This window comes from Schistocerca gregaria, chromosome 1, assembly GCF_023897955.1.
Source record: "Schistocerca gregaria isolate iqSchGreg1 chromosome 1, iqSchGreg1.2, whole genome shotgun sequence".
Lineage (NCBI taxonomy): Eukaryota > Metazoa > Arthropoda > Insecta > Orthoptera > Acrididae > Schistocerca > Schistocerca gregaria.
The window spans coordinates 639,195,003-639,267,091 of record NC_064920.1 but is presented as its reverse complement, the minus strand read 5'-3'; positions in this window follow the sequence as shown (position 1 = coordinate 639,267,091).

Here is a 72,089-nt window from a genome sequence, read left to right as displayed (position 1 = left end):
CAGAATGTTTTGAACTCTGATTCTCTTCTATGGTCATAAATTTAAATAATGATAGAAGTAATAATAGATTGTAATTGTCACTTCAACTTCATGAAATGTAGATCTAAATAAAACAGGATTACAACCACTCTGTGTAATCATAGATGAACTAGAGATTATTTACCTAAAAAACTCTCGAAAAGAAAGTGATCGACGCCACTTCGCTCGTTGAAAGATGAAAAATACACTCCTGGAAATTGAAATAAGAACACCGTGAATTCATTGTCCCTGGAAGGGGAAACTTTATTGACACATTCCTGGGGTCAGATACATCACATGATCACACTGACAGAACCACAGGCACATAGACACCGGCAACAGAGCAGGCACAATGTCGGCACTAGTACAGTGTATATCCACCTTTCGCAGCAATGCAGGCTGCTATTCTCCCATGGAGACGATCGTAGAGATGCTGGATGTAGTCCTGTGGAACGGCTTGCCATGCCATTTCCACCTGGTGCCTCAGTTGGACCAGCGTTCGTGCTGGACGTGCAGACCGCGTGAGACGACGCTTCATCCAGTCCCAAACATGCTCAATGGGGGACAGATCCGGAGATCTTGCTGGCCAGGGTAGTTGACTTACACCTTCTAGAGCACGTTGGGTGGCACGGGATACATGCGGACGCGCATTGTCCTGTCGGAACAGCAAGTTCCCTTGCCGGTCTAGGAATGGTAGAACGATGGGTTCGATGACGGTTTGGATGTACCGTGCACTATTCAGTGTCCCCTCGACGATCACCAGAGGTGTACGGCCAGTGTAGGAGATCGCTCCCCACACCATGATTCCGGGTGTTGGCCCTGTGTTCCTCGGTCGTATGCAGTCCTGATTGTGGCGCTCACCTGCACGGCGCCAAACACGCATACGACCATCATTGGCACCAAGGCAGAAGCGACTCTCATCGCTGAAGACGACACGTCTCCATTCGTCCCTCCATTCACGCCTGTCGCGACACCACTGGAGGCGGGCTGCACGATGTTGGGGCGTGAGCGGAAGACGGCCTAACGGTGTGCGGGACCGTAGCCCAGCTTCATGGAGACGGTTGCTAATGGTCCTCGGCGATACCCCAGGAGCAACAGTGTCCCTAATTTGCTGGGAAGTGGCGGTGCGGTCCCCTACGGCACTGCGTAGGATCCTACGGTCTTGGCGTGCATCCGTGCGTCGCTGCGGTCCGGTCCCAGGTCGACGGGCACGTGCACCTTCCGCCGACCACTGGCGACAACATCGATGTACTGTGGAGACCTCACGCCCCACGTGTTGAGCAATTCGGCGGTACGTCCACCCGGGCTCCCGCATGCCCACTATACGCCCTCGCTCAAAGTCCGTCAACTGCACATACGGTTCACGTCCACGCTGTCGCGGCATGCTACCAGTTTTAAAGACTGCGATGGAGCTCCGCATGCCACGGCAAACTGGCTGACACTGACGGCGGCGGTGCACAAATGCTGCGCAGCTAGCGCCATTCGACGGCCAACACCGCGGTTCCTGGTGTGTCCGCTGTGCCGTGCGTGTGATCATTGCTTGTACAGCCCTCTCGCAGTGTCCGGAGCAAGTATGGTGGGTCTGACACACCGGTGTCAATGTGTTCTTTTTTCCATTTCCAGGAGTGTATATAACATTCGTTGAAAAGCTGCGATGATGTCTAGAGGAGAAAACCATTAATGCAGCTGACATTTAAAAGATTGTAAAGCGTGCAGTATATGTAAATATATCGATTAAAGTGACTGTCGCTGAAACACAAGGACATAGCAATAATATATGTTAATGTGTCAGTGCTGTCAGCAGCGGGACGTAAAATTACCAAGTCGTATAATTCATGGAGTTATTCTCAAGTTATAAGACAGCTAAATAACGTGGTGGATGCTTGTGGCAGACGTCAGGAATAATGAAACTTGCAGTGCATCTCACAGTTGTAGGGAGAGTCTGAAATAGTGGCGTTAATACTGTTGTCATTGTTGAGAAATACTGGCACGAATTATGTACAGACAAACGAAAAGACTATAGAAGCCGACCTCGGGGAAGACAATATATGGAACGACACACGAGGCAATACTGACTCTAAGGCTTAAAAGACAGACTGAAAAAAGACGATCTTACAGTTGTAGCACTTTTAACTTAGGGATAGTTACTGGAATAAACTCTTTCAATTTGTGGAGGCATCAGAAACAAAATTAACAGAGAGGAACTTTATTTGCGACTTGGTCTAAAACCATACTGCTGTTATATGAGTCGAAGGTCATGAAAGGGAAGCTGTAGTCAAGAAAGCACAAAAGAAAACCAAGGAGAACTTTGGAAAGTGTATTAAAGTCCAAGGAAAAGAAACAAAATCTCCCATGTAATTCAATCTATATATTCAGCAAGTGCTAAAGGAAAGCAAGGACAAAATTTTGAGAGAAGAAATTATAACTTTAAGAAATTGTTAAGACTTTCGTGGCCACTTGTTGACAAACTGCTTATTTGCTTCTGTCTCGGGTTCTTCGGCCGACGTTCGTGTGATGATTTTGCTGACGTTTCGCCAGCACGAGTGGCTGGCATTGTCAAAGCTTCACCCTCCATTGCCGGAGGTGAACTGGAGCCGGGCTCGCGGCCGCAGACTATATGTACCTTGCGCGCCAACGTCCGAGGGCTTCTCCGCGGTCATTTCCGCGGTCATTTCCGGTGCGTTTCTCCTCTTGCTACCTGCTATGGTCGTTCTCTGCAGTACGGGAAGCCAGGAGCCGTTTACCTTAAGGCTTTCTTCTTTCTTGTTGAAGCTGTTCCCGTGTTTGTGTATTTCTACAGCTTCTCTGTACAAGCGGGTGTGATAGTGCTTCTCTACAGCCAGAACTTCCGTGTCGGTGAATTTTATTACATGTACCTGGTCGGTCTCACTCAGTGCGTGTTCTGCCACGGCCGATTTTTCCACCTGTCCCAACCTGCAATGTCGCTTATGTTCTTTGATCCTGGTGTTGATTGATCTTCCAGTCATTCCGACATAAACTTTCCCGCATGTGCATGGTAAGCGGTATATTCCTGACATTGCAAGTGGGTCCCTTTTATCCTTTGCCGATCTAAGACATTCTTTGATCTTCCTTGTCGGTTTGAAAATTGTCTTTACGCCGTGCTTGTGTAATATACGGCCGATTCTGTCCGTCACTCTGGGAATGTATGGCAGAAAGGCCGTACCCGACATTTCTTTTTCTGGTTTCTTACTTCGCCGGTGGTTTGGCTCTGTTACACTTCTAATATCATTTGTGGAGTACCCATTGCTCCTCAGAACACTTTCCAGGTGTTGCATTTCGCGTTTAAGGTGCTGCGGCTCACATATTCGTGCTGCTCGCGTCACGAGCGTCTGAATCATGCCTCTTTTCTGGCTCGGGTGGTGGTTTGACAGTTTGTGCAGATATCGGTCCGTGTGCGTCGGTTTTCGGTACACGCTATGTCCCAGGTTTTGGCCATCCCTTGTGACCAGCACATCTAGAAATGGCACGTGCCGATGACAGCATTGTAAGCTTTAACGTGTCTCTAATGATGACACTACAGAGTGTGAAACGTCCCCTTAGAACAATTATACACGACTGTGCTTAATCTGACACACAATATTTTTAGCGCAACGCAATCTGACTTTCAATAATCCCTACAAAAGAATGACCCTGACTAACATTAACCTATACCTTTCACAAATCACTTACCTCACAAAAAATCTTCGTTACTCGAACTACTGCAATACAGCGAGCACCACTACTGCCAGCTAAATAAAAGATTCAAACTACGGAAGGCACTAACTACTGATAGGCGTAGTTAGCGAATGAAAGATTTTAATAGAGAACAAACAATGTATTTACCTTAATAATCATTATATATATATGTAGCAGTTCATGACATCCAGTCTTACAAATTTCATAACTCAGCCATCTCTCTCCCCACATCCACCACTGCTGGCGGCTCACCTCCAACTGCGCAACGCTACGCGCTGTTAACAGCCAACTGCCCAACACTACAATAGAGACTATTTCAACAATGCCCACCAGCCACAGACTGCACATAGCACAGACAGAGATTTTCATACAGAGCGCTACGTGGCGTTACCAATAAAAAAACCTAAACAGCCTACTTACAGAGGTAATGTGTTTCCAGTCATCGACAATCCAATGTCGATATTGACGGTCCCAGCCGTAGAGGTCTGCGCGGATGCGGATATCCGCGGATATATCCGCTGTATTTGTTACTTGGCGGATAAAATCGCGACCGCCGCGGATATCCGCGTGTCATCTGTGGATAATGAGAAAGGCATCTGCCCAGTACGTATGTTGCAATGTTAGTTGAAAACTTCAAGTCTGTTGACATGCTTGGAATTTTGCAGGGCCCGCGTAGAGCGGATGTCTGTTGTCCTCAGCCTCTGGCTACGACCGACGTAGCTGTACCAAAGAGACCTGCGCCTAATCCGTTTCCGCGACCGTGTCTTTTGTGTGGCCTGTGAAGTGCTCTCTGGGTGGCAAACCTGCCCACTGTCTACCAGACAGGTGCCCGTTGCAATTTTCCGCTGCCTCCAGTTAGCGCTTTGTAGTGACCGAGTGACAACGTGCATCGTAGCAAATATCAGTGAGAGTTCTTTCTTCAAATGAGCGCCATATCGATGGATAAAATTTCGAGTAAGGTGAAAAAAGGTGATTTTACATTAGTGAAGGAAAACAAATTGAAATCGCCAATTTGGAAAAATTTCGGATACGTATTTGATGGCAACGAAAAGATAAAAGATATAGTGGCTTATCTTGCATGTAAAAAAGTATATTCCTACACTGGACACAAAACTGGAACTTCAAATTTGCTAAAACATTCGTGTGAGGCTGGACAAAGTAGCGTAATTACTTATTTAAATACCAAGAGAGACGTGAAAGTTCCTGAAGTTCCGCCAAATTTGAAGACAGCTGCGACAGAAAAACTTATCAACCTTGTCAGCAAAGACATTTTACCATTCGAAGTTGTGTGTGGATCTGGGTATCTCGAGAAGGCACAGTTTCTTATTGATGTGGGGGCCAAGTACGGTGCAGTGAGTGCTAAGGAACTGCTACCTCATCCAACCACCATATCCAGAAATTTGAAGGAAACGGCTGATCGTCTGTGTGAAACTGTCTCCGCAGAAGTGAAGAATATATTCGGAGATATAGGTGGAGCACTAACTGTCGATTTATGGACTGATTCGTACCGTAAAATAAACTATGTGGGAGTGACTGCACATTATGTTAATTATGAAGAAGTGAAACTTGAGGATCGAGTGTTGTGCACCAGAAATTTTGAGAGTGAGATTAAAAAAAGCAGGAGAAAACATTAAACTTGAATTAATTAAGATACTACGGTCGTTCGATTTATTCAGTGCTGTAAATAACATAGTGTTCGTTACGGATAGAGGTCCAAATATTGTGGCAGCACTTCGCCAATACAAGAGGCTCTCGTGCTCAGCACGCATTCTTAATACTGTGCTGGAGCACACGACTCGAGGAGAAGCGAATGATGAGAAGAGTGACGTTGCAGCGACTAATAAAGTCCTGTCGAGGTATCACAACTTTCTTTGAAAGATCTGTTCGTCAGAATCGCCTTCAGAAGTCATTGAAAGGAGATATATACACACGATGGAACAGTAAATTGGATATGTTTGGGTCTATTAACTCACAATGGTTTGAAGTGAAGTTCTGTCAATGTTGTCAGAGAAAAATCAGGTAATTTGATTGATTCTATATACAAGAAGGTGTTGGAAGATATAATAACCTATCTGACAGCATTTAAAATAGCTTATTGTGATCTCGAAGCCTTCAAAACCCCTACGCTTTATTTATGTGTGTTGTGGAAGTTAAAACTTCTCTCCTTCCTTGAAAAAACTGATGGCGACAGCCCATTTCTGATAGATTTGAAGAGTACAGCCAAATCTATTTTAATCAGCAAATGTGACATAACAGTAACCCATAAACTTACAACGTTTTTGAATCAAAAATTTAAAAACCTAAAATTTCTTAGCAGTGCCGAAAAAGATGAAGTTGTAAAGGAAGCGAAAAATTATGTTGCGAGAAATTGTCCACAGTTAAAAGATAAGGAGGAAACAACATCTGTAATTCCTGAGAAAAAAAAAAATCTGACGTACTTTTTAATGAATCTGAAGATTCCTCAGAAGATGAATCGACGAGAGATCTTGGCTTTGCGTCAGATGAAATTGTCTGATATACGAATGATAAAGTCCAATTTTCGGAAGGCATCGACCTGATAGCTTGGTGGGATGGACGTGAAAACGTCTATCCGCGTCTTTCCAAACTCATATACTTCGTGCACTGCATTCCAGTGTCCAGCGCGCCATCTGAGAGAAGCTTCTCTACTGCAGAACAAATAATGCAGGACCGATGCACGTCTTTGAAGCCACAGACGATTGATGACATCATGTTCCTGCATAGTAATCTTCCAAACTAAAAAGGAACTTGTATAGCTTCTCTTACTTCACTATATTTTTTGGGCTTATCTGAATTAGTTAGAATTTTTTTTCATCTGATTCTTTCTTTTACAGAATTTGAATCACAAGCAAGCAGAAGATGAAAATATTTAATCTGAGGCCTGTGAGTTTTTATTGTAATAGTTAGAATTTCCTCGACATATTGTTAGTATTTTTACTATTCCCAACAAGAACCTTTAAGTAGCATTAGGTAAAAGAAAGAAATATTTAACAAATAATCTGTTTTGTTTTAATTTTCATATTAAAGAGCTCAATTTTAATTTTTACTCTTCACAACAAGAACATTCAACAGCTAATATGTCAATATTATTAAACTAGGTAATGATGATCTCATAAGGGCCTACCTAAATTTTAGCGTGCACTACAGTAACATTTGCAGCCGCCGAGCATTGTAGCCCTTTGTGAACAGTGAAACAGCCCGGCCGGAGCGGTGGCACGGCGGGCCTTGTAATTAATTACAAGTGGGACTTCAAACTACGGCTCACCACCACCAACAAGCTGTGACTGCGATAGCCCGTGAAAGATTATTCTGATCACATTGAAGACTTACAAAGCATTCAAATCATGCGAAATAATAACGCGTCTTTTAATTTACCAGCCAATTAGTAAAGATAAGGGCTGAAATTCATAACAAAATTGGACATTTTAACTGTAACTCGGTATTGCTTAACAGGGAACAGTTCCTAACATTTGAAGTTATGGGACAGTGGTTTTTATATAGACATCTTGAAATCTTTTGCAGTTCCATTAAACTCTGAAAAAAATTATTTTTTAACATTGAAAGTATTAACTGCGAAATCTACTGCAAATTTTGTCTTAGTAATTTAAATCAATGTTGAGGATGTTTTAAAGTGTCAAAAACGTTGTTTAGTTGAGAATGAAACAGACATTTCGTTTATCGACAGGTCTTAATTCAATAAATCAGCCAAAAGGTGAGGTTCGAGATTTCAATCGTATTTTTAGCTAAAGCTAAATGGACTCCTAATTTCTGTAACCACTGATTTTGTTGTCACTCTTCGGAAGACGAGTTATTTCTTCCAGACAACGTCAGTTATTGCTGGCAGTTTAACTTTTTCACAGGTGCGCCAACGTTTTGCAGTGTCGGCCTAATACTGTAAATATTTTCACCCGGAAATGACGAGGACTGAACGCGTAAGCTATAATATAATCATCAGCTGACCTGAATGGCTTCAAAATTTGTCACATCCAAGCAGTGAGTAAAAACAACTATCGGTAAATGATGCAATGTGCTAGTAGCAGTTTAAAATCATCGTCATTTTCAGCTTCCTTGGCACAAGAGCAGCGAAATATAATTGTTTCTATACACGTATTTTCATCATTTAATACTATTACATTGATTTTTTTTTAATAGCGTTTCCAATCTCACGAGATCCGAGCCGCTACTGTGTGTGCTCCGGAGAGCCAATGCTTTCCTGTTTGGAATGGTCTGCTTTAGAGTTGGTATAGAGCATTTCCTGTGATTTAAGAAGTCAAAAGTTACCGCAGAAATGGCACCCTAACAATGACTATGTCATTACATACCATAATTCCAAGTACTGCTGCCCATTACCATTAATCACTCATTCAAAACTTAAATATATGCGGATGCGGATTGCACTCATCTTATCCGCGCAGACCTCTAGGGTCAAATGGCTCTGAGCACTATGGGACTCAACTGCTGTGGTCATCAGTCCCCTAGAACTTAGAACTACTTAAACCTAAGCAACCTAAGGACATCACACACATCCTTGCCCGGGGCAGGATTCGAACCTGCGACCGTAGCAGTCGCACGGCAGACCTCTAGGCCCAGGCGAGGCGTACAGCTTTGCGTCGTGCGGTCATCAAGGGCACACGAGTGGGCCTTCGGCTCCGAAAGCCCATGTCGATGATGTTTCGTTGAATGGTTCGCACCCTGACACTTGTTGACGGCGCAACACTGAAATCTGCAGCAATTTACGGAAGGGTTGGGCTTCTGTCACGTTGAACGGTTCTCTTCAGTCGTCCCGTTCTCGAAGAATCTTTTTCCGGCATCAGCGATGTCGGAGATTTGATGTTTTACCGGATTTCTGATATTCACGGTACACCCGTGAAATGGTCGTAACGGGAAAATCCCCATTTTATCGCTACCTCGGAGATGCTGTGTCTCATCTCTTGTGCACTCACTATAACACCACGTTCAAACTCACTTGAATCTCGATAACCTGTCATTGTAGCAGCAGTAACCGAGCTAAAAACTGCTCCCGATACCTGTTGTCTTACATACACGTTGCTGACCGCAGAGCCGTATTTTGCCTGTATACATATATCTGTATTTGAACACACGTGTCTTTACCTGTTGACCATAATAATATCCAAAGCTGCCTTGGCAAACTAGTAACAGAGCTTAGAGGAAAGCCTCTGAAAAGGCAAAAAAAAAAAAAACTACTGTACTAAAATACTAGTCAAATACGACCGCTGCTACGGTCGCAGGTTCGAATCCAGCCTCGGTCATGAATGTGTGTGATGTCCCTAGGTTAGTTAGGTTTAAGTAGTTCTAAGTTCTAGGGGACTAATGACCACAGCAGTTGAGTCCCATAGTGCTCAGAGCCATTTGAACCATTTGAACCAAATACGACCGCTGAATATATTTACAAATATAACTAAACATCAAGGAAACGGCCTTAGGGCTGTGCCGCACAGAATTACTCATTTGACACTACATATCGCGACGGTAATGCGGCCACACAATAGCGCCGCCTTGACCTAATACATCGCACAGCAATAAGTTTAAATGAGTACGGCAGCCGGCCGCTACGCGTACTCTTGAATAGTCAGAACAACTGTGAGGTGTCGGTTAACCAACCTTCAGTGCGACTGGGACGTGATCAGTAGTTACAGTCAAACCAGTAGCTTAGGTTAAATAGCTAATTACAGTGCTGCAACACTACTACATTAAACAAGGATTAGTACAACCACTTCTCGATAAGGTACCACACAAAATAACCGCCACAGAGGACCATCCAACAACATAATTCAGAACCCCAGCAATACTTCGACCCTACAAGGTTGGCTGGCTCATAAACCGATAGGGGTCAAGTGACTACGCTTCGCATGACTTCACAAATTGCAGAAAACGACCTGATCGACGAGGCTGAAAGCATAAAATCGTTTTACGTTGTAGGTGTTTATAAACGCAATAACACTCGGTTTCGATCTACATATAAATCTACATCACACTCCGCAAGCCACCTAATGGTGTGTGGCGGGGGGTACTTTCGGTAGCACTATCTGATCCCTCCAACCCTGTTCCACTCGCGAATTGTGCGTGGGAAGAATGATTGTCGGTAAACCTCTGTACTGGCTCTGATATCTCGAATTTTCTCCTCGTGTTCAATATGCGAGATGTATGAGGGGGAGGGGGGGTGTAATATGTTGTTTGATTCCTTCTGAAAATGAAAACTTTTGTCCCGAAATTTCAATAGTAAATCCCTCCCTGATGCAAAGCGTCTCTCTTGTAACGTCTGCCAGTGGAGTTTGTTTAGCATCACCGTAATGCTCTCTCGCCAGCTAAACGATCTAGTGACGAAACGCGCCGCTCTTTGTTGGATCTTCTTTACCTCCTCTATCAGTCCTACCAGATAGGGATCCCAGATAGATGAACAATACTCTAGAATCTGGCGAACAAGCGCCTTGTAAACCACTTCTTTCGTGGATGCGTTACATTTCCTTAACATTCTTCCGATGAATCTGAGTCTGCTTTTCCAATTATCTGTTTTATATGATCATACCACTTAAGGTCGCTCTGAATAGTTACGCCTAGATATTTTACGGCAGACGATGTCTCCAGCTGTTTGCCATCATTAGTGTAGTTGTACAGTAGTGGATTTATTTACGTTCAGACTCAACTGTTAGAGTCTACACCATTCATCATTTCTTTGCAGGTCGTTCTGCAAATTCTTACTATCTTCTGGCGTTGCTACTTTGGTATAAACAACTGCATCATCTGCGAATAGCCTTAAAGAGAATCCGACGCTTTCTACTAGATAATTTATGTACATTGTGAACAGCAACTGTCCTATCACACTTCCCTGTGGTAGTCTGGATATTACCTTTAAATCTGTCGTTAAGAGCGACTTGTTGAATTCTATTTGCAAGAAAGTCTTGAATCCAATCGCAGGTCTGCTCCGATACTCCGTAAGCTCGTATCTTTTTCATTAAACGGCAATGCGGGACGATGTCAAATGCCTTACTGAAATAAGGAACACGGCATCCGCCTGAGCGCCATTGTCCATTGCGCTGTGGCTATCATGGAGGAACGGAGCGAGCTCAGTTTCGCAGGATCTTTGCGGAATCCATGTTGATTTTTATAGAGAAGCTATTCATTTTCCCAGAACGTCATAATTCTTGGACATAAAACATGTTCCATAATTCTACAAGAGATTGACGTCAACGATATAGGCCTATAATTGTGTGGATTTGTCTTACGGCCTTTCTTAAAAACGGGAATGATCTGCGCTTTTTTCCAGTCGTTAGGTACCTTTCGTTACCCAAGCGATCTACGATAAATTACTGCTACAAGGGGAGCAAGTTGTTTCGCATAATCTTTATAGAATCTATACATATCTCATCTAGTCCTGAAGCCTTTCCACTACTAAGCGACTGTAGCTGCTTTTCAGTCCCGCAATCGGTTAACTCAATATCTGCCATTTCGACGTTCGCACCACGATTGAAAGGAGGGACAGTGTTACGATATTCCTCGGTGAAACAACTTCGGAAGACCGAATTCAGTATTTCGGCCTTCTCTCTGTTATCTTCCGTTTCGGTGCCGGTGTGGTGCTGATAGAATGAATAGATCATTTTGAACCACTTACTGATTTTACATACGGCCAAAATCTCTTACGGTTTTGAACTCACGTCGGTTGACAACGTGTTACTTTCTAAATCATTGAATGCTTCTCTCATTGCTCTCCTTACGCTCATTTTCGCTTCGTTCAGCTTTTGTTAGTCAGCTAGGTTTTTACTTCTCTTGAATCTGAGATGAAGCGCTCTCTGTTTACTTATCGCTATTCTGACACAGCTATCAAACCACGGTGAATCTTTTCCATCCCTTAAAACCTTACTCGGAACATATTTGTCTAGGGCATATTGAACGACACCTTTGAATTTCGATGCTCAAATACGTCATCTAAGCTAAAGCTTAGACAACACACCAACTAACCTGACTGTTACAGTCAGCCCTTACGGTAATACACAGCATCAAACAAAAGTAGGGTTATCCTTCGCGGCGGTGTGCGATTCGATGCTTATCATCGTGTTAATGGATGTAAACAGTGAGTGAGACGCAACTCAGAAAATTAAAAACACTATTAACAATTTGGCCGACAACGATGAAACGACCTGCAAACACACCAGCGGATACTCGGAACCAACAGCGACGAGTACACTGGCCTTTAGCTTCACTGTGGCCAAGCAACTAAATATGGCAAGCAGCGACAGTTAAGCTATACAAACAGTAGAGTCTTTCACCAACTCCAGGCTACCGAAAAATGACCATACCCTGTGGAGCAAACAGAATACCAGGACTGCGACAAACGCTAAGACTTGACGTCACTACCTTAGAGCCCCTGGACAACGCTGTTATCGTAACCACCAACGCTACGCTACGGAGAGCTTCCAACACAGCAGTCCATGCCTCAGGACTATTCATGGCATCGGCTGCGCCACTCGATAGCTGCTCGTGGATCACCACTGTCGAACGGTTGGCAAAACGGGCAGAAGATGAGCCGTGGAGAAACTGGTGTCAGTGCTATCTTTGGTTAGGCACTATCGATTGCCTCTGGCAGAAGTTTGTCTTTGGAGCCTGGGCTGGCTCAGGATATTGCCGGCAGTACGGAGTGGAAGGGGACAACGACATTGGGCACGGCATGCGGAAGTGCTCGTTGGGAGACGACAGCGAGCACGGTGTGCCTGAGTACGGACGGCAGTTAGCGCTTGATCGTGCTGGGGCAACACCGACTCAAGGAAGGCCTCGGCGCTTGTTGGTGACGTCACCTCAGCTGGGCACGGCGAACGCCAGGTCTGTTGCAGGCAGAAACGCCTGGGCGTGCTTATCACTATAAATCTCTTATTTTTGGACAAAATGTTTGGTATTGTTTTGGATTCTGCAGTTTTATTTAGATGGTGGTGGTGGTGGTTAGTGTTTAACTGACAACGAGGTCATTAGAGACGGAGCGCAAGCTCGGGTTAGGGAAGGATTGGGAAGGAAATCGGCCGTGTCCTTTCAAAGGAACCATCCCGGCATTTGCCTGAAACGATTTAGAGAAATCACGGAAAACCTAAATCAGGATGGCCGGAGACGGGATTGAATCGTCGTCCTCCCGAATGCGAGTCCAGTGTGCTAACCACTGCGCCAGTTTTATTTAGATGAAAGATTTTCTTACTATCGTAAAGCTACAAATGAAGATCATAGTTATGTATTACTGAATCCTGTCGAAACAAATGTAGATCAATATGAGAAGATGCTGTGCCCCATTGCAAGCTTCGGAAATTTTACATTCAAGTAACTATATGTACTTGATCCATTTTGTTATCGAAACTTACCCCAACCCCCCTACAATAAACTCGTTTCGTTTGACATCGTCACTGGAAATGTGAACTAATTTACATGTGTAAATATCCAGTCATTAGATTACAGTCGTTTTCAACGAAAGGAATTCTAAACAGGAAACAAAATAGCTTCATACTTCGAAAATACTGCTGAGCTTAAACTTTTTTTTCACATTAGAAAAGATCCCCTATTCCAACTGGAAGAAGAAACTTTTATAAGATAAAAAATTTTATTTGATAAAACAAGTATCTCCCTTTTGTCTCTTCTTCTGTACCTCACCCCCTCCCCCAACGTGTACAATCGCAAGATATTTACTACACCGTGAAGTTGTTTTTGTATGTCAATCCTTAAAACAGGTGGAAATTTAAGTTCAGGAGTACACTACTTGTTAAGAAGTGTAATGAATTGCACAATTAATTGATTGCAGAAATCTCTCAGAACAATGTGTGTTGGTCAACTACCGCCAATAGTTTCACATTTTCCTGCGTCAGAGAGGGAGACACCACCATTATGCGTATGCCTGCAACAGACCTGGCGTTCGCCGTGCCTAGCTGACGTGACGTCACGAACAAGCGCCGAGGCCTTCCTTTGAGTCGGTGTTGGCTGGGGTCAGTAACAGCGGGCCGGCGCTGTGGCTTCTTGGCAACCTCGCGGAGCTATGCATGTGCTCGCTTCCGTGAAGGAACACGCAGTTACTATCGGACTAAGCAACATCTGGTGTCTTCGCCACATCGATCCAGCAGCTGGCATCAAGTTAAGTAATTCAAGTCCTACCAACTGTTAGTGAAAAATAATGATGATTGCTCTTGAGGCAGCAAAGCGTTGCAAGAACTGTGATGTGATATTTCATGCCTCTTATTAAGTGTGCTTCGCTCCTTAATAGTATTTTTCTTACTTCAGCTGGCAAGTGTCTAAAACATTGATAAGTGTGCGCAGCCTTACCGAACGATCTATATTCCACGTCTCAAGTTTGCCTTCTGGTGCCTTACAGGCCCACATAAGGTGCTCCATGTGATGCTTGGGTTTTAATGAGCCAGTTCCGTTTACATCATTCGTGTACGAGGTTCTGCTTAAATGACTGAAATCAGTTTTTTTATTGTCAATTTATCGAAGTAGTTGTCTGTATAAGTTTGAGTATTAAGGTGAATAAAGCTTGTTTGGTTCCCAGTTGACGCTTCTGATTTTTGTTTCACAGATCGGAAGTAGTGGGCCACCGAAATGCAGAGCCTCCCCTTTTAAATTACTAGCGGGCGTACGGGCGGTGGACTTCACCTGAGCTCGCGTGTGCTGTTGGGTTCCAATTTCGGTGTTCTGAACGGGGTGGAAGTACAAACGGGGTCCACATCTTAATTCGAAGATAAGCACTCAGTCGCCTCCACCGTTCGTGGCCAAGTCGCGGCCTCACAATCTCGGGCCTCAGTTATTGTACAAGCTGCAGTTTTCTAAAACTTGTGGTGGTCTGCAAGGCTGCCCGGGTTAAATGTTTTAAATATTTGTCTTAAGATTTTGAGGGATTTCTAGAAGAATGTGTCTTAATTGAAACCGTTTTCTAAAATTGCAGTGGTTTACTTGGCCCGAGTGGCAGTTTTTTAAATGTTTGCAAAGATATTAATTCATTTGTGGTTTTATATAACAAGCAGTTTGTAAAATTGGCCTGAGTGGCGGGTTTTCAAATGTTTTTAAAGAGATTAATTCATTTGTGGTTTATATAACAAGCAGTTTGTAAAGTTTGCCTGAATGGCGTTTCTTAAAGAAATTATTATCCGATTTATTATTGTAATTCTCTTAGTGATTTATCTACGATGCAAATAAATATATTGAAATAAAATGGTCACTGTATGGGTCAAGTCCTTCCACTCCATTTATATTAAAGGTTAAGGAAATTGCAGCTTAAAATAGAAATAACATACGAGAAGAAATACTCAATTGGTGGCTACGGCGTGAATTCAGAATTCTTCAAAGAAAACAAACCGGCACAAATCTAAAGGTCAAGAAGACTTTACTGAAGGAATTTGGAGTGTAGCTTTGTACACAGTCCCATAGTGCTCAGAGCCATTTGAACCATTTTTACACACGCGAAACAGGGACAATAAATAGCTCAGACTAGAAAAGAATAGATTTTGAGATGAGGCGCTCCTAAAGAATGCTGAAGATAAGATGGGTTGATTGAGTAAGTAGTGAGGCAGTAATGAGGGGAAATAAGAATTTGCGGCGCGACTTGACTAAAAGAAGGGTACGTTTGACAGGACACAACTGCAGGCATCAAGAAATTTCTTAATGGAGGCAAATGAGTAGGTAAAAATCGTAAACTGTGACTAAGGCTTGCCTACAGCAAGGATATTCTGATGGATGTAGGTCGCAGTAGCTATGTACGGGTGAAGGGGCTTGCACAGGATAGACTAACGTGGACAGCTGCATGAAACCAGTCTTCACACTGACAACCGCCACATAACAACACTGATGTGCAATCATGTTCAATACCAAAATTTTACCAGACGAAGTGCTTCTGAATTTGACCATACTTATCTAACAACATTCCGATACTTCATTTTCTTCCTGTCCTTATCTGGAGTCTTCATGGGGTTGGCAGCTTATTTTCGGATTTGGCCCTGTTAGTGGTAGTGGAAATCAGATGTTGTTCCTGGCGCTATGAGCATTGGAATACTAATTTAAAAAGATATGGAATAATTAAATAGTGAAGAAGGGTTACTCCCAATATGAGCGCTCCCCAAAACTGCCGAAGCCGCAAAGCAACAACTTGCACCATTGAAATAACACACTTGTATTTCTGGTATCACGTAGCGATACAGTCCCATGGCGAATCATGGTTGTGAATGGAATGGAAAGTTTCTGTCTGACGCCAGTAGCAGTCGGCAGGATCTGGTGAACCCAATGCTACGTGCCCGCTGGGCCACGCCTCCTGCAGCTTTGTACTATGTGCGCCCTCTGCCACTGCAATATAGGATGGCTGGTGGCACTCACTCAGCCCACTTGTGCTTGGAGCTACTTTGCTACTACACCTGTGATGGTGGTTAGGACAGCCAGTCTCATCCTAGTTGCCATTGTACGAGTTGGACACTGTTTCTTGCTGCACTATTTGTAATGAGTCTTCAAACATTTGAAGAAATACAAGTTAAGTAAGTATCTTGTTGACTTGTTTCCTTATCATTTCTGCTCCTGTCCAGCTTTCCTATGGTGCCACAGCGCTCTGTAGCCCACCTCTGCTGCTGTATAGAAAGTCGTACACAAAAACACCCTTCCACTGCAGACAGTAGATATCTATTGCGCCACTCACACGGAAGAAGAAGCAAAAAATGGGAGCCGTCGATGATGATAACGTTCTTGCTAGGAGAAATCAACCAGATTCAATGTCTTGAGCTAAAAATTCAACTTACACACTAAATCACAAATTAGTGAATAAATGCATCTTAATACACACAACAGTGCATCAAAATTTAGGCCATTTGTTACTGCCTGTGTTTCCCACTTTCTTCACAACAGTTGACATACTAATGACTATGTAGTGCTTTTTTATTGCGAAACATGGTTGAGTCTACAATTTAACAATAATGATGTAGCTATAAGTTTCATGGAACCTGCAACAGTGCGATGCACAGGACTCAAGTATTCATTAGAGTCCTTTCTGTATCATGTATATGATATGATCACTTGGACCATGTTGGTTACTATAAATTAAAGTGGTTCTGATAACACTGTTAATAGCAATGGATATATCTGTGTGTCTTATAACATAGGATCTGGGGTCAGTTTAAAATTTATTATTCCATGTTATTATCAAGACAAGTTGTCCGCCCCCGGTAGCTGAATGGTCAGCATGACGGATTGTCAATCCTCTGGGCCCGGGTTCGATTCCTGGCTGGGTCGGGACTGAGTGTTGTGCAGTCCTCACCCTATCATCCTCATCGACTGCAGGTCGCCGAAGTGGCGTCAAATTGAAACACCTCTGCTGGAACTGTAATTATCATCAACATGTACTTCCAATATGGAGACAGTATTGAGCAGCACATAGACCATCTAGTGAGAGTGGCCACGGCGTTACGGGGACGCAAAATTATCATAACTGCCGATATAAACGCGAAATCCCCCCTGTGGTACAGTGGCACAAGGGATGAAAATGGTGGTAAAGCAGAAGAGATGATTATGGCTCTTCAGCTAGTGGTGGCAAACAGACCAGGCAATCCCCCCCACCTATTTGGCGGGAGAGGGACAGGGAACAAACATTGACGTGACTTTGGTCACGCCAATCGCGGTCAATATGCTCCAAGACTGGAAAGTGGTAGACATCGCCACCTCTAGTGATCACAATCTAATTACCTTTATTCTAGGAGATAGAGAGTGCCACTGGGCCCTGGCGTTGGAGGTGCAAATAAACATCAGAAAGTCAGATTGGGAACGCCTAACCGGAGAGTGCGACATTCCTCCATTACCAGAAGGTGACGCACGACAGGACTTCAACGTGGACGACAGGGCCGAGGGGCTGGTGCGTGCAGTAACAAGGGCGATCAAGGCGGCCGTACCAACCAGGAGGAGGGCCATGGTGGCCACACCGTCACCATGGTCAGCCGAGCTACAAGAACTGCTTCAGTCTGTCAGAAGACTGAGGAAGCACTACCAGTGCATTGTCGTCTGGTGGGAGAAGCAAAGATGGCTGCTGCTATACCGGGAGGACTACAAAAGACCAGAACAAAAAGCTAGGAAACTTTCGTAACTTGACCCTTGGGGAGTGCCTTATAGATTGGTGAGGGAGAAGATCCGTTCCCCAACGATGTTATCAACGATCAGGCACTGGTGTGGGATGACTGAATCCTGGCAGGAAACTGCCGAGGTCCTCCTCCGGACCTTGCTGCCTGACGATGATGGGAACGATGACACTTAAGGACAGCAATAATTACGAAACTAAGATCTTGTTAGGTACGAAAATGATGAAGTGGTCCTCTCCTTTTCTGAGGAGGAAGTTGCCACTCTCATCAAGTCACTAAAGAGAGGAAAAGCCCCTGGGCCAGACGGCATTATGACGGTAGTGGTGCACTTCTTAGCCCCACAGCTAGTTGCGCCACTCACACATCTTTTTAATGAATGCCTCAGGCAAAGTAGATTTCCAAAGATCTGGGGAAAGCCTCAAATGTAGTGATTATTAAGAAAAGCCCTGAGAAGGATTCTGCTGAGACCAAATCCTACAGGCCCATCCCTCTGCTGGATGGCTTTGGCAAACTTCTGGAAAAACTACTAGCTGACAGACTGACTGCTCACCACATGCTGCATGCGATGAGCAACAGGGAATTCGGTTTCAGGCCTGGGCGATCGGCATCTGATGCAATCGGATTGGCGGCCGAGGTCTGCCGCTCAGCCCCGTGTAAGTATGTTGTTGGCATCATTGTGGACATCAATGGCGCCTTTGACAACCTGTGGTGGACTTCGCTTTTCTCCTGCCTCCGGGAGAAAGAGTGTCCAGGGCTGCTGTGTGGCTGTCTAAGGAGCTATTGTGAGGATCGGGAGGTATGGCTATCATCCTCTAGCTGGATAATCGGAAAAACTATCACCAAGGGATGCCCCCAGGGCTCAGTGCTGGGTCCCCTTTTCTGGGACATCCACGTGGAGCCTCTTCTGGACAGCCTGCAACAGAGCGAAGAGGTGCTAGAGGTGATGGCCTATGCTGATGACCTCCTCCTGCTGGTCGGCGGCCGAAGTCGCGAGGACATAGAACCCAAGATAGAGAGAGCAATAGACAAATTACAACTATGGTGCCACAACAGTAAGATGACTGTCTCACCAACTAAGTCGACTTATCTATTACTCAAAGGACAGCTAGTGAGAAATCCGACCGTGAGAATTGAGGGTACGGCAGTTCTTCGGAGACGAGAAACACGCTACTTGGGAATCATCATCGACGAAAGGTGGAACTTCGCAAATCACACTGAAACCGTAGCCCAGAAAACATTACAACTATTAAATAAGCTCATTTCCATCGGACATAAACGATTTCACCTTCCGCGTCATCTAATTAAAATATATCACAACAGTATATTGACGTCAATAGTGGGTTTTGGCTCGGGAGTCTGGGCTCACAGGCTCACGAGGGTGGTGCCCGCCGTGACGGTGAGAAGAGTACAAAGGAACATGCTACTAAAATCTGTAGGAGCGTATAGAACATCCCTGGGGGGAGCCCTGTTAATCATAATGGGGCTCTGTCCCCTGGATCTAAAGATAAGAGAGCAGGCCGCATGGTATTGGGCCAAGAAAGATAATATTACAAAAGTAGAGGAAATTATGGGAGCACCTGTTAGGGATCGGGGGGAGATAAGGGGGAGGGGTGAGGATCTATGGCAGGAGTTATGGGAGTCAGATGAAACTGGTTGAAGAACTTTCCAGTTCCTACCAAATGTAAAGGAAAGAATGAGATACTTTCAGCCAACTCGGGGACTCTTCCACTTCCTCACTGGTCATGGTCCCTATCCGACTTATCTGTGTCGGTTTGGGAAAAGGGCGACGCCCACGTGTGACTGTGGCGCATCAGACGGTACTCCTCACCATGTGGTTTATGAGTGCCCCCTTTTCGATGATGAAGCAGCCGCACTAAGACAACAACTACCAAGTAACAACACCTATGACCTACTCAGACAGGAAGAGACCTTGCAGAGACTGACCACGGTAGCCAACGAGGTATCACAAAAGGTATTAACAACTTTCCTGAGAGACCTTTGTGACTAGTTAGTTAGAAATCACCGGTCGCGTCCACCACTCCAATCTCCTACCGTCTGTTCGGGGATAGGTCGACTTAACAGTTGGAATCCGCCACGTGCAGGACCAGGGGGACTGGGGTGATCTTCTTCACGAACTAGACAACGCACCGACTATGACGTAGAATAGGTAGTAGATTTTAGTCAAATAGGATAGGATAGTAGATTAGGAACCTGCAGCGATAATTAACTTCTTGCCTACCCTGTGCCAGGGGCATGCTCATAGGGATTAGCTCTATAAGCCAGGCACCCAAGTAGGTTTATATTAACATTGGCACGTATGTAACGCTGCAGGCAGTCAACACTAACCACTCGTAGATATTAGAAAATATGCTAACACTAGTAACACTAGAAGTAATCTGTCAAGTAATAAAAATGTAGTACTGTCTCTAGTAAAGTAAAAATGAAGTAGCTGCTATTATAATAACACTAAGAAAATTAAGACCCACTAATCTTTAAGGTGGTGGGTTACCTTGTATAATTATTATTATTATGGAAATAAAGATTTTTTTCTTTCTTTTTTTTAAAAAAAAAGACCCTCCATTCCCCCAGCACTACAGATCGATTAGCCTGTTGCCAAATTTCAGCAAGATCTATGAGCGCCTCTTGCTAATACCCATACAGGAACATATTACCAGAGAGCAACTTCTGTCGGATTCCGGCAGAACCACTCTGTCCCACAACAGATCATGAGAGTGGTTGAAGCAGCCACAGAGGGCTTCAACCACAGAGGCTACTGCGGGATAGTGATACTAGACGTAGCCAAAGCCTTTGATTCAGTATGGCATAGAGGGCTACTCTACAAGTTGTACACACAAGGGTTCCCCAGGAGCATAGTTAAGCAGATCAAAAGTTATCTCACGGATAGAACTTTCTCTGTCAAAGTACAAACTGACACTTCCACCCAAAGGCGTATTCGTGCTGGGGTGCCACAGGGATTGGTCCTGGTCATCCGTAGGTTACAAAGGGTTTTAGATGACACAGCAACTTGAGCCCGGCGCATCACCATCAACTCTGAAAAGACGCAGGCTATGCTGATTTTCTGGAGGCTCGGAAGGTGCGAACCTCTTGAACGCCTCCCCCCCCCCCCCCCCCTCCACCTTCACCTAAACGGAACGCAACTCACCTGGCGCAGAACCGCCAAGTATCTAGGCGTAACCTTTGAAACGTCCCCTTAGAAAAATTATACAAGACTGTGCTTAAACTGACACACAAGACTTATACCTTGTATTCTTGTCTTACATGGAAACCCCACTTAGACGAGGTCCACAGGAAAGCCTGCGCCAGAATATCCATCCTGAACCCAATCCTCAACTGAACCAGCTCCCTTCCCTGCTCTGTAGAAGTGAATGTGTATAGGCCCTGATCCGGCCAGTAATGGAGTATGAGTATGCATGCCCTGTCTGCGGATACGCGGGGAAGTAGCACCTGGACAGACTCCTGAGCCTGCAGAACCGCGCCCTCAGGGGAGCACTGCATCTGCCCCCCGGATTCCCTACCAATGATCTGCACGGCGCCCGCAGCTGAAATCCCACTCCTGAGAGAGCGTTTCCAAGATCTTGCAAGGACTTTCTATGAGGGCTCTCCCAGATCAGGAAACGTCCTCATTCACTCCCTAGGTCAGAATGACATGTTCTGCGATAAGCACAAACGCCCAATGACGATCTTCGGCAATTAAGTCGAAGAGAAAATCCCAATATCCAATCCCTAATCCTGCTTCCTCCCACATACTACCAATCATTACGACAACCTCAGGCAAGTACCAGACACATACAGAACATTAATCACATTTCACAGACACCAAAAAATCACAGATAAAATCACACACACAAGTACACAGAGGAGTAAAAGCCGACAGGCTACAAGCTCCCCCACACATTTCCCCAAAGAGAAGAAAGTATAAGATGAGAGTGAGAGGCCCTGTGACACTGACTTCAGTCACGTCTATTGAACAGCATCCCGCCCATCAGATGAGGTATCTACGCCCTGTGTCAGTAATAGATGCTGAGAATAGTGGAGTAAACAGTCTGGCAATGAGGCCGTCTCTCGCGCGTGGGAGCTGCGTCTGGCGCGTAGTACATACAGCAGCTGCCCCTTGGCAAGCGAGGCGAGGTCAGCTGTGCTAGCTGCCCTATCCCCTTGCGGGCGGCGATCGACCGCCAACTGCGCAGCGGGGCAACAAGGGGCGTGGCATGCGAGGCGAGCAGAGACGGGCCACGTTACTGGGCCGGTCGTTAGCACGGCCGCTGACTAATGGCCCGCTAATGAGCAGCACACCACCATGCTCGTCAGCGACGTTTATCACGCCGCGCAGAAGCGTGACGTAGCCTCTAACAGTATCGGCACACGTAAACATTTCTCAGTTTCTTTGCGAACTCACGCTAATTTCTTCGTTGACGTAATACTTTTTTCACCATGTCACTGTGAAAGACAAAGGCTGAGGGGACAGAGGAAGGAGGATACACCAAGTACGTTCCTTCCGCGTCGTTCTCGAAGCTTATTGGCGCCTGGCCAGAATCCGGGCACTCATAGCGATGTGCAACGTGCCAGACAAATTTCGAGACGTGATGCTTCACAGATCTACATGGAAACGTTCACTAATGCACGGGGGTTCATACCCTGCTCTATTACACCATGACGCCAGTGAAAATAATGGTGACCAGCGTCATATTGACCCACAAGTCAGGGTTAAAAATTGAAACTTACTTCTCATGGGCGTCCGCAGAAATATTTCCAAGAGTGCAAAATTCCTAAATTGCTAATTTTGATATAACTGAGTCGTTGCACTTGAAAACATACGTGTCCAAATAACTAAATTTGACATGAAGTACAGAAAAACTTGCATTACTTCAAACGACTGTTAGATATCCACTTAGGTTCTTTTTAAGCTAGATTGCTGTGATACACAACGACAAGCATATTTTAATAATATATGCAAAAGTGCAACTTTTTATGTCAACATTACGTCTTCGTCTTGTTCAGCTTGTTCAACCTGTACATTAACGACTTCCCAGCAACATAAAAAACGACGTTAGCCACCTACACGGATGACACAGCCATCCTTGTGCAAGATTGGAAACTGTCGAACATTAATTCACGAATACAGACGACACTCAAAACTGCCAAGCCTTGGTTGGAACGATGGCGTATTAAAGAAAACTTCGACAAGTGCGAAACAGTTCAGTTTACACGCAGACAGAAACAACTGCGCAAACATCAACACAGTAGGCAGGTAATACTACATACACGCCCAATACGTTTCCGAGAGAAAGTGAGGTATCTCGGTATCTGGCTGGAAAACTTAATTGGGGTGGGGGGGGGGGGGTGGGGGGGGGGGGGGGAAAGAGGGGAGACCACATCGAGTGCGTTGCCAACAGAGCGCACGTGAGGCTCAAACAACTCTACTCAATGCTCAACACGGAAACCACACTGAATAGGAGGATGTCGACATTGCATTACTTCAAACGACTGTTAGATATCCACCTGGGTTCTTTTTAACCTAGATTGCTCTGATACATAACGACAAGCATATTTTAATAATATATGCAAAAGTACATCTTTTTATATCAACATTACGTCTTCGTCTTCGCAAGGATGGCTGTGTCATCCATGTAGATGGCTAACGTCGTGTTTATGTTGCTGGGAAGTCGTTAATGTACAGGTTGAACAAACTGAACAAGACGAAAACGTAATGTTGATATAAAAATATGTACTTTGCATATATTATTAAAATATGCTTATCGTTGTGTATCACAGCAATCTAGCTTAAAAAGAACCTAAGTGGATATCGAACAGTCGTTTTAAGTAATGCAAATTTTCTGTACTTCGTGTCAAATTTAAATATTTGGGCACATATGTTTTCAAGCGCAACGACTCAGTTATATCAAAATTAGCAATTTTGGAATTTTGAAGTAATGACACTCATTACACCTCTGATGACGTATGCAACTCCAGTCTGGAGATATGCAGCTCCTACACGCCTGCGCCGCCTGCAGACTATACAGAACGAATTGCTACGAATCATTAGCAATGCTCCATGCTACACACGCACCGTGGATCTTCACAATGAATACCGCCGTGACACCCTCAAGGAAGTATTCAAAAAACAAGCCACACGACTATGCAGGAACTCGAGACACTAGAACAATCCTTTCATCCTTACCCTAGGAAACTGTGATCACAATCATAGGTGGAAGCATAAGCGGCCAAAGACACTACTACCTAGGGCATAACCACCTAAGGCAAGCTAACATACATCAAGAAGCTACAAACGTCGGCAAGCCCCTGCATGTCAGCAACGCTGCTGGATATACCAGCTCGCCCACTCACGCACAAACAAATAGCTAACAAAAATGACTCTGAGCATTATGGGACCTAACTAACCTAAGGACATCACACACATCAATGCCCGAGGCAGGACTCGAACCCGCGACAGTAGCGGTCGCGCGGTTGAAGACTGTAGCCCCTAGAACCGCTCGGCCACTCCGGACGACCCTCTTGCCTTTGTTTACACGATATTGTCTCTTTTTTCGTTTAAAACGCGATCACATAGATAAACAGTAGTTGACATAATACATTGTGGAGACAGAAGTCATGGGATCGATTGCATATCATCCCAGATCCTCCACATTCAGGACTTTCAGCCATTCTTTCTCTCGAGCTCTTCCATCGGCATTTCTTGTTTCCACTGAGAGCCGTTCTTAGCAAAGACCTTCTTCCTATCCGCATGTTTCAAAAGGTTACTCCTCACTGAAAAGACGCCATCGTGTAGACAGGTGCTCCCAGAGCATAACCAAATTGCACTCATTACAGAAACACCGATTCACCATTTCGCGGCTGGACAATGGGCGAGAGGCCGAACCCGTGAACTGGTGCGTGTGGCCATGGATGATGTTACACGCAGCGTCAAAAAGTTAAGAATCCATACAACAAACAAGAGCACACTTCCAGTGCAGGTTATTGGTGACTAAACGAAAAGTGAAGATAACTCGTTAGGCATTTGGTGTATAAACAGGTATTTACAGACGTTCAACAGCTGAAGAAGCAGATACTAAACTTCAATGGCGTGTAAAACGTAACGACATAAGTAACTTCCACATGATGCATCACTGCCAGCTAACATACGAGGTCTGTTCGAAAAATTCCGGAACATTCCGCATTTCGTGCTACTGGTGTGTTAGACTGAACTGTGGTTGACATCTTTGCAAACGCCTGTGTTTAATGTGTAACTGTCAGAAATTTCATTGTTGTATGTCTGTTAGTTATTGTTCACAGCTGTATTGAGCAGAACTTTGTGTCGCACAGTTTGCGAATTTCGAGATGGAAGAATTAGAGAAGCAAGAAGTCTGCGTTAAATTTTGCGTGAAACTCAAGAAAACCTCCACAGTGGAACACCAAATGGTATAGGAAGCCTATGGTAAAAATGGAAATGATCGCATGGCATTGTTGGCCGGGAGGCCCAACTCGGGGGAGTTCGGCTGCCGTATTACTAGTCAGAAGGACACACAAGATCCAGTCCCCCGCCGGGAAACGAATCCGGGCCCACTGCGTGGTCGACGGTAACACTACCGCTACGCTACAGAGGTGGACGAAGCCTACTGTGATGAGTGCTTAAGCTGTACTCGGTGTTACGAATGGTTCACATAGTTTAAAAATGGCGTGACGTCTACCGACAACTTCAATGAAATTGTGCATGCCAATCGAGGACTGGCTGATAGACTGCAGAAGAATGTAACCTCTCAATTGGGTCATGTCGTGAAATCTTGACACAGCGTCTTGGAATGCATCCTATTACCGCCGAGTTCGTCCCACGGCTCATGAGACAAGACCAGGAAAACCTTCGCCTCGCAGTCTGTAAAGAGCTTTTGGATAACGCAAGTGAGAACGAGACGTCCCTTAAGAAAATCATAATTGGTGATGAGACGTCGGTCTACGGTTATGATGTTGGTATTAGCGTTCGGAAATGGTTCTCAAAAACCAAAAAGAGCTCGTCAGTTCAGGTAAAATGTCAAGGACATGCTGATAGTTTTCTTTGACTTTGAAGCATTAGTTCATCATGAATTAGCGGCACAGGGCAAGGGACGTGTTGCGACGCCTGCGAGAAAATGTGAGAAGGAAACGGCCTGAAATGTTGAGAGGCAATTCATGGTATTTGTATCACGGTAACGCACCCTCATATTCATCCCTGTTGGTGCGTGACTATTGCACAAAAAAAAAGAAATCACTGCGCTGCCTCATCCTCTGTACTCTCCAGACCTGGCTCCTGCTGACTTGTTCTTTTATTCCCAAAGTTGAAAACCCCGTTGAAAGGACGAAGATTTGCTGTGGCAGACGACATAAAAGAAAATTCGCAGATGGCTTTATAGTACCGAAGGTGATTGAAAGAAATACGAAATGAGACGAACAGAAGTAACAGTTTTATTCACAGTCAACAATTTTACTGAAGTAATCACGGTGCACTATTGTCCCCTGGACAGTACAAACGGAGGGACATGGTTCTTGATAAGATGTGTGATCACCAAGGATGGCAATGAATACTCTGCAACATGTTCGAACGCTCGCCACATTGGGGTGTTCCTTTCCTCCACCATCTGCTAAAGGGTAGTTGATGCGTGTCAACATGCTGGAATACGTCTTCCAGCGCATGCCAGAGGTGCTTAATGGGATTTTTGTCGAGGGATCAGGCAGACCACTCTATTCACCGCATACCCATACGTTCGAAGAGCTCCTCCACCTGCGATGTTCTATGCGGTGACTCAGTGTCATCCATAAAAACGACGCCAGGGTCGAATGCATCCCTGAAAAGATGGACATGGGGAAGGAGTACAGTGTCACAATAACGGTGACCAGCCGGTGTACAGTGTTCAGTGATTCGCTGGTCAGTACGCGCATGTAACATTACGTCTCTCCACACCCTTACAGAACCATCATAGTCGACAGTGTTCCTGGGCGCATTACGTGCACACAGCAGGTGCAACATCTGCCCGGATTTCCCCCCTGAAAAACGTTCGGTCGGTCACCGCTGCTTGCACAATCCGTCGATCGCGTCGTCCGTCCGCTCACCCTACGTCCAGAACCAAGTCTGCAGAAGTGGGAATGTTCCACAGGCCACTGCTGAAAGCTGCTGTACACCACCAATACATAGTGCCCAACATGTGCAGCAGTCCGTCGCTATGTACATCCGGCTTCTCTCAGGCCCATAGTGCGACTGTGGTCAAACGGCTGTAGTTCTTCAGCAGGAGTACTGGGTGATCAAAAAGTCTGTATAAATTTGAAAACTAAATAAATCACGGAGTAATGTAGATAGAGAGGTACAAATTGACATACATGCTCGGAATGACATGGGATTTTATTAGAACCAAAAAGTTAAAAAAGTTCAAAAAATGACCGACAGATGCCGCTTCATCTTATCAGAATAGCAATTATTAGCATAACAAAGTAAGACAAGGCAAAGATGATGTTCTTTACAGGAAATGCTCAATATGTCCACCATCATTCCTCAACAATAGCTGTAGTCCAGGAATAATGTTGTGAACAGCACTGTAAAGTATGTCCGGAGTTATGGTGAGGCATTGGCGTCGGATGTTGTCTTTCAGCATCCCCAAAGCCAATAATCGCACGGACTGAGGTCTGGGGACCTGGGAGGCCAAGCATGACGAAAGTGGCGGCTGAGCACACGATCAACACCAAACGACGAGCGCTTGAGATCTTTCAGGCGTCTAGCAATATGGGGTGGAGCGCCATCCTACATAAACATCGTACGTTCAAGCAGGTGTTTATCAACCAGGCTGGGGATGATGCGATTCTGTAACATACCGGCGTACCTCTCACTCATCACGGTAGCAGTTACAAAACCAGAATCACGCATTTCATCGAAGAAAAAAGGCCCGATAACGGTAAATGTGGTAAATCCAATCCATACCGTGACTTTCTCGTAGTGCAATGGAGTCTCCACGACAGTTCTAGGATTTTCGGTAGCCCAAATTGTGGCCGTTGACAGACAATCGGAGCGTGAAGTGAGCTTCATCAGTCCACAACACGATACTCAACCAGTCGTCATCTTCCACCCTTTTTTGAAACGCCCACACCGCAAATGCCATCCGCTTCACTAAATCGCCCGGTGACAGTTCATGATGCCGATGGATTTTGTACGGATAGCATCGGAGGATACGCCTCAGTGCCAACCAAACAGTAGTGTATGGAATGCCGGTGCGACGTGCGACTGTACGAGCGCTGATTTCCGCGTGCATAGACGAACCCGCTACAGTCTCCATTTCTTCCTGAACTGCCTCAGCAGCATTACGCCTTCTGCTCGGTCGGCCACTACGGGGTCTATCGTCTAAACAACCCGTGGCTTCGAACTTCGAAATCTTTCTCGCCACAGCTGCATTTGTCAACGGACCTTTACCCGCTCGAATCCCTTTCCTATGACGATAGGATCGTAACGCTGAACTAGCTATTTCCCATTCTGATAATACAGCTTCACTAAAAGCGCCTTTTCAGGTAACGTCAACGTGCTCTGCGACTGCTGGCGCTTCTGATTCTCTCTCTTTTTTTTTCTTTATTGTAATTTTAAAACCTGTACAACAGGCAGGCTGTCAGCAGCGTTCTATGCTGCTATTTAGCCAGAGGATACAAGATGAGAAAAAACAGAAAGATTACACATAGGTTACAGAACGGTGGGCAAGAAAACAGTTGACACAGAAAGGCAAACACGGAGCCGTTCACACTCGACGATAGTCCACACTTGAAACTGTTGACACGACGCACAAACACGGAAGACGGCGATGGCAAAGGTGAACGATGGAGTGCGACGGTGAACACTGAACACTAAACACGGCGGCACACACGAGACACTGAAGGCGAACATCTCCGGCGCGCGAAACTCCACGTAGCGTATGCGAGTCCGGGGACCTGCCAAGAGGGGAAGAAGGGCGGGGGGGGGGGGGAGTGGGATGGAGAGGGGAGAACAAAGACGCCATTGGTTGAGGAGATGGGAGGAGGAGTAGAGGGACAGGGGAGGGGAAGCCCAGGGGAGGAGTGGGGAGAAAGGGATGAGGGAGGGAGGATTCCCAAAGGAACAGAGATAGGAAGAGGGAAGGAGGATCAAAGTTGGTAGGAGGGGTATATGGAGGGAAGGAGGAGATCATCAGGGAGGGGGAGCTGGCGGAAGCCACTTTGGGAGAGGGTAAGGAGGGTAGAGATGGAGACCGGGTGGGACATGGGAATACAGGCGCGGCAGTGGGCGGGGGCGGGAGAGGATGGGCGAGACAAGCGGGTGAGGAGGATCGAGTTTGCATGAGGTGTACTGGATCCGTATCCTCTCAAGGAAAAGGAGGAGGTGGAGGAATGGAATGAGATCGTACAGGATCCACGTGGGGGAGGGGAGACGGATGCGATAGGCGAGGCGGAGAGCATGGCGTTCAAGGATTTGGAGGGATTTGTAAAAGGTAGCGGGGCGGAGATCCAGGCTGGATGGGCGTAACAAAGGATAGGGCGGATGAGGGACTTATAGGTGTGGAGTATGGTGGAAGGGTCCAGACCCCACATACGACCGGAAAGGAGCTTGAGGAGATGGAGACGGGAGTGTGCTTTGGCTTGGATTGTCCGGAGATGTGGGGTCCAGGAGAGTCGACGGTCGAGGGTGACGCCAAGGTACTTGAAGGTGGGGGTGAGGGCGATAGGACGGCCATAGACGGTGAGATAGAAATCAAGGAGGTGGAAGGAAGGGGTGGTTTTGCCTACAATGATCGCCTGGGTTTTGGAGGGATTGACCTTGAGCAACCACTGGTTGCACCAAGCAGTGAACTGGTCAAGATGGGATTGGAGAAGGTGTTGGGAGTGCTGCAGGGTGGGGCAAGGGCAAGGAAGGCGGTGTCATCGGCAAACTGGAGAAGGTGGATGGGGGGGGGGGGGGGGTGACGGAGGCGGCATGTCCGCCGTATGCAAAACGTACAGAGGGGGGAGAGGACGGAGCCTTGGGGCGCACTGGCGGAGGGAAAAATGGTGTAGGAATCTGTGTTATGGATGGTGACGTAGGAAGGACGATGGGAGAGAAAGGAGCCGATCAGACGGACGTAATTAATGGGAAGGGCGAAGGTTTGGAACTTGAAGAGGAGACCGGAATGAAATACGCGGTCATAAGCACGTTCGAGGTCCAGGGAGAGGAAGATTGCAGAGCGACAGGAATTAAGCTGTTCAGAAGGGAGATGAGTGAGGTGAAGGAGAAGGTCGTCGGAAGAGAAGGACGGCCGAAAGCCACACTGGGTGATGGGAAGGAGGCGGTGCTGACTGAGATGCTGGTGGATGTGGCGGGTGAGGATAGATTCCAGGACCTTGCTGAAGACTGAGGTAAGGCTGATGGGACAGTAGGAGGAGACGGCGGATGGCGGTTTACCGGGTTTAAGGAACATCAGGATACGTGAGGTTTTCCACAGGTCGGGGTAGTAACCGGTGGACAGGACTACATTGTAGAGCCTGGCCAGGGTGGAGAGGAAAGAGACAGGAGCTTCACGAAGGTGACGGTAGGTGACACGATCGTGACCAGGAGCGGTGTTGCGTTTTGTGCGGAGTGTAGCAATGAGATCCTGTGTAGTGATAGGGGCATTGAGTTCTGTGTGTGCAATGTTGTCCAAGTACTGGAAACCAGGCGCTAGGGGAGGGACAGAGGTGTCAGTTCGATCGCGGACATCCGGGAAGAGGGAGTAATCGAACTGGGGATCGTCAGGGATGGAAAATACATCGGAGATGTAGGAGGCAAAGTGATTGGCCTCACTAAGGGTGTTAGGGAATGGGTGATCATTATGGAGAAGAGGATAGTAGGGGGATGGTTTAGTTCAGGTAAGGCGACGGAAGGCTGACCAGAACTTGTACGAGTTGATAGGTAGGGTAGCATTCAAACGGGTGCATGTCTGTCGCCAGTCCCGGCGTTTCTTGGCAGCGAGCAAATTACGAATGTGTCGCTGGAGGTGCCGGTGGCGTCGTAGTGTGTCCGCGTTACGCGTGTGGAGGAAGGCACGGTAGAGACGACGGGATTCACGGAGGAGGAGGACAGCCTGTGGGGGTAAGGTAGGACGGTGGGGGTGGATGGCGACAGTAGGGATGTGGGCCTCCACGGCCTCAGACAAGGTCTGCTGGATAAAGGAGGCGGCATGTGTTACATCGTCAGGGTGACGGTAGGTGATGGGGTGGCTATCGACCTGGGTGGAGAGGGTATCCCGGTAGGCATTCCAGTTGGCACGGGAATAGTCATGGACATACTTTGGGGGAGGATCATTACGAGGGTCGGGCCGGGGGTGACGATCGTCGGAAATGGTGAGGAGGACAGGGAGATGGTCGCTACCAACAGGCTCCAGGACATCCACCGCTATGCTGCCAAGGAGGTTAGGGGGGAAAGGATAACATCGGGAGTGGAGCTGGATTCGGGACGGGTGTGCTGGGGGATAGGGATGAGGTCCCCTTGAAGGGAGGAGAGGAACCGATGCCACCGCCGTAACTGGGCGGCGGAACGACTATGGATGTTGAGGTCGGCGGCGATCACGTAGGAGGAGATTCTCTCTCTCATTACAGCTCCTTTTATACACGATTGTTGTGCGCAGTCACTGACGTTTCGCTGTCAAGCGCCGTCTGTCGGACATTTTGTAAACTTTGTTGTTTTTTTGGTTCAAATAAAACCCCATGTCATTCCAAGCACGTGTGTCAATTTTTACCTCTCTATCTACATTATTCCGTGGTTTATTAAGTTTTCAAATTTATACTGACTTTTTGATCACCCGGTATGTAGTCGTCGGTGAGACATGTTTGTATCCTAAAATGAATGTTGCAAAACGCACCACAGCTAACGCATGCAGAGTGAAAACAGAGAGCGCGCCATCTGATCGCCGACAAATGAATCACCTACACTGCAACCCATCCGTACTCACTCACTATAACCTGATGCCACCGAACACCGTCCTTGAGGGTACTGCCCTCTTTTTCAACAGTACACATATATTTGTATGCCAAACAAACATAGGCAATAAAAACACAGGCGACGTGAGCGCGCGACATTCTGCATTCCCTAATTGCAACGTGTTGCGGTAAGATGTACGACCTCCTCGAGCAAAGACTCCGGCGCCGCAGACGCCCGCTGAAGGTGAACCAGGGTACGGCGCAGCAGTGACGCGTGCGGCGGCTGCGTTGTACAGTTCCTTATAGCGGCAGGCGCCGGCAGCCGCCATAAAAAATATATAATAAAACGCTGCTATCTTGAGCAATTGTGTGCTAAAACGAACCCAAGGTAATTCAACCGTCAAGAGAGCCGAGGAAGTAGCTACTGCAATTGTCTGCACTGTGACATTACTGACTTTATTGCACTCAGATTGCGAAGGTCACATTCCTCAACGCGAGGGACATTGCAGCCTTTCCGACAGCGTTTTGTCATCGAATGTGTGGGAGGTAAGTGTCCACGAAGAAGTCGTCAAAGAAAAAGCCTAAGTTGGAGTGGTTGGGGAAAGGTAATCAGCCGTCTCCCTCTCGTAGAAATACTCCATGTATTCTCTTTAATCGATTTAGAGAAACCATTGAATACCACGACAATCTGTATGGCCAAATGGTGACCAGAACCCCTCTCTTCCTCTTTAATGTGGGCTCACAGTAATACGAGTGCAAAATGTTGTTTTGACAGAAGAGCCAACACCGTTTTACTAGAGGAGGCCGAAATGCACGCGTTTTAGCTCACGCAGGCTGGCGTGAAGGGAGAAGAACTGTACTGACGTGAGGTCTGGAACATGACAAGGAATGAGAATTCAGAAAGCGGACATAATTATTTTGATACTTAACTTTAATCCATTAATGATGAACGTCGCTCTTGGCGGTACATGAGTCACAATATTATCTGTTCAATAGACATAGTAACTGAATATGGCGCCTTGCTAGAATGTAGCAAATGACGTAGAGGAAGGCTATGCTAAACTGTCGTCTCGGCAAATGAGAGCGTATGTAGACAGTGAACCATCGCTAGCAAAATCGGCTGTCCAACTGGGGCGAGTACTAGGGAGTCTCTCTAGACTAGACCTGCCGTGTGGCGGCGCTTACTCTGCAATCACTGATAGTGGCGACACGCGGATCCGATGTATACTAACGGACCGCGGCCGATTTCAAGGCTACTACGTAGCAAGTGTGGTGTCTGGCGGTGACACCACACAATATACAAACGAATTACTAGACCACAGTTACTTGATGGAGTAACGAGAGTGCATTTACTGCAAAAACCAGTTCATAAACGATAGCAGTCAACAGTCCACCCACAAATAATCCAGCTAGATGCTTATGATGTTTGGTTTGTGGGACGCTCAACTGCACGATCATCACCGCCCGTGCAAGTCCCATTTTTTTCACAGTCCAGTTTTTTCACAGTCCAATCTAGCCGCTGTCACGAATGATGAGGATGATGATCAAGTGATGAGGACAACACAAACACCCAGTTCCCGGCAGAGAAAGTCCCCAAACCTGCCGGAAATCAAACCTGGGACCCCGTGATCTAGATGTAGCAACAGATGATGATGATGGTATTTGGTTTGTGGGGCCCCCAATCTTTACACAACCCAGACTCGCCACTTTCAGAAAAGTTGATGAAATGATGCGGAAAACACAAATACCCAGAACCCGAGTGGAGAAAATCCCCAACCCAGCCAGGAATCGAAGCCGAGACCCCGTGATCCAGGCGCAGCAATGCTGCCCACTAGACCACGAGCTGCGGACTAATCCTACTAGAACCTAGAGCAAAATCTGAGTAGCGTAGCAGCATACTCTCCTGGTAGATCTTGTAGTTAGGCAGCGTACAGGCGTAGTAACCCAAAGTGACAGTTACAGCTGGTTTTTAACTGCTGTTTACAATCCCCGCCACTGGGACACGCTGCCAACAACAAAATCGCCGCTCTTCAGCCACTGTTTAATACATTAATCAGACAAAACAGTATGGGCACCTGCTTAATAGCAGTTACAGCAGCGATTCCTCGTGACATGCAGTCCCCAAGTCCTTGACAGGTTTTCGAAGGTATATGGCAACAGACGCCTTCGCAAAGGTCGCGCTTTTCCCGCAGATTACCGGCAGGTCACTTGTGGAGGCAAAGTTGGCGATGATTAATGTCCTATATGCGTTCCTTCGGTTTCAGATCAGGCGACTTTGGCGGCCCGGGGCATTGACTTGAGGCCACTATGACGCTCGTCAGACAACTGTAGGACAATTCTAGCCTTGCGACACGGGCAGTTATCCTGCTCGAAGATGTCACTGCCTTCGTTGACGACATCAACCATGAAGGGATGCATGCGGTCCCCAATAAGGTTTACGTAGTCCACAGCTGTTAAGGGCGCCTTCGAGAATTACCACAGGTCCTATGGAAGCTGAACTTCCGCCTAGTATAACACTGCCCTTACAGACCTGCGTCTGTGGCGAGGTACATGTCTCGTGTAGCCATTCGCCTGATGACGGCTAATATGGACGAGTCCGTCGACCTGGTGTAACAAGGAAGATGATTTACACGTTTAAAATGGTCTACTGAGCAATGCTGATGGTATCCCACCCAAGCACTAGTAAGTGAACGGTGTGCTCCACCACACTTGTGACTAAACCGGCATAGTATTCAGTCGTCAGATCTTTCACAAATTGCCAACTATCCTGCTTTACAGAAAGGGCAATCTTGAGACCTCCACGTTCTGTGACGATGCTTAGACCATCAATGCCTTGTTACCTAACAGCCGACCAGCTTCGCATAAGATGCTCGTTCCTAGGCGCTGGACCATAACAACCTGTACTTCGTCGAAGTTCCAATTTGCGGCCCGTACCATAGCTGGAAGGATTCTCCATTCGTCTCCGGTCCCCATACATACGATGGACGTTCTGAGAGCGGGTTCATTCTATTCAGGTTTCCAGCACATCATATTATTTCCCACTACTTCGGCCACAAATCGTACTATTATCCAACGTAGTCTCCGTTCAGTGCAATGGCTGTAAGACATCTTACTGGGAGGGCCTGTATGGCTGCATGGTACCACTGGTCGACGACGGACGCCAACGTGTTGCGGCAACATTAACCTTCCCATCATCCACGTACTGCTTCTCGTGGAGCGCACTCTTCATTGGGAAAAACGGGTGGAAGTTGGAAGGTGCGAGATCAGCGCTGTAAGGTAAATAAGAAAGAACAGTCCAGTGAAGCGGCTTTGAACTCCTTCTTTGGAGAAGAGGTGGTGCGGCACAACTTCATGGATTGCCGTTTTCCTTCTGGTTCGAAGTGATGAACCCATGTTTCCTCGTCTGTGACGATGTTCGACAAAAATTGTCACGATCCGCGCAAGCAGTTCTGAGCGATGGTCCTTCGTTGCTCTTTTGGTCTTGTTTTAGGCGGTGAGCTAGGCGGCCGGCTCTCACACCTTGGAGTGCTCCGACAAATGGCCGACGAATGTGTCAGTACTACCAACAGAATCGTCCCGTTGAGCAGCGAGGTGTATAATAGGGATCCGTCGATCACCTCGAATTAAAATGTCCTCACGTTCCAACATTACGGGAGTCACAGCTGTGTGCGACCAGCCGATACACGTGAGACCGGACAGGTTCGCGCGATCTACTTAGTGTGCTTACAGACGCCTCGCCTAAGAACTCGCCGTGCTTTTGTTCGTCACCGGGTCTCCGTAGACATTCTGCAAGTGCATGTGAAGGTCTACGATTCTTTGGTTTTCTGTCAAAAGAAACTAAATGACAGCTCTCTGCTTGGCAGGCACAACCATTACAGACGCCATTTTGAAGGATACGTGTAGCTTCAAATGGTTCAAATGGCTCTGAGCACTATCGGACTTAACTGCTGCGGTCATCAGTCCCCTAGAACTTAGAAATACTTAAACCTAACTAACCTAAGGACATCACACACATCCATGCCCGAGGCAGGATTCGAACCTGCGACCGTAGCGGTCGCGAGTCCGCAGCTCGTGGTCGTGCGGTATCGTTCTCGCTTCCCGCGCCCGGGTTCCCGGGTTCCATTCCCGGCGGGGTCAGGGATTTTCTCTGCCTCGTGATGACTGGGTGTTGTGTGATGTCCTTAGGGTAGTTAGGTTTAAGTAGTTCTAAGTTCTAGGGGACTGATGACTACAGATGTTAAGTCCCATAGTGCTCAGAGCCGTAGCGGTCGCGCGGTTCCTAGAACCGCTTGGCCACTCCGGCCGGCTCCGTGTTGCTCCGCCATGTATCTGAACTTTAGAAAACTCTAGGACGTGAAGAGTGAATATTCCACGCTCTACCACGACAAATTATGCATTTTTTAATCCGAAACTGGGGAAGAAAAAAATGTGTTGCATTACTTACTGAGAGCCCCTCGTACGCTCCTTGCCGCGCCAAGTACCCACGCAGTCACCTGGAGGTATTCAGTCTCGCGGTGGACAGTGGTCATGTTTCTTTACTCTTAAGTGTATAGTTTACGGTTTGAATGATTCAAAAGATGTGAGTAGGCGTAATAAGACGTTTATGACGAGATGATGGTGACGTGATATATTTTCTCTCAATTACGAAAATGATACGAGGGGAGTTCCTGGTATCTGTGTCATGGATTGTGATGTGAAAAATATTTGAGTGGAAGTTATATGGCAAAGGTAGTACGACGTCCGTGTGGGAAGAAACTAATTTGTGGGATACGGCACTATAGTCGCTGTCTTTTCTTGTAATACGACTGGCGAAAATGTACCCTCGGTCTAGTGGTAGCGTCTTGGATTAGTAATCAACACGTCATTGGCACCGGGTTCGTAACTTAAACTTTGATTAATAATCCGCACTGGCGGCCGATGAACTTCCGGCATAAGAAGTCACACTCATTCTGCCAAAGGCTTTGTTATAGAGGGCAGATGACAGAGGTTCAGGGCACTTTCTTGCCCTTGGGACGGCGAAGTGCCCCTAAAGACGGAAGAATCAGCAAGAATCAACGGCATGAGAAAGTAGATCACGTTTATCCACAGGACATGTGGCCTGTAACTGAAAAAGTGTCATGATGATATCTCCATTGACATAAAATTCTGGAGGAGTCCCCCATATGATTCTCGGGGAAATGGAGGTGACCATGAAAACCATTCAATAACCAACGAGGGAATAACGTACTTCGAGTAGGGGTGTGGAATGTCAGAATGTTGAACATGATAGGGCAGCTAGAAAATCTGAAAAGGGAAATGCAAAGGTTCAAGCTAGATATAGTGGGGATCAGTGAAGTGATATGGAAAGAAAACAGGGATATCTGGTCGATTGAGAATTGGATGATATAAACAATAGCAAAAAATGGTATAACTGGAATAGCAAAGTAGAGCAGAGAGTGTGTTACTGTGAACAGTTCAGATATAAGTTCTTTTTAAACAGTATCGACAACAAACCAACACCGAAAACCATAGTTCAGGTATACATGGGGACGTCGCAAGTTGAAGATGAGGAGATAGAGAGAGTATAAGAGGATAGTGAAAGGGTAGTACAATCCACAAAGGGAGATGGGAATTTAATAGTCATGAGAGACTGGAATGCATTTGTAGGGAACAGAAGAATATCGGCTTGGGACAAGGAATAAGAGAGGAGAAAGACCAATTGAGTTCTGTAACAAATTTCGAGAAAGAAAACTGGCGTTCTACGGATCGGAGCGTGGAATGTCAGATCCCTTAATCGGACAGGTAGGTTAGAAAATTTAAAAAGGGAAATGGATAGGATAAAGTTAGATATAGTGGGAATAAGTGAAGTTCGGTGGCAGGAGGAACAAGAATTCTGGTCAGGTGACTACAGGGTTATAAACACAAAATCAAATAGGAGTAATACAGGAGTAGGTTTAATTATGAATAGAAAAATTGGAATGCGGGTAAGCTACTACAAACATTATTGTGGCCAAGATAGATACGAAGCCCACACCTACTACAGTAGTACAAGTTTATATGCCAACTAGCTCTGCAGATGATGAAGAAATTGATGAAATGTATGATGAGATAAAAGAAATTATTCAGGTAGTGAAGGGAGACGAAAATTTAATGGTCATGGGTGACTGGAATTCGTCAGTAGGAAAAGGGAGAGAAGGAAACGTAGTAGGTGAAAATGGATTGGGGGGAAGAAATGAAAGAGGAAACCGTCTGGTAGAATTTTGCACAGAGCATAACTTAATCATAGCTAATACTTGGTTCAAGAATCATAAAAGAAGGTTGTATACATGGAAGAATCCTGGAGATACTAAAAGGTATCAGATAGATTACATAATGGTAAGACAGAGATTTAGGAATCAAGTTTTAAATTGTAAGACATTTCCAGAGGCAGATGTGGACTCTGACCACAATCTATTGGTTATGAACTGTAGATTAAAACTGAAGAAACTACAAAAAGGTGCTAAATTAATGAGATGGGACCTGAAAAGACTGAAAGAACCAGAGGTTGTAGAGCGTTTCAGGGAGAGCATAAGGGATCAATTGACAGGAATGGGGGAAAGAAATACAGTAGAAGAAGAATGGGTAGCTTTGAGGGATGAAGTAGTGAAGGCAGCAGACGATCAAGTAGGTAAAAAGACAAGGGCTGGTAGAAATCCTTGGGTAACAGAAGAAATATTGAATTTAATTGATGAAAGGAGAAAATATAAAAACACAGTAAACGAAGCAGGCAAAAAGGAATACAAACATCTCAAAAATGAGATCGACAGGAAGTGCAAAATGGCTAAGCAGGGATGGCTAGAGGACAAATGTAAGGATGCAGAGGCTTATCTCACTAGGGGTAGGATAGATACTGCCTACAGGAAAATTAAAGAGACCTTTGGAGAGAAGAGAACCACTTGTATGAATATCAAGAGCTCAGATGGAAACCCAGTTCTAAGCAAAGAAGGGAAGGCGGAAAGGTGGAAGGAGTATATAGAGGGTTTATACATGGGCGATGTACTTGAGGACAATATTATGGAAATGGAAGAGGATGTAGATGAAGACGAAATGGGAGATAAGATACTGCGCGAAGAGTTTGACCTGGCACTGAAAGACCTGAGTCGAAACAAGGCCCCGGGAGTAGACAACATTCCATTACAACTACTGACGGCCTTGGGAGAGCCAGTCATGACAAAACTCTACCATCTGGTGAGTAAGATGTATGAGACAGGCGAAATACCCTCAGACTTCCAGAAGAATATAATAATTCCAATCCCAAAGAAAGCAGGTGTTGACAGATGTGAAAATTACCGAACTATCAGTTTAATAAGTCACAGCTGCAAAATACTAACGCGAATTATTTACAGACGAATGGAAAAACTGGTAGAAGCTGACCTCGGTGAAGATCAGTTTGTATTCCGTAGAAATGTTGGAACACGTGAGGCAATACTAACCTTACGACTTATCTTAGAAGAAAGATTAAGAAAAGTCTAGCATTTGTAGACTTAGAGAAAGCTTTTGACAATGTTAACTGGAATACTCTCCTTCAAATTCTGAAGGTGGCAGGGGTAAAATACAGGGAGCGTAAGGCTATTTACAATTTGTACAGAAACCAGATGGCAGTTATAAGAGTCGAGGGACATGAAAGGGAAGCAGTGGTTGGGAAGGGAGTGAGACAGGGTTGTAGCCTCTCCTCGATGTTATTCAATCTGTATATTGAGCAAGCAGTAAAGGAAACAAAAGAAAAATTCGGGGTAGGTATTAAAATCCATGGAGAAGAAATAAAAACTTTGAGGTTCGCCGATGACATTGTAATTCTGTCAGAGACAGCAAAGGACTTGAAAGAGCAGTTGAACGGAATATACAGTGCCTTGAAAGGAGGATATAAGATAAACATCAACAAAAGCAAAACGAGGATAATGGAATGCAGTCAAATTAAATCGGGTGATGCTGAGGGTATTAGATTAGGAAATGAGACACTTGAAGTAGTAAAGGAGTTTTGCTATTTGGGGAGCAAAATAACTGATGATGGTCGAAGTAGAGAGGATATAAAATGTAGACTGGCAATGGCAAGGAAAGCGTTTCTGAAGAAGAGAAATTTGTTAACATCGAGTATAGATTTAAGTGTCAGGAAATCGTTTCTGAAAGTATATGTATTTAGTGTAGCCTTGTATGGAAGTGAAACATGGACGATAACTGGTTTGGACAAGAAGAGAATAGATCTTTCGAAATGTGGTGCTACAGAAGAATGCTGAAGATTAGATGGGTAGATCACATAACTAATGAGGAGGTATTGAATAGGATTGGGGAGAAGAGAAGTTTGTGGCACAACTTGACTAGAAGAAGGTATCGGTTGGTAGGACATGTCCTGAGGCATCAAGGGATCACAAATTTAGAATTGGAGGGCAGCGTGGAGGGTAAAAATCGTAGAGGGAGACCAAGAGATGAATACACTAAGTAGATTCAGAAGGATGTAAGTTGCAGTAGGTACTGGGAGATGAAGAAGCTTGCACAGGATAGAGTAGCATGGAGAGCTGCATCAAACCAGTCTTAGAACTGAAGACCACAAAAACAACAACAAATTTCAGCTAGTAATAGCAAATACTCTGTTCAAGAATCACAAGAGGAGGAGGTATATTTGGATAGGCCAGGTGATACCGGAAGATTTCAGTTAGCTTACATCATGGTCAGACAGAGATTCCGAAATCAGATTCTGGATTGTAAGGCGTACCCAGGATCAGATATAGATTCAGATCACAACGTAGTAGTAATGAAGAGTAGGCTAAGGTTTAAGAGATTAGTCGAGAAGAATCAATACGCAGGGAAATGGGATACGGAAGCACTAAAGAATGACGCGATACGCTTGAAGTTCTCTAACGCATAAAGAATAGCTTTCTAGACAGTAAAGGTGAAGAGGGATGGACATTTCTAAAAAGGGCAATCACAGAAGTTGGAAAGAAAAATAAAGGTACAATGAAGATAACTGGGAAGAAACCATGGGTAACAGAAAGCCGTGCGTGGTTTGAGGCGCGATGTCACGGATTGCGCGGCCCCTCCCGCCGTAGGTTCGGGTCCTCCCTCGGGCATGGGCGTGTGTTGTTCTTAGCATAAGTTACTTTAAGTAATGTTTAAGTCTAGTGACTGATGACCTCAGCAATTTGGTCCCTAAGGAATTCACATACACATTTGAACCTTTTTGGGAACAGAAGAAATACTTCAGTTCATCGACGAACGAAGTAATAGAAAAATATTCAGGGAAACTCAGGAATACAGAAACACAAGTCGCTGACGAATGAAATAAATAAGAAGTGCAGGACAGGTAAGACCAAACGGCTGCACAAAAAATGTGAAGTAATCAAACAGAGGTGGTTGTTGGCAGGACTGACTCACAATATGGGGAAGTCAAAACAACTTTCTGTGTAATTAAAAGCAAGGGTGATAACATTAAGAGAACACCGATAAGAGTGAAGATTTGTCTGATGTGGTAGGAGAAGAAACAGTAGTCGAGTTAGAAGAGATCGGGGATCCAGTATTAGAATCAGAATTTAAGATGACTTAAGAACAGATAAGGCAGAAGGTAGATAACTTTCCATCTGAATTTCTAACATCATCGGGGAAAGCGGCAACAAATCGAATATTCAAGTTGGTATGTAGAATGTGTGAGTCTGGTGACATACCATCTGACTTTCGAAGAAATATCATCCTCACGATTCCAAAAACTGCAAGAGCTAACAAGTGCGAAAATTATCGCACAGTCAGCCTAACAGCCCATGCATTCTACTTGGTGACAAGACCAATATACAGAAGAACAGAAAAGAATATTGATCAGTTTGGCTTTAGGAAATGTAAAGGAGCCAGAGAGGCAATTCTGACTTTCCGGATGATAATGGGAGCAAGACTAAAGAAAAATCAAGACATGTTCACAGGATTTGTCTACCTGGAAAAGACGTTCAACAATAAAATGGTGCAACATGTACGAAATTCTGAGAAAAATGGGATAAGCTATAGCGACAGACGGGTAATATACAACACGTAAAAGAAACAATAGGGAACAGTAAGAGTGAACGACCACGAACGAAGGGCTCGGATTAAAAAGAGTGCAAGACAGGGATGTAGTCTTTCGTCTCTAATGTTCAATCTGTACATCGAAGAAGTAATGTTGGAAATAAAAGAGAGGTTCAGGAGTGCAATTAAAATTCAGTGTGGAAGGATATAAATGAAGAAGAATTACATGATCTGCTGAATGGAATGAACAGTCTAATGAGTACAAAATATGGATTGAGAGTATATCGAAGAAAGACGAAAGTAATGAGAAGTAGCAGAAATGAGAACAATGAGAAACTTAGCATCAGCATTAATGGTTATGAAGTAGATGAAGATAAAGAAATCTACTTCCTAGGCAGCAAAATAACCAATTACGGACGGATCAAGGAGGACATCAACAACAGACTAGCACTTCCAAAAAGGGCATTCCTGATCAAAATAAGACTACAAGTATGAAATATAAAACTTCCAGGCAGAATAAAACTGTGTGTCGGATCGAGACTCGAACTCGGAACCTTCGCCTTTCTCGGGCAAGCGCTCTACCGATTGAGTTACCCAAGCACAACTCACGTCTCGTCCTTACAGCTTGCCCGCGAAAGGCAAAGGTCCCGAGTTCGAGTCTCGGTCCGGCACACAGTTTTAATCTGCCAGGAAGTTTCATATCAGCGCACACCCCACTGCAGAGTGGAAATCTCATTCTGGAAGTATCAAATATAGACCTTAATTTGAGGAAGAAATTTCTAAGAATATACGTCTGGAGCATTGTATAGCAGTGATACATGGACCAAGGGAAAACTGGAACAGAAGAGAATCGAAGCACTTGAGATATGGAGCTACAGACGAATGTTGAAAATTATGAGGACTGATAAGGTAAGGAATCAGAAGGTGATACGCAGAAGCGGAGAGGAAAGGTACTTGTGAAAAACACTGAGGAGGAGAAGGGAAAATATGATAGGACATCTGTTAAAATAGCAGGGAGTCATTTTCATAGTACAAGAGGGAGCTGCAGAGGGCAAAAACTGTAGAGGAAGACAGAGATTGGAATACATCCAGCAAATAATTGAGAACGTAGATGCAAGTGCTACTCTGAGATGAAGAGGTTGGCGCGGAAGAAGGGAGAGGAATTCTCGGCGGGCCGCATCAAACCAGCCAGAAGACTGAGGACTGAACAAAAGAAAGAAGCACTATTGGCGATGCGCATTTGACAAAGCGTGGCCTATGAAATGTTCACGTCGTTCATGTGCCACGGCGTACTGTCGCTTGATGGGTCACCGCCCCCTCCCCCTCCCCCCCCCCCCCCCCCCCCTCCTGCGTCGATATCTCTGGCAAAGCCATACCGATTTCACTACCGGATACTGAAGAGTTCAGTCTCTTAACCACTCTGTCATGACCCTCAGGTAGGAAGCAAATTGTCATTGAGGCTTCCGATGTACGAAAACTCGCAGCGTATTAAATCACGGTGTCATGACCGGAAAACGGAACTGGTATTGTAAAAAGACGTGCAGAAAAGTAATGGTTCCGAAGATTGTATGTGAAATTTCTTAAAGTTTTCTAAATGAAACAAACGTTATTAACATTCTACGGCTTTATTTGTCATGTATACGTACAGGGTGGTGCACGAAATGTGTTACCAATTGTTTCTTTCACAATTTACGGCGCACATTAAATATCCCGCTGGGATCTCTACAGTAGTACCAGCAGATCTTGGAAAAATAAATGAGTTACGAAATGACGTGTAATTCACGATACTGCAGCTAGGAGACTAGCAATAGCAATGGCTGACAATGGAAGACTGACGACACAGCAACGATCGGCAATTGTGTTACTTTTTCATGAAACGAAAAGCCTTGTTGTGACTCAGAGGCGTTTAGGTTGGCTCTGAGCACTATGTGACTCAACTTCTGAGGTCATCAGTACCCTAGAACATAGAACTACTTAAACCTAACTAACCTAAGGACATCACACACATCCATGCCGTAGGCAGGATTCGAACCTGCGACCGTAGCGGTCTCGCGGTTCCAGACTGTAGCGCCTAGAACCGCTCGGCCACTCCGGCCGGCCTCAGAGGCGTTTTCGACAACAGTTTAACACACGATGGGTCCCTTGCAAGAAGACCATCCACAGGTTGCACTATAAATCTGTACAGGAAGGAACAGTATTGGAAGCGATGCGACCTCGGCCTAAGCCTGTTTGTTCGCCGGAGAATATTGAAGCGGTACGAGTTGTTGTACAGATAAGTCCCGGGAAATCGTGTAGAAAGGCAGCAGTGCAACTGGGAATATCCAGACGCTCCGTTCAATGCATTCTTAAAAGTGACCTCCATATGTACCCATACAGGATGACCTGTGCACAGAAGCTCGCTGAAGAACACAAGCAGCAGAGACTACTGTCTGCTCAGTGGGCGGAGAATAGGGAAGAAACTCTCAACAACGTTTGGTTTTGCGACGAGGCGCATTTTCATGTAGACGGTGTGGTTAACAAACAAAATGTACGCTTTTGGGCCACTGAAAACCCACAAGTGCTTCATGAACGACAATATTATGCGCCGAGGATTACAGCGGGCGGCAATTTCCAGTCGAGGACTTATTGGACCTTTTCTCTTTGAAGTAACTGTGAACAGCGAGCGTTATTTGAGCATGCTTCGCAATAGCTTCATTCCACAGCTTGCCCTTCAACATGCAGTGGTTCATGCAAGATGGAGCAAGGCCACATACTGCAAACACTGTGTTGGAGTTTTTACACGAGCATTTCGGCATGCGGATCATTTCACTCAGGTCGCTTCAATGACGGACAAAATTGGCCCCCCAATAGTCCAGACCCCAATCCATGTGACTTTTTTCTTTGGGGGGACATAAAGGAAAAAAAATTCTCGAACCGTCCACGTGATTTAATGGAGCTCAGAAGACTTATTCTTCAAGCTTGCAGTGAAATTACGGAAGACGTGTGCCGTAGGGTAATCACTAACCTCAATGTTCGTTTGAAGGAAGTTAGGAAACGAAATGTTGGACATATTGAGCATATGCTGAGTTAGAACAAATCTCCATGGACGGCTCTTCATTGTAGTATATGTTCCTTTCAGATTGTATTGACAATAAGGTTTATATTCAAAAACAAAATGGTAACACATTTCGTGCGCCACCCTGTATTTACAGCCATCTGACATTAGAGGCCTCAGAACTGTAGCGTGCAACACGACGGTGTGTAACATAACTACGTCCGTGCGTGAGAAACAGTGTGTTGTACTCGAGTTTCGAACTGTTCGTTCTCACATGGAGCACCCTTCCTTCAGCATGACAATGCCAGACCACACAAGAGAGGTGCGACGTCTGCAAAATTCAGACGCCATGGCTTCACTTCCATCGATCATCCTCCATACGATCTCGACTTGGACCCATCTGATTTTCATCTGTCTCTAAAACTCAAAGGACAGCTTCGCGGACTTCACTGTGAAAATTATGAGGCAGTGGAAGCAGAGCTGAAATTGTGGCTCCGTCAACAATGTCAAACACTCTGCATTGATAGTATTAATAGCTAGTCTCTCATTGGGAGAAAAGTGTTTGTTGCCAGGGTGACTACGTCGAGAAACAAATATGTAGACACGAAGGATAAATATGTAGAATGTAATAACGTTTGTTTAATTTAAAAAGCTTTACGCGATTACACATAAAAACTTCAGAGGCACTACTTTTCAGCACTCCCTCGTGTAAAGTAGGAGTAAAATACTGCATACACTGCATATCCAGTCCAACACGAAGCAAGTAACCTGTGTGTGGCGCGAGTGATATTGCAACGAATTATTTACGAAAGCTTCGTTGGAACAGTCAGTCATTGTATTTTTACGCGCACTGTAGTAGATGGTTTGCTTTGCAAAGAACGTCCTGACACCGTTCACGTGGATAACATCGTCTGTCATGTGATCAATTCATCATGTGTAGTTCGAAACATGTCACGCCTTCTCTTTCCGTATCTGTTAGATTTATGTGTGACCCAGTTAAGGAGAAAATTTATGTAACCTCACGGAACACGACGTGTGAATTTGAGTGTTTCGCCACTGACTTGCAGACCTGACTCTGGAAAACACAAATGTCCTTTTTAGACCTCTGCTTGTGACTTTCTGAATGATCCGATACCAGCTCGGATGCCGTACAAGTAAATACTTTACTGTAACAGTAACTTCATGTGCAGTGTATCGACCAGAGCAAATCTACGGTGGCGTCACCCCTTACAGGTGCAGATATATTGCGCAAAATGTTTTCTTCCCAAACGCGTCATAGTTTCCACGTAACACACAATTATACTTGTGTGCAAATATTATCAGTCTTATGTAATCACTAGTCACGGAATCCTCTGGAGTAGTTCCAATGTCCTAAGTAAAATACACGGGTGTAGTTGGTAAAAGAGAGGAGTGCAGTAAAAAGCCAGTAGCGGCGAAGAAGGGTGGGATGTCTCAGCAAATAGCAGATATTATGGATGAAAGAATGAAGCAGTACAGTTGCTTAGAAATGAAATTAAGAGGAAGCGCAAACATGTTCAGTGAGGTAACAGACAGAAAAATTTTAAGATGTTGAGAAATATATGATCGTACGAAAAGTTGACAAATCGTAGAGGGATTTTGGCATTACCCTATGGGGTGCCAAATGCAGACATATGGAAGGAACCGAGCGAGGTGGCGCAGTGGTTAGCACACTGGACTCGCGTTCGGGAGGACGACGGTTCAATCCCGTCTCCGGCCATCCTGATTTAGGTTTTCCGTGATTTCCCTAAATCGTTTCAGGCAAATGCCGGGATGGTTCCTTTGATAGGGCACGGCCGATTTCCTTCGCAATCCATCCCTAACCCGAGCTTGCGCTCCGTCTCTAATGACCTCGTTGTCGACGGGACGTTAAACACTAACCACCACCACATATGGAAGGAGTACATTGAAGACCCATACGTTGGAAGGGAACTGTTCAAAAGTGTTATAGAAGACGTGGAGGAATTTAATGTGGAAGAAATAGATGTGTCCTCTAATGTCATCAATACTGAATGATCTGAGTTCATCCATGTTAGTTTAGTTCGTCTCAAATTTTATTAAACGGGACATTTAGCATCAGACTTCAAGAAAAGCGTTACAACATAAATAGTAGCTCACGCCAGACCTGGATAAAAGTTGTTGTTTATTTGGCAGTTAAAGTTGCGGAAAGTCTACAATTTAATTTATATTCTTCTGTGTAGTAGGGGAACGAGGGGATCGTAACGACCACACTCAGCTACTACTGTTTTTAGAGCAAGAAACACTTAATTAAACTAAATTTATTTGCTTGATCATGTGTTAATATAGCTTAAGTAATTTCCAACGTTTAGCAGGGCTATTAATTAAGATGTATGAGGTGTTACCGGAAGATGGTTCAAAAAAATGTTTCAAATGGCTCTGAGAACTATGGAACTTAACATCTTAGGTGATCAGTCCCCTAGAACTTAGAACTACTTAAACCCAACTAACCTAAGGACATCACACACATCCATGCCCGAGACAGGATTCGAACCTGCGACCGTAGCAGTCCCGCGGTTCCGGACTGCAGCGCTAGAACCGCACGACCACCGCGGCCGGCTGTTACCGGAAGATGTGACAGGTTATTGCGACATCTGCAGGGATATAATGACGATCGATGGAGGGGCAGAAGGGGAAATAAAATAGTGACCAAGACTAGGATGGAAACAACATGACCATTGCGAGTAGGACTCGCGTTCTACATCTACATCTACATTTATACTCCGCAAGCCACCCAGCGGTATGTGGCGGAGGTCACTTTACGTGACACTGTCATTACCTCCATTTCCTGTTCCAGTCGCGTATGGTTCGCGGGAAGAACGACTTCCGGAAAGCCTCCGTGCGCGCTCGAATCTCTCTAATTTTACATTCGTGATCTCCTCGGGAGGTATAAGTAGGGGGAAGCAATATATTCGATACCTCATCCAGAAACGCACCCTCTCGAAACCTGGACAGGAAGCTACACCGCGATGCAGAGCGCCACTCTTGCAAAGTCTGCCACTTGAGTTTGCTAAACATCTCCGTAACGCTATCACGCTTACCAAATAACCCTGTGACGAAACGCCCCGTTCTTCTTTGGATCTGCTCTATCGTCTCTGTCAACCCGACCTGGTTCGTATCCAACACTCAAGAGCAATACTCAAGTACAGGTCGAACGTTTTGTAAGCCACCTCATTTGTTAATGGACTACTTTTTCTAAGGACTCTCCCAATGAATCTCAACCTGGCACCCGCCTTACCAACAATTAATTTTATACGATCATTCCACTTCAAATCGCTCCGTAAGCATAGCCCAGATGTTTTACTGAAGTAACTGCTACCAGTGTTTGTTCCGCTACATATAATCATACAATAAAGGATCCTTTTTTCTATGTATTCGCAAAACATTACATTTCTCTATGTTAAGGATCAGAACAACATGCTGTGTTCTGTTTGCTAAAAAACTCTTCAATACAGCCACACAGCTGGTCTGATATTCCGTAGGCTGTTACTTTGTTTATCAGGCGACAGTGCGGAACTGTATCGAACGCCTTCCGGAAGTCAAGGAAAATGGCATCTACCTGAAGGCCCGTATCTAATATTTTCTGTCTCAAGAACAAATAAAGCGAGTTGGGTCTCACACGATCGCTTTTTCCGGAATCCATGTTGATTCCTACAGAGGAGATTCTGGTTCAAATGGTTCAAATGGCTCTGAGCACTATGGGACTCAACTGCTGTGGTCATCAGTCCCCTAGAACTTAGAACTACTTAAACCTAACTAACCTAAGGACATCACACACATCCATGCCCGAGGCAGGATTCGAACCTGCGACCGTAGCAGTCTCACGGTTCCGGACTGCGCGCCTAGAACCGCGAGACCACCGCGGCCGGCGGAGATTCTGGGTTTTCAGAAATGACATGATAAGCGAGCAAAAAACATGTTCTAATATTCTACAACAGATCGATGTCAGACATATAGGCCTATAGTTTTGCGCATCTGCTCGACGACCCTTCTTGAAAACTGGGACTACCTGTGCTCTTTTCAAATCATTTGGAACCATCCGTTCCTCTAGAGACTTGAGGTACACGGCTGTTGGAAGGGGGGCAAGTTCTTTCGCGCACTCTGTGTAGAATCGAGTTGGTATCGCGTCAGGTCCAGTGGACTTTCCTCTGTTGAGGGATTTCAGTTGCTTTTCTATTCCTTGGACACTTATTTCGATGTCAGCCATTTCTTCGTTCGTGCGAGAATTTAGAGAACGAACTGCAGTGCGATCCTCCTCTGTGAAAGAGCTTTAGAAAAAGGTGTTTAGTATTTCAGCTTTACGCGTGTCATCCTCTGTTTCAATGCCATTACCATCTCAGTGTATCTGTATATGCTGTTTCGATCCACTTACTGATTTAACATAAGACCAGAACTTCCTAGAATTTTCTGTCAAGTCGGAACCTAGAATCTGAGGATTCCGTACAAACTTAATTTTCTGCATAGATAGTTTATCTCTAAGTTTTGATCAGTGAGTTTGCGAGGATCAAAAGACGAGACATGAAAGGCCGTATCGTTCGACTGCATTGACTTGGTAGCTTAAATTTTTGGCGCCACCAAAGGACCACATAGGCCTTACTATTTTACATAAATTTCAACTTCGTATCTTTACCGGTTGCTGAGAAAAAGAGGTGTCAACAGACGGGCACACTGATAGATGGACAGCAAATAGCAAAAATAATTTTTGTGTGTTATAATTACAAATTAACAATTTTTACTGCGAAATCTTTCTTCTTACCAAATTTCACTTTTCTAGGTCAGCGAGAAGTAACCTAGAGATTTTGATGAGTCAGTTTGGGAGTATAAAAATATGTGACATAAATGGCCATATTTTTGGTTGCACTAACTTAAGAGTTTACATTTTTTGCTCCACGAAGGGGCAGTAGACCTTAGTATTTCGCATAAATATCAGCTTCATACATCTAGCTGTTCTTATAAGAACATGTCTTAATATGAGGACAGACAGACGGACAAGAAAGTGATCTTATAAGGGTTCCGTTTTTACCCACTGCGGTACGGAACCCTAAAAATAGGTTATAGAGGATGTAGGAAGTAATGATGACATAGATTTGAAAAGATTAGCAAAAACAAAACAGGGGGAAAGATGTGGACGGGATAGAATCATTCACTAACGTAACCGGGGAAACAAACCGAACGATTTACCCTACCACAAAGCTTTGGCGAGAAAGAGATCTTCGTATCAAAACACTCTGCACACAACCTTGGTCAACGTCTGGAATATCAGTTATGGAGTTCGTACCCACTCTGTACATGATGCGAAAGTTACGGAGCAGTACGCGGCACACTTAAGTTGAGGTTACGGATCGGTTACAGCCCCTTTGATTTCCTGACAGATACCCGCTATCGACGTCAAAGCTTAAAGGATGTGTAGTTGGGCGGCGCACACAGAAGGCAGGAAGTTACGTCAGAGCTGAAGACACATAAACAGGCGCCGGCGCTGAGTCAGCGACCCTCTGTCGTCGCTACGTGAAGCAGGTCAACGCCCCTAGGCCTGTCTGGGCCGTCACGTCAACAGACACACACCAGGCCAGGCTGGCTCGCGGCGAACCGAGAGGCAATCGCGCGGCTGCCACAGCGTAAATATTCTTAGACTGACGGCGGCCAAGAGTTACTTCTAACGAAATTGTTAACAAGGGACAAGACAGAAGAAACAGATTCAGGAGAATGTGATTACATAGTCGCCGTGCTGCCAACCAGCGTTTCTGCACTCCGAATCACTTTCCGGGGTATGAGGCGTGGCAACCGCTTGGCTGGCTTTTAAATCCACTCCCAACACGGAAAGCGTGATTGTATGTTCCAATGCATAGGTCTCCTGATTCTTTAGGCAGCTGTGTTACTACACTGGTGTCCAAAACTTAAGAGCGAAAGTAACTGTCGTTTGCTGTGTCACTGCCAATTTGCTGTGTCACTGCCAAGTATCATACACTGACGTGACGAAAGTCATGGGATAGCGGTAGCACTTGTACCGCTTGATCAAAAAGTCAGTATAAATTTGAAAACTTAATAAACCACGGAATAATGTAGATAGAGAGGTAAAAATTGACACACATGCTTGGAATGACATGGGGTTTTATTAGAAACAAAGAAAAAGTATTGCTAGACGCGTGAAAGATCTCTCGCACGCGTCGTTTGGTGATGATCGTGTGCTCAGCCGCCACTTTCGTCATGCTTGGCCTCCAAGGTCCCCAGATCTCAGTCCGTGCGATTATTGGCTTTGGCGTTACCTGAAGTCGCAAGTGCATCGTGATCGACCGACATCTCTAGGGATGCAGAAAGACAACATCCGGCGCCAATGCCTCACCATAACTCCGGACATGCCTTACAGTGATGTTCGCAACATTATTCCGCGACTACAGCTATTGTACAGGAATGATGGTGGACATATTGAGCATTTCCTGTAAAGAACATCATCTTTGCTTTGTCTTACTTTGTTATGCTAATAATTTCTATTCTGATCATATGAAGCGCCATCTGTCGGACATTTTTTGAACTTTTGTATTTTTTTGGTTCTAATAAAACCCACGTCATTCCAAGCATATGTGTCAATTTGTACCTCTCTATCTACATTATTACGTAGTTTATTCAGTTTTCAAATTTATACTGACTTTTTGATCACCCGGTACAATGGAGGTAGTATCGCGTACACGTGTAAAAGGGCAGTGCTTTGGCGGAGCTGTATTTTGTCTCAGGTGATTCATGTGAAAATAATTCGGAAGTGATTATGGCCGCACGACGGCAATTAACAGACTTTCAACACGGAGTGGGACATTTCATTTCGAGTTTCGTTGGGAATTCAGTATTCCGAGATCCATAGTGTCAAGAATGTGCTGAGAAGACCAAATTTCAGGCATTATCTCTCACCGTGGACACCACAGTGGCCGACGCCCTTTGTGTAATGACCGAGAGAAGCGGCGTTTGCTTAGAGTTGTCAGTGCTAAGAGACAAGCAACGCTGTGTGAAATAAACGCAGAAATCAATGTGGGACGTGCGACGAACGTACCCGTTAGGACAGCGCGATGAAATTTAGCGTTAACGGGCTACGCTAACAGCACGACATCGTCTTCAACGTCTCTCCTGAGCAAGTGACGTTTTCGGTTGGACCCTACACGACTGGAAAAGTATGGCCTGGTCACGTGAGTCCCGATTTCAGTGGTAAGTGCTGATGGTGGGGTTCGAGTAAGACGCAGACCCCACAAAGCCAGGGACTCAAGTTGTCACTGTGCAAGCCGGTGGTAGCTCAATATTCGTGTGGGCTGTGTTTATGTGGAATGCGCAGGGTCCGCTGGTCCAACTGAACCGATCGTTGACTGGAAATTATTATGTTCGGCTACCTGGAGTTCATTTGCACCCATTTAACGATGAAATTATCGTGGATGACAATGAGCCCTGTTACTGGGCCACAGCTGTCTCATGATTGATTTGAAGAACACTCTGGACAGTTCGGGCGAATGACTTTTGAATCCCATCGAACATTTATGGGACATGATTGATGGGCCAGTTCATACAGAAAATCCTGCACCCGAAACACTTTCGTAATTATGTATGTCTGTAGAGGCAGCATGGCACAGTATTTCCAATCACTTGTTCACTCGGTGCTGCGTCGAGATGCTGCACTACAGCGGGAAAAAGGAGGTCCGACACGATAGGAGCTTCCCATGACTTTTGTCACCTCAGTGTATCTCGATGAAACTTGGACTATACACAGAAAGAACTGCTACAGTATGGTGCAGAAAGTAATTTAAAGAAATACACTATCATACGAACAGAAATGACAATTTTATTCAATGAGAGTAATTACACTCAAGTCTCCGCTATTTATGATGGTTCTCTTGTGACGTCCCCTGGCAAGACATTCACAAAATCGTTGTAATATATGAGAAAAAAAGAAACATTTATCTGTATTATTATATCATTTCTGTATGAACGGTTGTCGATTATGTAGATTCTCTAAAAAAAAGAAATAATCTTTTTTGATTTTTATGTTTGTGCAATAATTGTATATCTATATTTTGCAAATAACGTCTCTGGTCGGCGAGTGTAGAAATCAAAATCAGACAATGATGATTAAAAATGCTAATAAAAGTGCATATTAAATTGCATGTAAATAGTGGAGGTTAAAACATTACTCTCTCTGTCTTATTGTAGCCGTTAAAGTTGTAAGAGCCTATAACGCTCGATTGAATGCTTGGTTAGCTTTCTTTTGTTCCTTGTTCGAGAAAGACGCCATTGGAGGCTGATGAGTGAAAAAGGTGTGTAAATTTATGTTGACTTTTGAAAATAGGAATTGTTAAAAATACTTGTAATAATTTATTGCTAGCTTGCCCAGTATTTCATTCCACATTTCTAGCCGTTTTCAGCATATTTAGAATTTTTCATGACGCAGAGCTGTGCAGAGATCGCGGGAGCCGTTGCCGCGGCAAATTCAATTTAAATTGAATAAAAGCAACTAAGCGGGCAGATAACGGTACATTAAAATTATTTTTCTCAGCTTCCCGGAGTTCTCAGAGGTGAATGGTGGATTTTATTGTGTCATTTTCAGGTGGACATGGGCAACTGCAATCACAATAACAGTGACGTAAATAATTTAAGTAAATCAGAGCAATAAAATTTTACTTGTGTGATATCGAAGACTGCTGTGAAGAAACCTGTTGTGGGTAATAATACAAAAACCAAATTTCATTTTTAGTTTCATGCTCTCGTGTTAGTCGTGGCAATCAACAGTGTTCATATATTTAAAAAAAACAACAAAATAAACAAAAAAACAATCCACTGCAGCTTTTACGTTTAGCGAACATAGCATACTGTAACTTCTGTACGTATAATAAGAGTAATTTTCAGTGCATTTCAGAGGTGAAAGTAGCGAAGGAAATGTTTAATTTCATAATTAGTTACAGTAATGATACCGTGTTCCATTTCTAACAAGCCAGATCATGGTTGTAAAAAAATAATTTGCAAATTAAAGATCATCCGTGAACAGCAGGAAATCTTTTCGTGTTGCGCGAATCCCCACGTAATATCAAGGTGCACAAAGTTAAAATATTTTCAACTGCAGAAACTAATATTGAGAAACGCATTTTATCTGTTGCGCTCGCAACAATAAGGAATATATAGTAAATTAAAATATTATGCCATATAAACTGTATATAAATTCAAAAGCGCGGTAGGGATTACGCGACGCCCTGGACGTTACAAAAGGCGGGGCATTGTCGTTAACAGGGTGTGTGATCACAATGGACGGCAGTGCGTACTCTGCAACGTTCTACCACGCTGGCCACAAAGTTGGCTCCACAAGCGCGGTCCCAGAGTTCCTCCACGTGCGATGGTTGATGCTCGCGTGGACTGTCATCCATAAAAATTGAGTCAAGGCAGAATGCACCCTTGAAAAGATGCACATGGAGTACAGTGTAACAATAAAGTTCACCGGTGAGCTACAGTGTTCAAAGATTTAGAGGTTAGTATGTTCACGCAACATTATAAGCTCCCACATTTGCCACATACATACTGATTCAAAAAGAAAGAACTGATTGCAGCTGTTGTGCAGGCCGCTAAGGTCGCAGGTCCGAATCCTGCCTCGGGCATGGATGTGTGTGATGTCCTTAGGTTAGTTAGGTTTAAGTAGTTGTAAGTTCTAGGGGACTGATGACCACAGATATTAAGTCCCATACTGCTCAGAGCCATTTGAACCATTTGTTGTGAATGTCACTGTTTAATCAAATTTTTTACACAGGTGCGCTGTGGTTTGTTTGTAGCAACATGTAAACTAAACCACAACAGAAATCTTTTTGTATGCTGAAATTCGCGTGAAGTCAACCCATTGATCAAGCGCAACATGCATTCCGCCGTCTGTTCAGCAAGAAGTCGCATGTGCACAAGCAGTTTATGACTGGCATACAAAATTCTTGACAGTTGATTGCATATGCAAAGGGAAGAGCACTGGTCGGCCACGCATGTCTGATGAAAATGTCGAGCGCATCCGGGATGCGTTCGCACGGAGCCCTCGGAAGTCCACAAGACAAGCAGGCCAGATACTTCAGTTTCCTCAAACAGCGGCGCGGGGTGTGCTGAAACGACGCTTGTATATGAAGCCTTACAAGTTGCAATTACTGCGACAATTGCTTCCCGACAACCGTAACAGAAGGTACGAATTTTGTACTTCATTTCTCCGGAATACTTTTCCAAACAAATCGCCTTTTCTGACGAATCGACGTTTTATCTGTTGGGTAAAGTAAACCGTCGCAGTATAAGAATTTGGTATCATCAAATCCTGGTGTCGAAGTTGAACATGAAAGAGACACAACGAAATCGTGCCTGTTTATACATATATACTCTAAGACAAAAAAAAACATCATCACGGTTCAAAAAATGGCTCTGAGCACTATGGGACTCAACTGCTGTGGTCATCAGTCCCCTAGAACTTAGAACTACTTAAACCTAACTAACCTAAGGACATCACACAACAACCAGTCATCACGAAGCAGAGAAAATCCCTACTAACAGATATCAGATAGATCATATAATGGTAAGACAGAGATTTATGAACCAGATTTTAAATTGTAAGACATTTCCAGGGGCAGATGTGGACTCTGATCACAATCTATTGGTTATGAACTGTAGATTAAAACTGAAGAAACTGCAAAAAGGTGGGAATTGAAAGAGGTGGGACCTCGATAAACTGAATAAACCAGAGGTTGGACAGAGTTTCAGAAAGAAGGTAAGGGAACAATTGACAGGAATCGGGGACAGAAATGCAGTAGAAGAAGAATGGGTAGCTTTGAGGGATGAAGTAGTAAAGGTAGCAGAGGATCAAATAGGTAAAAAGATGAGGGCTAGTAGAAATCCTTGGGTAACAGAAGAAATATTGAATTTAATTGATGAAAGGAGAAAATATAAAAAATGCAGTAAATGAAGCAGGCAAAAAGGAATACAAACGTCTAAAAAATGAGATAGACAGGAAGTGCAGAATGGCTATGCAGGGATGGCTAGAGGACAAACGTAAGAATGTAGAGGCTTATCTGACAAGGGTTAAGATAGATACTGCCTACAGGAAAATTAAAGAGACCTTTGGAGAAAGGAGAACCACTTGCATGAATATCAAGAGCTATGATGCAAACCCAGTTCTACGCAACGAAGGGAAAGCAGAAAGGTGGAAGGAGTATATAGACGGTCTATACAAGGGCGATGTACTTGAGGACAATATTATGGAAATGGAAGAGGATGTAGATGAAGATGGAATGGGAGATACGATACTGCGTGAAGAGTTTGACAGAGCACTGAAAGACCTGAGTCGAAACAAGACCCCCGGAGTAGACAACATTCCATTACAACTACTGACAGCCTTGGGAGAGCCACCCCTGACAAAACTCTACCATCTGGTGAGCAAGATGTATGAGACAGGCGAAATACCCTCAGACTTCAGGAAGAAAATAATAATTACAATCCCAAAGAAAGCAGCTGTTGACAGATGTGAAAATTAACGAATTATCAGTTTAATAAGTCACATCTGCAAAATACTAACGCTAATTATTTACAGACGAATGGAAAAACTGATAGAAGCCGACCCCGGGGAAGATCAGTTTGGATTCCGTAGAAATGTTGGAACACGTGAGGCAAGAAAGATTAAGGAAACGCAAACCAACGTTTCTTTAGAGAAAGCTTTTGAAAATGTTGATTGGAATACACTCTTTTAAATTCTGAAGGTGGCGGGGGTAAAATACAGGGAGTGAAAGGCTATTTACAATTTGTACAGAAACCAGATGGCAGTAATAAGAGTCGAGGGGCATGAAAGGGAAGCAGTGGTGGGACTGGGTTGTAGCCTCTCCCCGATGTTATTCAATCTGTATATTGAGCAACCAGTAAAAGAAACAAAAGAAAAATTCGGAGTAGGTATTAAAATCCGTGGAGAAGAAATAAAAACTCTGAGGTTTGCCGATGACATTGTAATTCTGTCAGAGACAGCAAAGGACTTGGAAGAGCAGTTGAACGGAATGGACAGTGTCTTTAAAGGAGGGTATAAGATGAACATCAACAAAAGCAAAACGAGGATAATGACATGTAGTCGAATTAAGTCGGGTGATGCTGAGGGAATTAGATCAGGAAGTGAGGCACTTAAAGTAGTAAAGGGGTTTTGCTATTTCGGAAGCAAAAAAACTGATGATGGTCGAAGTAGAGAGGATATAAAATGTAGACTGGCAGTGGCAAGAAAAGCGTTTCTGAAGAAGAAAAATTTGTTAACATCGAGTATAGATTTAAATGTCTGGAAGTCGTTTCTGAAAGTATTTGTTTGGATTGTAGCCATGTATGGAAGTGAAACGTGGACGATAAATAATTTAGAAAAGAAGAGAATAGAAGCTTTTGAAATGTGGTGCTACAGAAGAATGCTGAAGATTAGATGGGTAGATCACGTAACTAATGAGGAGGTATTGAATAAAATTGGGGAGAAGAGGAGTTTGTGGCACAACTTGACGAGAAGAAGTGACCGGTTGGTAGGACATGTTCTCAGACATCGAGGAATCACCAATTTAGTATTGGAAGTCAGCGTGGAGGGTAAATATCGTAGAGGGAGACCAAGAGATGAATACACTAAGTAGATTCAGAAGGATGTATGCTGCAGTAGATACTGGGAGATGAAGAAGCTTGCATAGGACTCTCAGGACTGAAGACCATAACAACAACAACATAAGCCTAGGAACTCCCTGTTCTGCGCGTATAGGCAGTACACCGCGCCTTGGTACACGCGGCGATCTGGGACCACGGCACAGCTGCGACACCTTGTAAGTAGTCTGTTTAGGATTTTATGTTGGTATCGCCACATAGCGCTCTGTATGAAAATCACTGGCTGTGCTATGTGCAGTCTATGGCTGGTTTGCATTGTTGCAATTTGCCATTGTAGTGTTGGGCAGTTGGCTGTTAGCAGCGCGTAGCGTTGCGCAGTTGGAGGTGAGCCGCCAGTAGTGGTGGATGTGAGGAGAGAGATGGCGGAGTTTCGAGAGCGGATGATCTGGACGTGTGGCCATCAGAGACAGTAAATTTGTAAGACTGGATGTCATGAAATATATATATATATATATATATATATATATATATATATATATATATAATGACTTTTGAAAGCTATTATGGTAAATACATTGTTAGTTCTTTATCAAAATCTTTCATTTGCTAACTATGCCCTTCAGTAGTTAGAATCTCTTTTTTAGCAGGCAGTATTGGCGCTCGCTGTATTGCAGTAGTTAGAGTAACGAAGATTTTGTGAGGTAAGTGATTCATGAAAGGTATAGGTTATTGTTAGTCAGGGCCATTGTTTTGTAGGGATTTTTGAAAGTCAGACTGCGTTGCGCTAAAAATATTGTGTGTCGGTTTAGTGTTGATCAGAGTCAGTAAAGAGAGTAATGTTTGATTACGTTCAGTTTTGCTCAGCTGTTGGAAAAGCAAATAATGTAAGAGGTTTATCAGCACAGTCATTCATTAAATTTTCTAAGGGGACGTTTCAACCTGAGGATGGGCTTATAACAGTCCGAAACCGGTCGTGTGAAAATAAAATTATTTGCAACTGAAGCGGTAATTTCAACCTCTGAGAAACAAAAGATTACAATATCAGAAAAAATTGGATGATTTATTCAAGACAATGACCTTCATAAATTGTACAAGTCAGTAAGACGTTCTTCCACCTCTGGCCCTTTTGCATGTAGTTATTCGGCTTGGCATTGATTGATATTGTTGGATGTGCTCCTGAAGAATATCGTGCCAGATTCTCTTCTCAGTAGGGGAGATATCCGGTGCCCTTGCTGGCGAAGGTAGGGATTGCCAAGTACAAATAAAAGCAGTAGAAAGCTTCGCCGAGTGCGGACGGGCATTATCTTGCTGAAATGTAAGTCCAGGATGGCTTGCCATGATGGGCAACAAAACAGGACGTACAATATCACCGACGTATGGCTGTGCTGTAAGGGTGTCGCGGATGGCAACTCAAGGGGTCTTGCTATGAAATGTGGTGCCCCAGACCATCACTCCAAGATGTCGGACAGTATGGTGGGTGACTGTCAGGTTAGTACCCCACGGCTCTCCGCGGTATCTCCAGACAAGTCTTCCCAGATCATCGGAGCTCATTTATAAGCAGTGATGACTCTAAACGTAGTTTCTAACGAGATACTCAAAAGTAAATTTCGAGCATAGTAGAAAATATCAATCATTAGAACACAAACATTTACATTTACGTCGTATATGAAACAAAATTTTCGAGACATTTAGTTGTCTCAAGTTAACACAAACACCCTGTATATATACATATAACAGGGTTTGAAGAAACTATGTGTACAAAAGTTTACTCCCTGTATCCATGTGTGGGTACTAGCTGATACAATGCTATTGCACACTGCTTACGACCATCACATGTTTCTGGGTGATACTTGAGCACTCGTAAAAGTTCATCGAATTGTATATGCACAAAAAGTTTGGGCTATGAATGCTGTTATGCAAAATGAAGTATTTTATTGATTGCGCTGTGTCTGCTGTCGGTCTGGCGATGAGACGCAGCAACGCTTGTCGTATTTAGTATGCATTACCCTTGTGTAACCTTTGTCAAAATGACGAGAACTTTTCTGAAATATTTCAGATCTGGAGATTGCTGGCTATTTTAGCCGAAACTAATTATCAAAAATTATAAATGATTTTTGTAATATTTACTAATAAAAGATCATTTATAAGAATACATGCCTTTTAATACGAGGGGAGTTCAATAAGTAATGCAACACATTTTGTTCTGAAAGCGGGTTGACCAGCACTACCAACAGAGACGCCCGGATACACAGCGAGACGTTTGATTGTAATCAGTCGAATACCTCGAATGAGAGTGTCCGCACGTTCCACTGCAGGAGTCACATCTGTGTGTGGCCAGCCGATACAAGTGACATCGGACAGGTTTGCGCAACGTTATGGCGATGAGCACAGACGCCTCGCTCAACGGTTCATCGGGCTTTTCTTCATTGCCAGGTCTCCGCAGACATTCTGCAAGCGCCTGGGAATATGTACGATGCTTTGGTTTTCGATCCGCTTCGAAAGCACCTCCTTTACAGCCGCCATTTTGAAGGCTACGTACGGCGACGCCACCCTTCGAAAGGTCATGAAACTATAGGAGCTAAAGCGAAACATTCCACGATGTCCCATAACAAAGGTTATTCTTTCGACCAAAACAGGCCGAGAAAACACTGCGTTGCATTGCTTATTGAGCCTCCCTCGTATGATAATGTGTTCTCATTCCCTCAATAGAGGCCGGCCGGGGTGGCCGAGCCGTTCTAGGCGCTACAGTCTGGAACCGCGCGGCCGGTCGCAGGTTCGAATCCTGCCTCGGGCATGGATGTGTGTGATGTCCTTAGATTAGTTAGGGTTAAGTAGTTCTAAGTTCTGGGGGACTGATGATCTTAGATGTTAAGTCTCATAGTGCGCAGAGCCATTTGAACCATTTTCCCTCAATATTGATTCGACAGTGGAAACTGTATTCAGAAAATTTGCACACTGCAAACCCCCTAATCACCTGCAGATTTAATCGTATGTTCATCATACTACACTGGGTATGCTATGCTTCCTGGTGCCAGCAGTGTACCTTGTCGCACTGACCGCTGTGCCATTAGTTTCAACCACACTCACGTAAGGCTCGAGACGCACGCGCCTCGCTGTGGAGGCGACTACCTTACGGGACCCCCAGTGGCCCCGCGTCTCGCCGCAGTCCACCTGTGATGCATGAGCGCCATTATGCGCAGACGGGCGTGACCTTGCTCCTCCGCAGGCGCTGCCGCTGCCGGGTCTGCCACCTCACCTCAGCTCACCTCATCCATAGGACACGCTGCCACTGCCGGCTGTGACGCGCTTAGCACGCGCCCTGCTCGTGTCCTCGTGCCGTACCACCTGCCGCTTTGCGCCGGTCATACTCGCCCTGGGTCACCACTTCTTGCTCCCAGAAAAAAAACACGAGCCTGTCCTGATGCATGCGGTACTGTTGTGCGTCACTGTTCCACGAGGCAGCATTTGGTAGTGTAACATGTAGCCAATCAAGTCCAATAGCCTTTCTGCTGAAATGCATGCGCAACGTACTCTACTGGCCATTAAAATTGCTACACCACCAAGATGACGTGCTACAGACGCGAAATTTAACCGACAGGAAGAAGATGCTGTGATATGCAAATGATTAGCATTTCAGAGCATTCACACAAGGTTGCCGCCGGTGGCGAACCTACAACGTGCTGACATGAGGAAAGTTTCCAACCGACAGCAGTTGACCGGCGCTGCCTGGTGAAACGTTGTTGTGATGCCTCGTGTAAGGAGGAGAAATGCGTACCATCACGTTTCCGTCTTTGATAAAGGTCAGATTATAGCCAATCGCGATTGCGGTTTATCGTATCGCGACATTGCTGCTCGTGTTGGTCGACATCCAATGAGAATATGGAATCGGTGGTTCAGGAGGGTAATACGGAACGCCGTGCTGGATCCCAACGGCCTCGTATCACTAGCAGTCGAGATGACAGGCATCTTATCCCCATAGCTGTAACGGATCGTGCAGCCACTTCTCGATCCCTGAGTCAACAGATGGGGACGTTTGCAAGACAACAACCATCTGCACGAACAGTTCGACGACATTTGCAGCATCATGGACTATCAGCTCGGAGACCATGGGTGCGGTTATTCTTGACGCTGCATCACAGACAGAAGCGTCTGCGATGGTGTACTCAACGACGGACCTGCGTGCACGAATGGCAAAACGTCATTTTTTCGGATGAATCCTGGTTCTGTTCACAACATCATGGTTGTTGCATCCGTGTTTGGCGACATCGCGGTGAACGCACATTGGAAGCGTGTATTCGTCTTCGCCATACTGGCGTATCACCCGGCGTGATGGTATGGGGTGCCACTGTTTACATGTCTCGGTCACCTCTTGTTCGCATTTACGGCAGTTTGAACAGTGGGCATTACATTTCAGATGTGTTACGACCCGTGGCTCTACCCTTCATTCGATCCCTGCGAAATCCTACATTTGAGTAGGATAATGCGCGACCGCATGTTGCAGGTCCTGTGCAGGCCTTTCTGGATACAGAAAATGTTCGACTGCTGCCCTGGCCAGCACATTCTCCAAATCTCTCACCAACTGAAAACGTCAGGTCAATAGTGGCCGAGCAACTGGCTCGTCACAACACGCCAGTCACTACTCTTGATGAACTGTGGTATCGTGTTGAAGCTGCATGGGCAGCTGTTCCTGTACCCGCCATCCAAGCTCTGTTTGACTCGATGCCCACGCGTATCAAGGCCGTTATTACGGCCAGAGGTGGTTGTTCTGGGTACTTATTTCTCAGGACCTATGCACCCAAATTGCGTGAAAATGTAATCACATGTCAGTTCTAGTATAATATATTTGTCCAATGAATATCCGTTTATCATCTGCATTTCTTCTTGGTGTAGCAATTTTAATGACCAGTAGTGTACTTAATAGCCAAAACTGGATCATATACTATAAGATATTAGTAAATGTTCTCAGAAATTTCTTCCTCAAATTAACCTATGTTTTATACTAGCAGACTTCTTTTGGCCAGTGCTAGTGTGCTGTTGATGTCCACCCACTGATCCCTCTGAGATTAGTTATTTTCCTGCCTAGGTAGCAGAACGCCTTAACTTCATCTAATCCATGATCAACGTTCCTGATGTTAAGTTTTACACTCTTCTCATTTCTGCTGCTTCTCATTACTTTCGTCTCTCTTCGATTTACTCTCAGTCTACATTCCGTACTGAATCAGACTGCTCATTCCATTCAGCAGATCATGTAAGTCTTCGTTACTTTCACTGAGGGTAGCAATGTCATCAGCAAATCTTAGCATTGATATCCTTTCACTTTGAATTTTAATTCCACTTTCGAACCTCTCTTTTATTTCCGCCATTGCTTCTTTGCTGTATTGATTGAATAGCTGGGGCGAAAGTATACATCCCTGTCTTACACTCTTTTTAATCCAAGCACTTGTTTCTTTGTCTTCTACTCTTAATGTTCTTTCCCTGTTCTTGTACACATCGTATATTACCCATCTTTTCCTATAGCTTCCCCAATTTTTCTCAGAATGTAGAACATCTTGCTTCAGTTTACATTGTCGAAGTTTTTTCCAAGTCGTCAGATCCTATGAACGTGTAATGATTTTTCTTTAGTCTCACTTCCATTGTCCAACGTCAGAATTGACTCTTATGAACTGTAGGATAATGAACTTCTCCCTACATTCTTCTTGTCAGGAACTTGGATGAACGATCTGTTATGCTAACAGTGCGATAATTCTCGTATTTGTAGGCTCGTGCAATCTCCAGAATTGTGTGAATGATGTTTTTCCTAAATTCCGATGGTATATCGCCAGTCTGATACATTCTACACACCAACATGAATAACAGTTTTGTTTCCTTCTAAGATTTTGGAAATTCTGACGGGATGTTATCTGTTGTTTCTGCCTCTTCACTCTTAAGTCTTCCAAAGCTCTTTTAAATTCTGATTCTAATACTGGATCTCCTACCCTTGCTTTTAATTTCAACAAAGGTCGTTTCGACTTTTCTATATGCTGAGTCAGTTCTTCAGATGGTCATGACTTTTCCGGTTTCAACACATTTTTCCTGTAGCCATTTCGCTTAGAATCTCTGTACTTACTACTTATTTTATTCCTAAATGGTTTATATTTCTGTATTCCTGAATTTCTATGAACATTTTTGTACTTACTTGTTTCATCTATTGACTGAAGTATTTCTTCTGTTACCTATGGTTTCTTCGCAGTTACCTTCTTCGTACCTGTGTTTTTCTTTCCAGCTTTTGTGAGTCCACATTTTAGAGATGACCATTCCTCTTCAATTGAACTGCCTACTGAGCTATTCCTTATCAAAGTATCTGTAGGCTGAGAGAACTTCAAGCGTATCTCTTCATTCCTTAGTACTTTCCTGTCACACTTGCGCATTCATTCTTCCTGACTAATCTCTTAAGCTTTAGCCTACTCTCCACCACTACTACATTGTCTATATCTATTCCTGGGTACGCCTTACTATCCAGTATCTGATTTCGGAATCTCTGCCTAACCATGACGTAATCTAACTGAAATGTCTCAATATCTCCCGGCTTTTTTGAAGTATACCTCTTCCTCTCGTGATTCTTGAACAGAGAATTTGCTCGCTATCACTAGCTGACATTTATTGCACAACTCAATTAGCCTTTTTCCACTCCCATTTCTAGTACCAAGCTCATATTGTCTTGCAACCCTTTCTTCGACTTCTTCCCCTATAACCAGATTTCATTCCCCGTTTATTACGTACTGAGTTACCTGTCCAATATCCTCATATACTTTCGATCTTTCATCTTCGGGTTGCGACATCCTCATCTATACCTGAAGTACTGTTATCGGTGTTGGTTTGCCATCGATTCCAATTAGAAGAGCCCTATCACTGAACTGTTCAGTGATTCACTTCTCCCCTGCCTTCCTATTCACAACAAATTCTGCTCCCTTTACACCACTTTCTGCTGCTTTTGATATTATTCTATAGTTGTTTTACCAGAAATCTTTGTCCTTGCTCTATTTCACTTCACTGATTCCCACTATAACCTGACTAAGCCATAGAATTTTCCTTTTCAGATTTTCTAGTTTCCCTACCACGTTCCAGCTTCTGACATTCCACGTCCCGACTCGTATAACGTTATCCTTCTTCTGATTATTCACTCATTGTCTCATGGTAGCCTCCCTCTTGACAGTTCCCTTCCCGGAGATCTGAATGAGGGACTATTCCGGAATCTTTTGCCAATGGAGAGAGCATCATGACACTTTTTCAATTACAGTCCACATGTCCTGTGGATACACATTATGGGTCTTTAATGCAGTGGTTTCCATTGCCTTCCGCATCCTCATGCCATTGATCATTGCTGATTCTTCCGCCTTTAAGTGCAGTTCCTCACCCACAGGGTAAGAGAGCACGGTGAATCCCTATCTGTTCCTCCGCCCTCTTTGACAAGGCCGTTGGCTGAATGAGGGTGGCTTCTTATGCAGGAAATCTTCGGCCACCACCTCGTTTTAACGAGACTGTAAAGAAACGCCCTGACGCGGTCGCCAGTGTTAATGGATTTGGTCGGAAAGCGTGTAGTTAGTTTCTCACTGATAGTTATTATTTTATTGCGATCGTACTATACCCAAAAAAGAAAGAAAAAATAGGTCTCCCCGTTAGCTTTTGAACCAAGAACTTCCGAAAATCCATCCTTCATGACCTTTACATTAGAAAACAAGTTTTGCAGCATATTCAGGTTCAGCAAGACCTATGTTACAGTTTAAACAAGGGATATCCCACCTTTTAGATTAGGTGGACCATTCTGGAAGACGACGCCTATTCTGGGCCGCACATAATATACTTACCACTAATGAAAAGCAAAGAGATTTTAAAAAATACATCGTGTGGCGGAAGTTTCAGATTGAGAATATTAATTACATCATAACTTTACGTAAAGGGAATTCTGCCGCTTTTTTTTTCCTCCCCCATCCTGTGGTAGATGCTCACTTCTTGGGCCACATTGAAGCTTGTTTTGGGCAGCATGCATCCCGCGTCCAGCGAGTTGAACACCCGTGATTTAAACTCTCGGATTAGGCGGTGAGTCTGTGAAGACTCTACGGGTTGCCTACCACTGCAGGCGAATCGCTGATTCGCTAGACACAATGTGTTTTACAACTGAAACCTGCTGTCACAGTTGATGACCTATTGTCGACCGTGTAAAGCCAGAGAAGCCTAAGGGCTATTTTGTTATTGTAATCCGTCTTATGAGACAGTTGAGCAACCTTAAGGATTTTCATGTTTATTCGAGTGGCAAACGCCTGAATGTGGCTGTTGTTAAGAACAATAATTACTTCGTGTCATTCATCGCCTCTCAGGTGATTCTAAATTCCAGTATGTACGTTTCTCGAGGGCACCGAGGGAAGTGTTCCAGTGATTAAGACATACAGTAGATATTGGATTAGGGAAGATGGCGTTCAGATTTCGGTTTTCGATGGTGCAAACGCCGGGATGGTTCCTTAACAAGGACACCGCCGACTTCCTTCTCCATCCTTCCACAGTCCGAGCATATCTCTAGTGACCTCAGCATCAATGGGACATAAAATCGTAATCTTTCTTCTTAAGTGCAGCTACAAATACATATAATCACGTATTCCACGCTGCGTGAAAGAGCGAAATTTGTGTTTGCCATATATGCTACAGCTACAGCGACTAATAGGTGTTCTACGGCTGCTTTGTTAACAGTTACAATCGAGCAAGTTTTATTGAGCAGTAACGGCCTTTAACATACTGGTTTTCTTCAGATAGCATCTAACAAGAAGAATGGATAATTGAGGATCTCTTAGATGACGATTACTTTGGATTTAACAAGGATAAAAGGAACAGACTGGCAGTTATGACTTTGCGGTTGATAAAGAGAGCAGGATTGAAGAAAATTCAAGGCACCCTCATAGGATTTATCGACCCAGGAAAAGCGGTCGACGATGCAAAATTGTGCAAGATGTTCGAAACCATCAGGAAAATGGGTGTAAGCTGTACACCACAACACGTACAACATGGAAGGCCGAGAACAACGTGCTCGGATTAAAACAGGTATAAGACAGGGATGAAGTCTTTCGCCCTTAATCGGAGAAGTAATGACGGAAATAGAAAAAGATGGAAGATTTGGATGGCAATTCAGGGAGAGAGGATATCAGTGATAAGATTCGCTGATGACGTTGGTAACTTCGGTGAAAGTGAGGAACTACCGCAGGATCTATTGAATGGCATCAGCAATCTAAAGCTCGCACATTATGGAATGAGAGTAAACGGGCGAAACACAAATGTCATGAGGAGTAGCAGAAATGAAATTATGGACAACGTAACATCAAAACTAGGGACGACGGACGAAATGAAGGAAATCGGATACGTACGACGGAACAAGCATGAAACATAGCCCCAAACTTGGGAAATAAAATTTCTGAGAATATACGTTTGGAGCACGGCTTTGCATGTTAGTGACTCACTCACTGTGGGAAAATCGGAACAGAGGACAATCGAAGCGTTTGAGATGTGGTGCTACAGAACAATGAAGCAGATGAGGTGGATTGATAAGTTAAGGAGTGAGGATGCTCTCCGCAGAATGACAAATAAAGTTACATGTGGAAAACACTGAGAAGAAGAAGGGACAGGATGATAGGATATGTGTTGAGACGTCAGGGAATAACCTTCGTGGTACCAAAGGGTGATGTAGAGCGTGAAAAATGTTGGGGAACGCAGAGAATTTATCCAAAAAATTATGGACGACGTATGGTGCGTGTGCTACTTTTATACAGAGATGATCGCACAGGAGATGAATTCGTGGCAGGCCGTATCTTTCGCTACAGAAGTCCGGCGACTAAAAATAAAAGACACACCTGGAAGACTTGTAACAAACCTTACGGAACTTTTGTGCAGTTAGATACAAGTCCAGAAAATATATAATCTTAAATTGCTGATGGAGTCTAGCTTCAATTATACCACATGAATTTACAACCGCTCATAAACTTTTCTTGTGAAGATTTGTCGCTCATTTTGTTCCAAATGCTGCTGCATTTGTAAACAAGACTGAAGATATGTACAACGGATTGGTACCTTGTGCAACAAACCATCGGCGAAAGTTCTTGTGTTGTCGGTGATTAGCAGGCAAAGAAACCCACATTTGTTGAAGACGATACAGACCTGTAAACTGCCATAAATACCTTCATGCGATGCAGTGACATGTATCACACGCTACGGCGATATGTCATGTGCTGGTTCATAATCAACTGCATTGTTCCTTGACGTACGGGCAATCGTGGTCTACCTCTGTCCACACTTTGCGTTGATACGGATACTGTCTCAGTAGCGCCATGAAAAACAGCTGCAGCTGCAGCTGCGTAGCTCGGATCACGCAGCTACCACCCGTGTCAAAAAGCATTTTGATGCGGCGTGCAGCCTTGCATCCACTACCATTGAGGCGGTCGCATAATGAAAATCATTGTGCGCCTGTATTCGGCGCGAATATCATTGCTTGTTTGAACGTTTATAAAGCGCCTTGAACGATATAAATTTGGTTTTTATTGTTAATATTAAAACAATCTTTTATTTTATATTGTTCTCTACTTTCAGCCGTGTAGTCATTTTCAAGTTCTTAAACACTTACTATATGAAATACAAAGCATAAACCAATATAGAATGTTTAATCAATTGGATAAAAGCAGAAATTACGAAGTATAACCCTTTTTTCGACATAGGATTAAACAGCCAATTGGGTCCGCATAAGCGGTAGGTACATTGATCTAGGTTTCGACACCTATTAGGGGTGTTTTCATTAGAATGAAATGTAGCTAAATCGTAAAATTGCATTGCAAAAAGGCTTTGCGACGTGTGCCCAGCTGGGAACAAAATCAGTCTGATGTTGTTCCGAGCTGGGCACACGTCGCAAAAGCTGGAACGTTCTATTTTACTTTTGACTTGAGCATAGCTGCTCCAAATTCTGATAATTGCTTTTTAAAATGAAATTTTACGATTTAGCAACATTTCATTCTGATGAAGACACCCCTAGTAGATGTCGAAACCTAGGTCAATGTACGTACCGCCAACGTGCAACTGGTTGGTTGTTTAACCCTATGTTTAAACTAGTATACGGTTGCTGAATAATAGCCATGTTCTAAACTGTAAGAGTATGACTCGTTAAACACACATACTTGCGTTACAGTCAACGTATTTGTTTATGCATAAACATTCAGTCATATTTTGGTAAGATTTCAACATGGTGGAGAGGTTTCCAGTTTGCTCTAAATGTTCGGAAATGTAAAATTTTACACTTCACACAAAAACGTAGTGTCCTAAGACCGTACTATCAATGAGTCACTGTTGGAATCGGTCAACTCATACAAATACCTAGATGTTTCACTTTGTAGGCATATGAAATGGAATGGTCACATAGTTTCAGTCGTTGGTAATGCAGGTGGTAGACTACAGTTTATTGGTAGAATACTGGGGAAGTGCAATCAGTCTACAAAAGAGATTGCTTACAAATCAGTCGTTCGACCAGTTCTAGAACAGTGCTCAAGTGTGTGGGAGCCGTACCAGATAGGACTAAGAGGGGATATCGAACGCATACTGAGAAGGGCAGCGCGAATAGTCACATGTTTCTTTCATCCTTGGGAGAGTGTCACAGAGATACTGAAGGAACTGAACTAGCAGACTCTTGAAGACAGACGTAAAGTATCCCTAGAATGTCTATTAACAAAGTTTTGAGAAGCGGCCTTAAATGATTACTCTAGGGATATACTACAACCTCCTATGTATCGCTCACACAGGGATCGTGAGGATAATATTAGAATTCAGAAAATCATTCTTCCAGCACTCCATACTTGAATGGTACAGGAAGAAATCCAAATAACAGGTGCAGTGGGACGTATCCTGTGCCATCCACCTCATGGTGGTTTGCAGAGTACAGATGTAGATGTAGATGTCACACAGTTGTAGAAACGGTAGATCTGACATACAACAAGGTAAACACGAATTAATTGCTAATGGCTTTACCTCGATGAATGCAAAGGTTCTCATCAGATCACCGAAGTTAAGCAACGTCAAACGTGGCCAGTACTAGGACGTAAACGCCTAGGTACACCATGTGCTGTTGGCTGCAATGCCTTTATGAAAAGGGAGGAGCTGTGTTGTTCCTAATCACTATACTTTGCGCCAGTGTCTAGGATTAAATTCGAAATCTTTCTGCAGTGTCTCATCAAGTGAGAGCATGTGACACTGTTGATCGCGATCTGTCCGTCGGATGGGGACGTTAAGCTCTGCGGCCCCGTTGGTGCTCTTCGAGAGGGTAAGGGTATGCGCCGGCAGCGGGTTCCATCCTCTCCCACCTCTCATCACCCAGGACAAACATGACACTGCACTGCACTGCACTGCACACACTCATTAGAGTCCCCTACAGTTATCACATGCATTTTAAATCCCAACTCTCAACTGATCGCAGGAAAGGTGCGATGGTGCACGAAGGATGGATAAACCTTTCCAGTTAGGCTGCTGAACCAACCTTCAAGACCTCCCAGCCAACAACTCCATACGACTTTACTTTTAACAAGAATTAAGTATAGCTGAAAATGGTAAATATACAGGAAGGGAAGATATTACACAATAAAATATTCAATTACGTTACCACACTTTAGAATTGGAAGTATGACACCATGTGTTTATTACAGTAGTTACAATAATAGCGTTTGTGTGACATTTGTTTACACAGTGTACAGTAATGACATCCATGACAAGATGAGGATCAAATACTCATCCTTCTTCTTAGGAACGAAAATGCCGTTATTTGAACCATGAGTTATTCTTGTATTAACATAAATATAATAGGGCCTCCCAATCTGCCTCCCACACACGATTAAAAAAACAATATTCTGTCTTTCCCTTCATGCCATGTCAATTTCGTGGCTAACAAAGATCATGCGCAGAGCATAGACATCCAATCAGATTTGACTCTGAACAATGAACCACGATATCTCGTTGCCATAGTTCGTACACCCTTACGTTTATTAATTTAGTATGTTGCGTAACTGTTGTTTTCATAGCAGATGGTATCATGGCTATAAATTTATAGTTCCGTAATACAGTCAAATATTTTATTGTATGATGGCCAGCCATTCTATGAACTTACCATACTTAACTTTAGTTACTTCGTGTTGATTTTACTGTATGTCAGGCTTGTCACGGTCTCTTTAAAAAAAATTTTTTTTTGTAGACAAGTGCACTAACTGGAACCCAAGTATCCACTTTTAACGGGCTGTCTTTGTAAGTTCTCTTTTGTTTTGTCGACTACACAACCAAAGATTGCTTTGTATTTCAATTATTTTATAATTGATTTGTATTGCTTACACTTGAGAATGACTACATAGCCGACACTAAGTAGAGGTGAACATTTTGAAATAAAAGGAAGGTTTGATCGTAACAACAATAGCCACTGCGGCAAATTTATATCATTCAGCCATGGCTGTGGAGTCCATTGTAACTAAAAACCTAATGAAGTAACGCACCACTACTTCTCAGTTTAGTTGATGAACACAAACTATCCTCAAATGGACAATAACAGAGACACGTCTCAACGACGAAACATCGGCTAAAGGTACTCAGCAAGGTGCTGAAATTTCCCTATTCTACATGTACATGGCTACTGTACAATTCACACTTAACTGCCTGGCAGAGCGTTCTTTGAACAATCTTTAGACTTTTTCTCTACCTTTCCAGTCTGTAACAGCGCATATGAAAGCTTCTAAAGCCTCTCCCTACGAGCTTTGTTTTCTCTTATTTTATTATGATGCTATATTTCTCCCTATGTAGGTTAGCGACAGTAAAATATTTTCACATTCAGAGAAAAAATTTGGTGACTGAAATTGCTTCAAAAACTCTAGCCGTAACGGAAAACGCCATTTTTTAATCGTCTCCATTCCAACTCGCTTACCATATCCGTGACACGCTCTTCCCTATATCACGTTAATACAAAAGAAGCTGTCCTTTGAACTTTCTGGATGTTCTCCGTCAATCCTATCTGCTAATGATCCCATACAACACAGCATTACCCTAGCAGGTGTTCTGTAGGCAGTCTCTTTAGTAGACCTGTTGCATCTTCTAAGCGTTATGCCTGTAAAACGTTGTCTTTGGTTTGCCTTCACTACACCTTTGCCTATGTGATTGTTCCAATTTAAGTTGCTCGTGATGGTAATTCCTAGGTATTTAGTCGAATTTACAGTCTTTAATTTTGTATGATTTATCATGTAATCTAAATTTAACGGATTTATTTTTGTAGTCATGTGGATAGCCCAACACTTAGCGTTAATGAGGGACAGTTGCCACTTTTCGCCCTATACAGATATCGTGTCTAAGTAATTCGTTTAAAAATTCCGATGACTTAACTAGGCAGTAAATGACGGCTTCATCTCCAAACAATTCGAGTGGGCTGTTTATGTAGATTAGGAACAGCAAAGGTTCTATAACACTTCCTTTGGGAACGCCGGATATCACTTCTGTTCCACATCTACATCTAAGTGATTACTCTGCTATTCACAATAAAGTCCGTGGCAGAGGGTTCAATGAACCACCTTCAAGCTGTCTCTATACAGTTCCACTCTCGAACGGCGCGCGGGAACAACGAGCGCTTAAATGTTTGTGTGTGAGTCCTGATTTCT